General features: G+C 39.0%; 1 protein-coding gene and 1 long non-coding RNA gene across 2 annotated transcripts; both read right to left on the bottom strand.

The window, feature by feature from the left end:
• Window positions 1–16,869: 16,869 nt before the first annotated feature.
• LOC147730721 (uncharacterized) lies at window positions 16,870–33,597 on the bottom strand. Its single transcript, XM_086958616.1, has 5 exons — window positions 33,526–33,597; window positions 27,973–28,043; window positions 19,285–19,722; window positions 17,995–18,210; window positions 16,870–17,189 (listed from the first exon to the last, which is right to left on the bottom strand). The coding sequence occupies exons 3-5, from the start codon at window positions 19,720–19,722 to the stop codon at window positions 16,929–16,931; spliced, it is 915 nt and encodes a 304-aa protein (XP_086814742.1). The 5' UTR covers window positions 27,973–28,043; window positions 33,526–33,597; the 3' UTR covers window positions 16,870–16,928.
• Window positions 33,598–44,807: 11,210 nt separating this feature from the next.
• Window positions 44,808–45,772, bottom strand: LOC147730720 (uncharacterized). The gene is made up of 4 exons (XR_015308596.1): window positions 45,669–45,772; window positions 45,504–45,565; window positions 45,306–45,347; window positions 44,808–45,194 (listed from the first exon to the last, which is right to left on the bottom strand). It is a non-coding gene; the product is annotated as an uncharacterized LOC147730720 (long non-coding RNA).
• Between the last annotated feature and the right edge of the window lie 26,317 nt (window positions 45,773–72,089).

Genomic DNA, 72,089 nt, shown 5'->3' with positions numbered 1-72,089 from the left:
TTTCTATAATGACCTGAATCGCTGGAAACGGGAGGGATTGCTATCGAGAGATGAGCTAAAATTTCTGTATAAGGAGAATCCGGTATTACCAAACATTTATTTTATCCCTAAATTACACAAGGGAGTAACTCCGGTACCTGGCAGGCCCATCGTCTCGGAGATAAATAGCCTATATGAGAACACTTCAAAATATATTGATTTTCATTTACAAGAATTTGTGCCCTCCCTTCCAGCTTACATCAAGGACACCAATGAATTTTTGCACTCCTTAAATCAATGCATGTGGTCGGCTGATTACCTGCTAATAACCATGGACATAGCCACCTTGTATACAAGTATCTCTCATACAGATGGCATCAATGCAATTAAGTTTTACCTGGACAAAAGACCTATGGAACTGTATAATCATAACAACATGCTTATTTCCATGATAGAGAAATGTTTGAACAATAATATTTTTTTATTTGAAAAACAGGTATATAAACAATTGAGGGGAGTGGCCATGGGGGCATGTTTCTCCCCCAGCTACGCGGTGCTCCACGTTGGCTGGTGGGAGGAACATGTCCTCAGGGTTACACACTCCGCATTTTGGCTTAACAACATAGTCAAATAATGGAGATACATCGATGATGTATTCATCATCTGGAAAGGAACAAGTGAATTGGCACATCAATTTGTTGATAATATCAATATGAACAATTTAAATCTAACCTTCACCACTGAAATCAGTGCTAATGAAGCAAGCTTCTTAGATGTGCAAGTGCAGATAATAGACAATATTGTGACCACCAGTCTATTTAGAAAAAATACCGCAGGTAATTCAATATTACATGCACAGAGCTTCCATCCACAGCACACCATTCGGGCCATTCCTTATGGTGAATTTTTAAGGATACACAGGGCCTCAGTTCCACTGAACTTCGCGATTATCATCAGCTAGAAGCAAAAGCTAGACTGATAGCGGGGGTTATAATTCTCATGCACTTGATGTGGCAAGGCATAAGGCTAACCGCCTTAATCGCCTTGAACTATTAGACCCCCTTAGGTTAACAAATTCACAAAAGAGTGAGGGCCAGGAGACTAATAACATTAGACTAATTACTGGTTTTAGTCGCCAAGCTCGACAAATTGTTTCAATGGTTAAATCACAGTGGTCAGTTATCCTCACCGACCCTGTACTTAGAGATATTCTGCCCAACACTCCAACCATCACATATAGGCGAGCTTTCGGGATGCGCAATGAATTAGTCACTAACAGCCCAGAGCTGTCTAAAAGTGACAACTGGCTATCCCCACGAAAGGGTTTTTTCCGATGCAGCTCTTGTCGGGCTTGCAATTTCGGAATCAAGACCAAGTCATATATAACCCCCTTTAGTACAAAACCGGTTTTTCTGAATGCACATTATACTTGTAGGACAGAACTGGCAGTATATGTGCTCACTTGTAGTTGCAACTTGAGATACGTTGGGAGCACCAAACTACCTGTGCACCAACGTACAACACCTAAGGGCCATTGTGAATGCAGACCAAAGCTACCCTGTAGCGAGACATTTTCAGCAATTTCACAATAAGAACTTGGCACATTTGAAATATTACATGATCGATGCTGTGACCACCTCTAAAAAAGGTGGAGACTATGAAACCAAACTTAGGCAGCTCGAATCACGATATATTGTGCAACCTAACAGCAAAACACCGGGGGAGTTTAAACATGGGGGAAGATCTTAGCAATTTTTTGTGAGAACCTTATGGTCTGCATTGCTTACCTTTGTTTCAGTAATTCAAGAATCTTCATAAATATAATTTTCTCTATGTTTGAGTCTACCATGATTAATAGACATCTATTTGGTGATAAAAATAATTGCTGTAGGGACCTCATGCCCTCTGTACAGCGGATTTTTGATATTTTTCCAATTTGTATATATATATATTTTCTAATGTAATGATATAGGGTCCAATTTATTCATAATAAGTTTTTTGAATGACTACCCTATGTAACATTTAACATTTTTCAGTTGTCACGTTTTTCTCCTCACATATTATTATTTTGATTCAAGTTGATCGAATATAGACCACATTTATAACAACATTAACAGTTAGATACACTTTTCAGTATGTGCTTTGGCAAACTATCAGGAAATCATTTGCGCTACTACCTTTTTATGCAAACTACACGATGCATACCATAGGGAAACCAATCATTTTTTGAAAATGATAAGAAATCAATATAGATGGGCTTTCTTGCACGTTGAAAGATTGCAATATCATGCTGATAACAATAAATAGTATAGGTGGACATTAATGCGTATTTGCACAATAAGATAAAGAAGCAACTTTTGCACTTTATTATGCAGAATTTTGCACATATGGATGTTTACATATTGCACTATGCACTTTATTATATAATGTCTCCTATGTACTGGATCCAAAAAATCAGCGTTGGTATTTAAATTAAATTAAATTAATGTGCTGTTCCAATTTATTACTTTATAATTCCCCATGTTTATGTCATTTAATACATTGTATGGGTAGATTGATCTATTACTTTTGACACACATTAGTGTGTAGTATTAATCACATATGTATTTGTACGGTCATTGTTTTTACTAATCAATATTTGCATTGTTATTTGCGCAATTTGATCCGATATATATATAATCATGCAATTGCCTTAGCACACAATATTAGTATATAGTTGTACCATAATTTTTTGTAATGGCATTTTATACTTTGATAGTATTGTACTCATACCATTCCAAAATGGCGCCCATTTTCATTCTAATATAGGCTTAGGCAATGTGTGAGTCCTATGTCCATTTCCATGTACATGTTTTCGAATTTGGGCGCGAGAACATGAAATGTATGCTATATATATGAATTGTGGTCCACACTCCCGCCAACAGTGAGCAAGGACGCTCAGTCCGAAACGCGTCTGTTCGGCATTTTTTTCACCCTGCACCTTATGATTAAATAAAGCAACTAATATCGCAAGACTGGCTTTGGGCGTATTTTCTGTGTCCACGCGCTGGATTCTGCGCTTGGAACGTTGGCGCGGCTACCGGCTGGATTGTTATATATATATATATATATATATATATTCACTGAAAAAACATAGGTTTCTGGCAGGTTATAGTTAGGAATTATCATTTAAAAAACCTTAGAAATTCATTGAAAAAACTATAGGTTTCAGGGTTGTTATAGTTAGCTGGACATTTCACTCATACAAAACCATTGAAATTCCTCCATTATTGCTAGTTGTACTAACTGTAACTCTTGCGCCCGCAATCCACTGGTGATGATGTCACATATTACATAAGGTGCACAGTCTAAATATTGAATCCTAAATATCGACCTACAGAAATATCGAGTTGGAAATATCAAAGGTAAAGAATATTGAGGTCAAGAATATCGTTGGACAGATTATCGACCCTAAGGTACGTAATATCGAATTTTTTAATATCGATGTAAGTAATATCGAAGTTAGTAATATCGATATCAAATATATCGATGTTACTAATCTCGATGTTACTAATATCAATAAGTATATTATTGTTATGTATTTTATTATGTATATAATATGTATGTGTAATATGTTTTTTGTTAAGTATTCTACTTGTTTTAGATTATATGTATACTATTTGTATATGTTAATAATGGTTTTTTTAAGTCAATTTTGTGTTTTAGTACCGGAGCGGGTTGTGGGTTTATAGGGGAATAGGGTGGGAAGTAATTCAATTATACTAAATTAATTATAAATTTTTAGGAATTATAAGTTCATTTTAATTAATGTCTGCGTTTAAGTTCTGTAGCGGGTTGTGGGTTTATAGGGGAATTGGGTGGGAAGTAATTGAATTGTAATTATGTGATGATTTATTTTCATTTATTGGCATTGATAATTATTAAATGTTTAATTAATTATTAATTTTTTTAATTGGTAATGATTTTTTTATTGGTAATACATTTTTTTAATTGGTAATTCATTTTGATTAATTGATTAATTGGTAATTATATTAAGTGTATTAATGTATTAATTATGTGTGTTGTAAGGTTATAGGGTAATAGGGTGGGAAGTAATTCATTTGTAATTAAGTAAATTAGTGTTGAGTATTTATTATTAAATCATTGTTAATCAATTATTAATTGGTAATAAATGTTTAATATTTTTTAATTCTTGTTAATGAATTGGTAATCAATTATTAATTGGTAATTACATTTTCTTTTTTAAAATGTATTTGTGTTAATCAATACATTATTGTCAATTAATTATTAATTGCTAAATGATTTTTAATAATTATTCTTTTTTGCTATTTATATTTTTTAAGATTTATTTTATTTTTATTTGTTAAGATATTTTTAATAATTATTATTTAATTATATTTATTTTAATTGTTGATTAATTATTAATTGGTAATTATTTTTTTAATATTTCTTGGTATTGGTAATTATTTTGTTGTAAATTAATAATAAAAGTGTTATTTATTATGGAAAAAATAATATTTTAATTATTAGTAAGTTGTTTTGACCCCTATTCTATCCAACACATTCCCTACTGACGCACCCTTTGTAGTTGGAATACTAATTTTTACCCCAACGCTATCCAACACTTTCCCTACTGTTGCACCCTCTGGAGTTGGAATAGTAATTTTTACCCCTACACTATCCAACACTTTCCCTACTGTTGCACCCTCTGGAGTTGGAACAGTAATTTTAACCCCTACGCTTTCCAACACTTTCTCTACTGATGCACCTTCTGGAGTTGGAATAGTAATTTGAACCCCTACGCTATCCAACACTTTCCCTACTGTTGCACCCTCTGGAGTTGGAACAGTAACTTTTACCCCTACGCTATCCAACACTTTCCCTACTGTTGCACCCTCTGGATTTGGAATAGTAATTGTTACCCCTACACTATCCAACACTTTCCCTACTGTTGCCCCCTCTGGAGTTGGAATAGTAATTTTAACCCCTACGCTATCCAAAACTTTCCCTATTGTTGCACCCTCTGGAGTTGGAACAGTAACTTTTACCCCTACGCTATCCAACACTTTCCCTACTGTTGCACCCTCTGGATTTGGAATAGTAATTTTAACCCCTACGCTATCCAACACTTTCCCTACTGTGTCACCCTCTTGAGTTGGAATGGTCATTTTTACCCCTACACTATCCAACACTTTCCCTACTGTTGTGACCTCTGGAGTTGGAATAGTAATTTTTACCTCTACGCAATCCAACATTTCCCTACTTTCCTTACTGTTGCACCCTCTAAATTTGGAATAGTAGCTTTAACCCCTAGCTATACAATATTTATTGTTTTAGTTAATTTAGTGTGCAATTTATTTAAAATTATTTTTTAAACTTTGTTATATATAGTTTTGATATTTTATCTATATTATTGTTATATGTGTATTTATGTATTTCTAAATTATAACATGTTTTTTAACAATTGATACGTTATTAGAGTAATTAATTGTAAATAATATATATAATATATATATAATATATTTTTTATATATATATATATATATATATATTTATTTATTTATTTTTTATAATATATGTATTATTTATAATGTTAACTATATTTTTAAGTATGTTTATGTTATTTATATGTGTTATTTATTTAACTTTATATTATTTTTAAACATTAAAAAAACGATATTTTTTACAACCATGTTTTTTACAACAATATTTTGTTTCGCTATTTTTGCACTAACCTTAATGTAGATAAGAATTAGATATTTTTGATGTCGATATTCTGCCTCCGATATTTTTAATGTCGATATTTCAAACGTCGATATTCTGTCAGTGATTCATTACATTATTCATGACATGGTCAGTGACATCACTGATGAAATGACATCACTGATGACATCACTGATGACATCATCTAGTGAATGTGGTTTGGTTTGTTATTTAAGTATGTTTGATATATATAGCAATCTGCATTGAAGAATGAGTGGATATATAAATATAAATATCTGGATGGAGGATTTAGAAGCAGTGTCATTGACCATGTCATGAATGATGTAATATGTGACATCATCCCCAGTGGATTGCGGGCGCAAGAGTTACAGTTAGTACAACTAACTATAACAGAGAAATTTCAATGGTTTATATGAGTGAAATGTTTAACTAACTCTAACACCCCTGAAACCTATGGTGTTTTCAATGAAGGTAGCCTTGATTTATGTAAGGCAGAGACAATTTTGTTAAATAATGCGACAAAAACATTCCTTAATGTCTGTACTGAGTACTGCCTTCAATTGTACACTGCGATCAACAGAGTTCACCACTTGATACCACTTTATGGTGTCCCGTATGCAACAGTCAATGTATGGAGTACATTACAGATAATGCAGTGCAGCCTAAGATCTACACTGCGGACAGCAGGGTTCACAACTTGAATTCAGCTTTCCATCTACACTACGGACAGTAGGAAATTCAGCCTTGATGTATTTAAGGCAGAGACAATTGTACTGTATGTATTTAAATTTTGTTAAAATAAGTGACAATAATCATTAGTCGATATCAGTGCTGACTACTGCTTTCCATCTACAGTGCGGACAGCAGGGTTCACAACTTGAATTCAGCTTTGCATGTACACTACGGACAGTAGGGAATTCAGCCTTGATTTATTTAATGCAGAGACAATTGTACTGTATGTGTTCTGATTTTGTTAAAATAAGTGACAAAAATCATTGGTCGATATCTCTGCTGACTACTGCTTTCGAACTACAGTGGGCACAGCAGGGTTCACAACTTCAATTCAGCTTTCAATATACTACAGCCGTATTGACTCAGATGTCTTATTTACAGAAAAACATATCATAGTTTTTGGAGATCTAATGCAACTTAGTCCCATAAAAGGACAACAAATATTTTTAAGAAAACTTGATTTTATTAACATTGTTGCTTCAGGTGCCACTAACTCTGTGTAACACTTATCATTGGTGGTTGCACACACGCTAAATTACCAATACTGTGCAGCTCTACTCAACGCCACGTGTCTGTGAGCTCTTGTTAACCGCTGCCTCCTGCCTACACTGCGGTCATCAAAACTCACAATTAAATAGACTATTGATTCATTATTTGCAGAGTACAATACCAAACTAAGTATAACACCTATCAAACCTATACAATATCCCTTTAGTATGCTTCCTTCAAAAACTTCTTTTATATCAGTTATAGATTTAGTTGAATAATAAAATCCACGCTGCAAGTGTAAAGGCACACTTAATGGCAATCTACACAGCACAGATCACAATTGGAACCTCACTTTTTCTTCATTGGAAACCTGAATTTCATTTTTGGAGACAAAAACAGCTACACCACTGGAAGAATCATCCGATTCTGATCATTTTGTTGCTGAATAATTGATAACCATCAATGGTACTTTTTTCCCCCCTCAAAGCACATGCAGTCCAGTATGCAACAGTCAATGCTTTGAGTGCAGCCCATCGGACACGCATCATCGCAGGGCGAGCACACGCTAAACAACAGATGTACTACTAACTCAGTACACCATAAATAATGGCCACTAGTCTTTATTAAGGCAAAATTCAGTAGTCAAAAAACATTACCCCCAGTGCAGCCTTCCTAGACCACGCATCATCGCAGGTTACGTACACGCTCAGTCCCAAAGGTACTACTAACTCAGTGCACCATAGTTCATCGCCACGTGGCCGTATTCAGGCAAAATTCAACTGACTCTTCATTCATTATTTACAGAGTGCAGTACCAAACAAAGTAAAACGTCTATCAAACCCTATACAATATCCTTTTAGTAGCCTTCCTTCAAAAACTTATATTATATCAGTCCTAGGTTTAGTTGAAAAACAAAATTCACGCGTCAACTGCAAAGACACACTCAATGGTAGTCTACACTGCGGACACCACAGGTCACAATTTGAACTATAAATCCCCTGAAACATACATATTCCGACAATGTATTCCATACATGTGTCACCTTTTATTTCAATCATGATTACAAATGATGCAGTCCAGTAGGCAACACGCTGAGCACCATATGCACCACTAACTCAGTGCACCATAAATAATCACCACGTGGCCTTATTACGGCAGCATTATGTTACCAAAAAACATTCTTACCACTGCGCTCTGCCTGAACCATGCATCATCGCAGGCTCTACACAAACCGCCCCTACCTCAGTGTACCACAACTCATGAGCCATTTACCATAGAATCTTCTGTGTATAATTTCACATATGGTGCTCATACCTTTGTACAGCAGAAGTCATAAACCGTTTCTGATTGAATATCTATGTATGATATCATTATTAGTATTCTACTTGTTACCAACAGTAATGTAATAAAATGGAGTCGAGCACCCGTGCCCGTACCCACTTCAACTATCTATCTGTGTCTGTGTAGTTATTATGTTTGTAAAATGCTGCTCCTGTGCCCTACCACATTATATTGTGCCGTAAACAGCGTATGCAACCATCTTACATCTGCCAATAACAAAAACTTCAATTATATACCTTTCTCTCTCTCATTCTACAAATACAAACGTACAAAACGGATCATTACAATACTGCAAAGAAACTGTGTAGTCAATTTATAAATGTGTACTATTTCTTTAAAAAAAAATTTTTTGCATATTTATTTAGCGTAAAGTCGACCTAAAACGATATCAAAAATTTACATGACCACCGTATTTACAGTACATTTTCAGGCACGCATTTTCAGGCACGCGTTGATTACGTCATTACTCTACAGTAATAGGATGTGGACGCGACTCCAAGCCTCAAACAATGATTTCCAGCACCAAGTTCGTCAGTATACCCGAATGACCACATAGGTATATATATTATCTGTCCTTCATGGGCTAAAAACTGCAACCTAAACCTCTCACGGCCCTGTATTACTACAGCTACAACACTCCACTGAATATCCAACAAACATAAGCAGAAATGCATCATGTCCACCATCTTTTATGTGTGCATCTATGGATGAATATCGGGTCAGTGATACCCCGCACCTTCCATGTTAGCCATATTGTGGAACTTTACAGACATAATAACACATTTGCGTGTAAGACTCGGGTGACAGCAGCACTATAACACGGAAACCCAAATCAGTAGATTTTTCATATAGCTCACGACGGAACCACGCCCATAGCTCCAGAGTCATCGTTCATAGCCTTGCGCAGCACTGGCATATGTCAGTCCAGCCCACTCCGCTTACTCTTCCAGGAAAACACAATAACGGTATGTACAAGGCCCAGATTTCCATTGTAGTGATTTATTACTTCCAGGCCTAGTTGTCAGAACGGCACACACACACTCCCTTGTGGCTGATATACACCCACACCACACCCATCCAGAACATACGTCACTACACCCGTGACCCTACCAATAAAAAAGACATGTGCTCTAGCCATTTTAGAGTTGATCCCATTGCAAGAACTGTGATGGCCCGTCCAAGTGGTTCGGACGCCTCATGTAGGCCCCAACCACAGAGCAGGGGGGTCCACCACTACGTGCGTGGCCTCTTTGGTCACTGAGTTAGTGGTACCGCAAGGACTTAACGGGTGAGCAACCTGCGCTGATGATGGGAGCACAAGTATGTCCTTATCCATAGCGATATCAAGACTCAGCACCATATGTGAGACTTCTGTGTGAGACTTCTTGGTGGCAGAGCGGGACTGCATGATGTAGAAGGTGCCCTGTCCACGAAAAGGTGAGCAATGAGGCCAGGGTGCACAGCGGAGGGAGTAGATGGGGTGCAGCAGACTGGATACAAAAAGGCGACGCAGCGATTTAGGAGTACGCAGTCGTATATACCGTATCTTATTGCATTTGTATTTTTTTTCCAATAGCAGGAAAGCTTTTATGATCGGTCAAATGTCCATCGCTTGTGATAATCGAAAGCACATGTATCACTGTGCACCACTTGCTTTCACAACCGGATAAAAAACATTACTATTATAGTAATTTTACAAAAATCGAAGCCTGTTGGAACTGTACAAATAGTTGTTTTTTAAATGCGGGAGGGAAGGTGTGTGAAAGGGCGATGTAATTCTACTCCACATTAAGATAGTAACAATTACCAATCATAACATCTTTCTTTTACTATCTTTTAGATGTAAAGCTTCAGGGTGTATTATGTCCCGGCACGTGGTGAAAGACACACCGGTGACAGAAAGGTGAGCTGTGAATATTCTTTTCAGTCACTCTTTCACTTCCTCACTCGTTTGATAAAGAAATAACCCACAATATTAATTTCCTTTTTATCTTACAGGTTGTTTTTCACAAATTGGCGTCCCCCCACTCCTCCAAAGCTCAGCGCTCGAGGATTCTACGATGATGCATGGCCATCGTTACAACGTCTGAGAAGGCTGATTCGACACGTAGTGCACCCTCTTTGAATCACACCAATGGCACAAGGTGAGCAAAGAAGCTTGTTTCCAAAGCAACGAGAAGCCACCTGTGGGGGTAGAGAGTGGATAGTGTGAAGCAGCTTGACTGCGTATGAATGTACAATTACCTCCGTGCAGTGGGAATTGATAGGTTGCAACAGTCTGAGGGGCAGATTTACAAACCCCTTGCGCCACTTTTGCGTCACTTTTAACATGGGAAAAGTGATGCAAAAGTGGTGCAAGGAGCTTATAAATCTTCTCCTGAGTGCGCAAGAACAAGCACCTACCTCCGGTCTCTGGGAGTCAATGCGGTGCAACAGTCTGGGTATCCAGTAATGAGAACTCACCGCTATGCAGTGGGAGTGCATGGGGTATAGTACTTTGGAAGAAAAACATCACACAAACACCTCCTTGCTGTGGAAGTTGATGGAATACAGTAGCCTGAGTGTACAAAGACATGAAGCAAAAATATACTTGTGCAGTTGTATGTACTATACTATTACTAACTCTATACTATCTTTCAGATCACTAAACTGGAGGGTGCACCATGAACTGGCACGTGCTTGTACACACAACAGAGGCAAAACGGTGAGCTACAAGGATTTTCTCCAGTAATAACAGCTTCATCTATTACTTTCTCTCTCTCACACTTTTAAAGTCATTTTTTCTCTCTTTCTCTCGCTCACTCTCTCTCACATTGTTTCACTTTCTCTTTTAAAGTTATGGACGCTGCTGTCCACTCTGCCGATAAAAAATTCAAAGCTGAATTCAATACAGTCTGTAGTGTAGAACCAAAGCTGAGTTGAAGTTGTGAACTCTGTTCGCCACAGTGTTTACACAAGGTAAGCAGAGCGGCCTAGATACACAATGCCTCTGATTAAATACGTTCCAAATAAAGAATATTGTCCTGCCTAATGACGTGATCTCTCCCCTAATTCTGTCTCATCTTTGAATCATTTTAAAGACCTGTTGGTCCATAATGTAAATCAGACGTAGTAGGCACTTCCGTACAGACACCTTTTGAATGTGGGCCTATAAGAGAGGTGGAATGTATCAGACACACTACATACATGCAAATTAACAAATATTGCCAAGTGTTACCTTAATTTGTGATCTTTGACCCCATTCAGTCACATCGATCTAATTTTAAACACTTATTTTCATTTTTGTTTTGCAGGTTACCTACCCTCCTTGCATTGGAGTCCATCGAACATTTTGTTTATTATATTGTTATGTTAAAGTTACGTTTCTAGTTATTTACTGTTGTTTTAATGAAAGTTAATTAAAACAAGCATTTACAATGCAATGGTTTTGCCTTTGTTAAAGTTTGAGCTGTTGGCAAAGCTCTTGACCTTTTTTTTTTAACATAACTAAATGGCATTGTTATTTGCAATGGCACTAGCTTTATCTTTTGCAAATGACACCCACAAACACCTACAGAGAGCCCCCAACACACCCACACTGCGCCCCTCCCACACACACTGCGAGCACCACCACACTGCGAGCCCCCCCACACACACTTTGAGCTCCCTCCACAGACTGTGAGCCTCTTCTATAAACTGCGAGTCACCTCCTACAAAGCCCCCTCCACACTTAGAGCCACTCCGCTCACACACAGAAAGCTGTCCCCTTGTTTGGCAATGTATAGTAAGCCCTTAGAGTTTTATAAATGTTTGATGTATTAAAAGTTGCATGGATGAATGGATGTGTGAAAATGTGGGTGGATTATTGATTGTTGGATGCATTGAAATGTGGATGTTGATAGGATGGATGCATGGATGGAAGGATGAAAGGGTGGAGGGATGCAGGATGGATTGTTGAAAGTGTGGATGAATAGATGCATGGAAGGATGAAAGTGTGGATGGAAGAAGGATGGAAGAAAACGTGGATGTATGGATGGATAAAATGTTGCATAGATAAATGTATGGATGTGTGAAAATGTGGTAGGATGAATGATGTATCTTATTCACAATTTTTATCTTGTGAGTATTATTACAGGAGTAGCACTTCTAATGAACGTAGGATATTTTTTTACCATTGTTTCTGAAGGTATAAGACAGATGAATTTGATACAGAACAATGAGTGCATGTGGTATAGCTTCTTTAAAAAAAAATATTGCATAGTAACATAATTTCGGCATTTTGATCAATTTGCTATAGAACATAGAATGAGTGCATTTGTTGTATTTTTGTTAAACTAAATTTGCACAGTAGCATTTATGTTGTTTGTAAATAATAATGCAAAGACAAGATAAGGTTTAAATTTTTTATTTAAGTAAATATATTTATTATTATTGTATGTAAGCAAATTAAACTTTACTGAAAATACTTTTACATTTTTTATGAAACGTAATTTCATTTTGTTTTTTTACTTCCATTTACAGTAAAGTGTTGTGTACTTTTTTTCAACTTATGAAAATATATCTTGTACAAGCCACTTTTAGATGGATGCAGGCAGCTGCTTCGAAACTTCTTTAAACAACATATACAATGATGTGAAGGTCTTAGAATACGATTGCATGTATTGTTGTAAAACATCAATAAGGCACTTGAGGATGTCACACCGAACCATGCATAGGCACAATATTGCACAGTGACTTTACTAGTTTGAAAAACCCATAACTTCTGAAGAATCTGAAGATTGATGTATAAAATGTTGCATGGATGAATGATGGATGTGTGTAAAGGTGTGTGGATGTGTAAAGGATGGATGTATGGATGGAAGGATGAAAGTGTGGATGGATGCAGGATGGATTGTTGAAAGTGTGAATGGATGAAAGGTTGGACGGAAGGACGGATGAAAGAAAATGTAGTTGTATGGATGTATAAAATGTTGCATGGATGAATGATGTATGGATGTGTGAAAAGGTGGTGTGATGAATGATTGGTGGATGGATGAAAGTGTGGGTGAATTGATGTATAGATGAAATGATGGATGGATGAAGGATGGATGAAGGATGGATGGAAGAATGAAAGGATGGATAGTTAAAGTTGCATGGATGTATGATGCATGTGTGAAAAGCTAGGTGGATAAATAATGTGTGGCTGGATGGATGTGTTGATGTGTGTATAGATTGTGGAATGAAATTTTAAGATGGATGTAGAAAATGTTGCATGGATGAATGATTGATGGATCGTTGAAAAAGTTGTTGGACAAATGATGAGTGAATGGATAGATGGGTGGATGTGTAAATGATGGCTGTATGGATGGAAAGCTGAAAGTGTGGATGGATGTATTGTTAGTAGAATGAAATGGTAGATGAATGTATTAATAAAATGTTGCATGAATGATGGATGGATGTGTGGAAATTTATGTGGCTGTATGATGGGTGTATGGATCGAAGGGTGGATGAGTAAAGGATGGATGTATGGAAAGGTGGGAGTGTGGCTGGATGAAGGATGGATGAATAAAAGTGTGGATGAAAGGATGCATGGAAGGATAAAAGGGTGGACGGAAGGACGGATGTAAGAAAAGGTGGATGTATGGATGTATAAAATGTTGCATGAATGAATGATGTATTGATGTGTGAAAATGTGTTGTGATGAATGATGGGTGGGTGGATGAAAGTGTGGGTGGATGGATGTATAGATGAAACGTAGGATGGATGAAGGATGGATGGTAGAGTGAAAGTATGGATAGTTAAAATGTTGCATGGATGTATGATGTATGTGTGAAAATGTAGGTGGATAAATGATGTGTTGCTGGATGGATGCGTTGATGTGTATATACATTGGAGACTGAAATTTTAAGATGGATGTTGAATATGTTGCATGGATGAATGATGTATTGTTGAAAAGGTGGGTGGACGAATGATGAGTGGATGGATGGAAGGGTGGATGTGTAAAGGATGGATGTATGGATGTAAACCTGAAAGTGAGTGAATGTATTGTTAGTAGAATGAAATGTTAGATAGATGTATTAATAAAAATGTTGCATGAATGATGAATGGATGTGTGAAAATGTAGGTGGCTGTATGATAGGTGGATGGATCGAAGTGTGGCTGAGAAAGTATGGATGGAAAGATGCAAGTGTGGATGGATGAATGAAAGTGTGGATGAAAGGATGTCTGGTAGGATAAAAGGGTGGATGAATGGAATAAAACGTGGCTGGATGTATGGATGGATAAAATATTGCATGGATGAATGATGTATGAAAAGGTGGTGGGATGAATGATGGGTGGATGGATGAAAGTGTGGGCGTATGAGCATTATCACGGGAGTAGCAGTTCTAATGAATGTGGGATATGTTTTTATTTTCCCATTCTTTCACAAGGTATAAGACAGATGAATTTGCTACAGAACATAGAATGATTGCATGTTCTAGCTTCTTTAAAAAAAAGAATATTGTGCACAGTAACATTTTGGGCATTTTCCTCAATTTGCTATAGAACATAGAATGAGTGCATTTGTTGTAGTTTCTTTCAACTAAATTTGCACAGTAACATATTTTATGAAGTTTGTAAATAATAATGCACAGACAAGATAATAATGTTTCAAAATGTTATTTAAGTAAATATATTTACTATTATTGTATGAAAGCAAATTAAAATTTAATGAAAATACTGTTTTTTTCATTTTTTATGAAACCTAATTTGAATATTTTCTGTTTTTACTTCCATTTACAGTAAAGTATTGTGTCCTTTTTTTCAACTTATGAAAATATATTTTGGACAAGGCACTGTTAGATGGATGCAGGCAGCTGCTTAGAAACTTCTTTAAACAACATATACAATGAAGTCAAGGTCTTAGAAAGCGATTGCACGTTTTGTTGTAAAACATCAATAAGGCACTTGAGGATACCACAGAACTATGCATAGGAACTATATTGCATAGTGACTTTACTAGTTTGAAAAATCCCATAACTTTCGAATAATTTGAAGATTGATGTATAAAATGTTGCATGGATGAATGATGGATGTGTGAAAAGGTGTGTGGATGTGTAAAGGATGGATGTATGGATGGAAGGATGAAAGGGTGGTTGGATGCAGGATGTATTGTTGAAAGTGTGAATGGATGAAAGGATGCGTGGAAGGATGAAAGGGTGGACGGAAGAAGGACGGATGTAATAAAAGGTGGATGTATGGATGTATAAAATGTTGAATGGATGAATGATGTATGGAGGTGTGAAAAGGTGGTGTGATGAATGATGGGTGGATGGATGAAAGTGTGTGTGTATTGATGTATAGATGAAACGTTGGATGGATGAAGCATGTAGGATGGATGGATGGAAAAATGAAAGGATGGATAGTTAAAATGTTGCATGGATGTATGATGTATGAGTGAAAATGTAGGTGGATAAGTTTTGTGTGGCTGGATGGATGCGTTGATGTGTGTATAGATTGGGGAATTAATTTTTAAGATGGATGTCGAAAATGTTGCATGGACGAATGATTGATGGATCGTTGAAAAGGTTGTTGGACAAATGATGAGTGGATGGATAGAAGTGTGTATGTGTAAAGATGGATGTATGGATGGAAAGCTGAAAGTGTGGATGGATGTATTGTTAGTAGAATAAATGGTAGATGGATGTATTAATAAAAATGTTGCATGAATGATGGATGGATGGATGTGTGCAAATGTAGGTGGGTGTATGGATTGAAGGGTGGATGAGAAAAGGATGGATGTATGGATGGAAAGATGCAAGTGTGGATGGATGAATAAAAGTGTGGATGAAAGGATGCATGAAAGGATAAAAGGGTGGACGGATGGAAGAAAACATGGCTGGATGTATGGATGGATAAAAATTGCATGGATGAATGATGTATGTATGTGTGAAAAGGTGCTGTGGTGAATGATGGGTGGATGCGATGAATGATGTGTGGATGGATGAAAGGGTGGGCGTATTGATGTATAGATGATAGCGTGGATGGATGAAGGATGTATGGATGGGAGGATGAAAGGCTAAATAAAAAGTTGCATGGATGGATGTGTGAAAAGGTAAGTGGATGAATGATAGTTGATGAAAGGGTGTGTGGATGGATGTATATTTGGGAGAATGAAATGTTAGATGGATGTATGGATGGAGAAAATGTTGCATGTATGAATGATGTATGAAAAGGTGGTGGGATGAATGATGGGTGGACGGATGAAAGTGTGGGCGTATGAGCATTATCATGGGAGTAGCATTTCCAATGAACGTTGGATATGTTTTTATGTTACCATTTTTTCACAAGGTATAAGACAGATGAATTTGCTACAGAACATAGAATGAGTGCATGTGGTGTAGCTTCTGTAAAAAAAAAAAAAGTGTGCACAGTAACATTTTTGCATTTTGCTCAATTTGCTATAGAACATAGAATTATTGCATTTGTTGTAGTCTTTTTAAAGTAAAATTGTCCATTAACATATCTTATGTACTCTGTAAATAATAATGCAAAGACAAGATAAAAAGCTTTAAAAATTTTATTTAAGTAAATATATTTAGTATTATTGTATGAAAGCAAATTAAACTTTAATTAAAATACTGTATTTTTAGCCTTTTTACAGAAACATAATTTGAATATCTTCTTTTTGTACTTCTATTTACAGTAAAGTATTGTGTCCTTTTTTACAACTCATGTATTTTTAGTATGTATCCGTTTTGAAAAATTACATTAACATTTTTTGGCAAGTTAGGCATTAGAGCTTCTTGAATGTCGTCAATGTCGGGTGGTATATTGAAGAAGTCCAGTAGAATATTGTTATTTATTTCTACAGATTGTAAATTTTCGGCGTTATCAATATGTACATTTAGTGTACAGTGTTCCTGATTCGCAGTTTCTAGCCCATATATAGTCATATTTATTTCTTCTTCTGGTGGTTGTATTTTCTGTGAAGGAAAAAGAAGTTAGTTAATTTCATTTTTTTGAAGTTCTTTTATTTCTTTTCTTGTGTTGACCTACGGAAAAATTTCTTGTTATATGCAGGCTTAATTATTGTTAATAAGTAGTGAAGATAGTTTAAGAAAGGATAGATGTGAGTAAAGATAGTGAAAAGGTATAATATAGTGTGTATAATAGAGGATTAGAGACTGTTTTGTAATGTTATAGCTACTTTAGTAAAAATACGTATTAATAAATAGTGAGTAGTAGGTACTAGTTTTGTGTTTTAGAATAGTATTGTAAATAGTGATTATAGTTAATAGTGCAGTGTGAGTTGACTTTGAGTTATTAGTAGAGTGTGTATGATTTTTTGAGTGCATTGTTAATTATTTTTGGGAGTATTGAAGTTATTGGCGTAGTAGTATAAAGAAAATTTGAAAACGACAAAAAATTGTGTACTTAAGTGTTAGTATTAAAGTCATATTTGTAAGTGATAGTTGGGCATTATTAGTAAGTTATTTTGAAATAGTGAATGTTATTTTTCTGTAATAGTGTTTTTTTATGGTGTGAGTAATAAAGAGAGAGTAGTTAAGATTGAGTAGTAGATTTATTAGTGGAGAGTATTAGTGAGTTTTATAGTAGTGATTAGTAGAATACGTAGTATAGCTTAATCGATTTAGATAGAGAGTATTAGAAGAGAGAGTTTGAGTGAATTGTAATTAGTGAATATAGAGTTTGATGGTGTTTTAAAAAGTAAATAGTATAGATTGAGTAGTAGAGCAAGTTATTAATATTTTAATAATTTGTACTTACTTGAAATTGTGTATTTCTTGTTGTGTTTAACATTTTATTGCTGTTAAATTCATGCACTGTCAGGTGCGTCATCTTTATGTAGGATCCAATTTCTATGGGGAAGTCTGTGGCATCTCTCCAAAGAGTTATTTTTACTGAGTCCGTTGTATCTTTCACAGTTATTGATTTAAGTTTTGTATCTTGGCCAGCAATAATAATTGTTTTTGTTTCTTCTTCCTGTAAGACAAAAAATTGGTAATAGAAATTTGTTTATTATGTTACAGTGTTGGTGTGTAAGAGTGTGGGTGTTAAAGAGTGGGTGTGAGCGTGTTGTAGCAGAATGTGTGTGTTAAAGAGTGTGTGTGAAAGTGTGTGAGTGTGCGAAACAGTGTGCTCAAGAGTGTGTACGAAAGTGTTTTTTATGAGAGTCTGTGAAAGAGAGTCTGTCAAAGAGAGAGAGAGTCTGTCAAAGAGAGAGAGTCTGTCAAAGAGAGAGAGTCTGTCAAAGAGAGAGAGTCTGTTAAAGAGAGAGAGTCAAAGAGAGAGAGTCTGTCAAAGAGAGAGAGTCTGTCAAAGAGAGAGAGTCTGTCAAAGAGAGAGAGTCTGTCAAAGAGAGAGAGAGTCTGTCAAAGAGAGAGAGAGTGTCAAAGAGAGAGTCTGTCAAAGAGAGAGAGAGTGTCAAGAGAGAGAGAGTGTCAAAGAGAGAGAGAGTCTGTCAAAGAGAGAGAGTCTGTCAAAGAGAGAGAGTCTGTCAAAGAGAGAGAGTCTGTTAAAGAGAGAGAGTCTGTCAAAGAGAGAGAGTCTGTCAAAGAGAGAGTCTGTCAAAGAGAGAGAGTCTGCCAAAGAGAGAGAGTCTGTCAAAGAGAGAGAGTCTGTCAAAGAGAGAGAGTTTGTCAAAGAGAGAGAGTCTGTCAAAGAGAGAGTCTGTCAAAGAGAGAGTCTGTCAAAGAGAGAGAGAGTCTGTCAAAGAGAGAGAGTCTGTCATAGAGAGAGAGAGTCTGTCATAGAGAGAGAGAGTCTGTTATAGAGAGAGAGAGTCTGTCAAAGAGAGAGAGTCTGTCAAAGAGAGAGAGTCTGTCAAAGAGAGAGAGTCTGTCAAAGAGAGAGAGTCTGTTAAAGAGAGAGTCTGTCAAAGAGAGAGTCTGTCAAAGAGAGAGAGTCTGTCAAAGAGAGAGAGTCTGTCAAAGAGAGAGAGTCTGTCAAAGAGTGAGAGTCTGTCAGAGCGGTAGGTATTGTGTGCAAGAGTTTTTGGTATATAGTGTGTGTGTAAAAGGGTGTGTGTGATAATTTTCTTTCTTTTTATAAGCTTACCTCAGCAATAGTCCCAGAAATGCTCATTAATGAGCGTAGTGAAGCTGCTTTAACTGTTTTTATAGGTGATATTGGTGGAGCAGGGGGTTGTAGGATATATTCTGCCTCCTGTATTATTTCTTGAGGTATAGATAAGGGCATCATGCGTGATAGTTTCGTTTGTTTCGTGATGATAATCACATTGTTTTTGGCTAAGAAATTGCGAATCATAATAGCTTGTCCTTCTTTAGTTTGCTGGTAAAATGGCTCATTGTAGCACGTTGCTTTAATGCAACTACTTTCATCAGCTAGAGCTAGATGATACATGACTTTGTTCTCTTGTTTAGCATTTGTATAGTTTGTTTCTGTCGAACATTTTATTACGTTGGCTCGGATTGTTTTTTGGTACGGTTTGTTGTCTTCATGTTTCATTTTTTTGAGGTCTTGTATGGAAATCATCTGAAACGAGAGAAAATGTTAGTACACATTCTGAGCATAAAGTTTTCCCCTTTTGCTATTACCTGTAATAAAATAGCATGTTAATGAAGTGGTTGCATTTTAAACTGCCACCCATAATGCTTTGTGATCACTATAATATGATTCTAATGTACCGTAGTGCATGATGTTGTCATTAGTATAGATGTGATCTAGTGTAGAATTGTAGTCTGTTGTGTATTGTTGTATTTTTTGCTGGCATTGAAATTGCTGCAGCATATATTCTAATAGCAAAGTTCTGTTTGGTGACATTTGTGTTAAATCTATATTGAAGTCTCCCATGATGACATATTTCGAATTTGGATACAAGTTAATTATGCTACTTAAAACTTGCAATAATGTCTGCAAAAGTACATGTGGTGGTTTGTACAGTATAATAAATAAGTATTCAGAATCATTAAGATGCTGAGTGAAAAATAAAAAGTCAATTTCGTGTTGTGTTTGATATATTGGCGATAAAAGCATGTTTTTTTTGTAGTAAATGGCAATACCATGCTTTGTGTGCTGGTTGTGAAATTTATCAAATAATACTAGGTGATATTGTTCTATTAAGAACGTATTCTTACCTGCTTTTCTAGTTATGTTTATTTCAGTGAGGCATATAATATCACTGTTCATGATATTTTTGTCTGATTTAATAGCAGTGTAATTTCTTTGCAAGGACCGTATGTTATGGACAATTATATTACACTGTTGTCTATAGCTATCTAATTGTGGTACTGATATTTGTAATTGCATGTGTGTTCTTAAACGTGTCATTTCTTCATGTACTTTTGGATGTACAGCTATTTTGTCTTGCTGAAAGTTTCTAATGTATATGTTGTCTAAAGATTTTGCTCTGCTTAAAGCTACATAATGTAGATGATGTACTTTACTGTTGTTAAAGTGAATGTAAATGGGCTCAATTGTTTCTCCTTGTGTTCTATGTATAGTTCTTGCAGATGATTGTCGCAATGGGAATTGTTTGCGTATAATAGTTATAAATTTCTGTGTATATTGGAAATGCCGTGTAATAGCATGAATGGGTGTCCAATGAGGCAAAATATTACTGTGATATATGTGTTTGTTTTCTTGTCTTGTTAATTTGCCTACTGTTTCTTTATCAAAATTAATCCAAATTACATTTGGGCTGTTATTGATAGTTTCTACAAATTCTACTATACCTGTTGCACCATTTGTTAAACCATCATTGACATTTATATTGTTAGTTAAATCATATCTTAATTGCAATGCAATATGTAATATTGATGGCAGGCTCATTGTTTTAGTAGGATCTGTGGGCAACTGTTGGAGTATTTTTTTTTTTACTGCTTCACTTAAGTCTGCTGCAACTGTATCTATTGCTGTAGCTGTGTAAACTGGGTAATGGGTTATATGTTCTAATAAAACTGCATTATTTATGCTATTGACTTCATTGTTAGTTCCCATAATGTAAGGGATCGTTTTGCTAATGTTTTCAGGTGGCTCTATTTCTCGTGTTTTTATCTGTATAATATCTTCATTTGTTTGTTTCCCTTCTCTTAATCTGTTTAGTAGTTGAGCAAATGGCAAGTCATTTTGTTGTCTCATTATTTTAGTCAACTCAAATAACTTGAAATGTGTCTGCCATAAATTAGTACTTACTGGCCTATATGAATGTTTTGGGTTGTCATATATATATGTGTGGGTCAAAAACTGGCTTCAATTGGTAAAAGTCTCCAATTGCTAAAATAGATATTCCGCCAAAAGGGAGATCAGACATTTTTATCTCTTGCAATCTATTATGTATAAAGTTGAATACATTAGCCCCTACCATTGATATTTCATCAATTATTAGCAATTTAAGATGCATTAGCTGACCTTGTAGTGTGCTTCTATTCTCATGAGTTAGCTGTCTATGAGTTAGTGTTTGTGAAATAGGTATTTTAAAAGTACTATGTAGTGTTTTGCCTTGAATGTTATGTGCTGCTTTGCCAGTTGGAGCTGTAAGCAATACATATATGTTATCTGGGTTTTCTCCTGCTTTTGTATTGTAATAACGTACTAATGTTTGGTAAAGTGCTGTTATAAGGAAACTTTTGCCTACTCCTGCACCACCTGTACAAAATGTGTAGCATGGTGTTTCTTTTGTTTTAACCCAATGCAAATGATGATATATAAAGTTAAGCTGTTCTGCTGTTAGATTTTGCATTATACTATCATATTGTTCTTTTGGCATTATGTTATTGCTTAGTGCTTCTTCTCTACTTGTACTTCTAATCCCTAAATCAAATGATAGGTCATACAATGGGTTTTCATTATTTTGCACTTCATGGAATATGGTGTTATCTTCTTCTGTATCTATTGGTGGTAGCAATGTATCTAATATACTAGTTTCATTGCTATTAGTTGTTAGTTGTTTATTATGTTTATTATATTTATTATGGTTCGAATCAACTGCATTTTTAAGTTCTAGATAGCGTTCGTAATAAGTTTCCTTGTTATTAATTATATTATGTTCATTTCGCCATGGGTAAAAAAGCATGAGCAATTCTCTATAGTAATTTTCGGAGTCATTTTTGATGTTAAATCTGCAATAGCGAATTACTCTTGCTTTTTTTCTTTTTATGTAGTTTGTTTCGTCTACTAAATTTATCTCAAGTTCTTCGTCATCTGAGCTATGAAAGTTATTTTCAATAAGGAAATTGTCATGGCCTGTTTCTTCTTTTCCTTTACATTTTTTCTTTTCATTATACATAGATGCATAGTCAGCTAATGTACATGTTTCTAATTTTACAGGGCGTTTGCTATACCTCACTATAATATTATCATATTGTATTTTACAAGACTCATCTGGTAAAGAATTGATAGTTTCGATGTCTTTTAATAAGTATGTACGCTTTTCATTAGGACTTGTATTGATAAATACAAAAGATCTTGAACTTTTCCGTAAAGGAATTTGTAGTATTAGATATGCTGCTTCTTGGGCACTTCTTTCTGTACAGTTTAAGAATTTGTTACCTATATGCTTAAGTTGTTCTTTAATACTTGGATTGGCATGTACTTCTTTAGCAGCTTGGGCAATTAATTTGCTCATTCCTCGCTGTGATTTACTAATGTATGAAACAATATACACAGCACATGCATATGCATCTAAGATGTATTGTATATCTATGTTTGCTTGCCATGCTTTCAAAATAGTTGGATTGTAGTTATTTATAAAGCATTCAGCTGGTGTCCTTTTCAAGAAAATAGTATTTTTTTCTATAATAGATTGTATACATAAAGTATATTGTTTTAGATCTATGTTCATTGAATGTAAAAACTGTTCAAAAGTATAATTTGAAAATTCTTGGCTGTTTATAGTTAGATGTATTAGTTCAATTTGCTGTAAGAGCTCGTTATTTGTTTTGTCTAGCTCTATTGGTTCTAGTATAAAAGTTTCAGGCATTGGATATCTGGGATAATGATATTTGCATGTTCTTTTATGTTTGATACGGCAGTTTTTGGTATGGTCGTGTCTTTGTAGAGGTAGTAAAGACTCTATATCTGGTTCTTGTGTTTTTGCACATGTAACATACTTATTTATGAAAGTAGTGACTTCATTTCTATCAGAAGTTTCATATAGTGGAGCATTTTCTATCCATATTATAGCATGTATATGTGGTGATCCCCGTTGTTGGAATTCCACTCTATAAAAGTAATCAATAATTTTGCCAATCGGATTACTTTCATGCAATAAAATAGAATTAAATAATTTCCTAACTTGGAAGTCAAAATGTCTTGCACATGTAATGGGATTTTGCTGTATTAATTGGCATTTTGTTTCCCATGACATATTTTTAAATTCTTCTTTTGTGCATTCTGGTCTCTTTTCTGTACGTAATAATATGTTAATTAAGTGATACCATTTCGTTTCTGCAGCAGATAAAGTTAAAAAAAATGTTGGTAATCCTAATTGTCTAATCATAGCAAAGAGGTCTTTTTTGCATTGCTCCCAATATGGTGGTGAACTACGGATAGTTTTAAGTATTTTGTATCCTTCATTATACTGTAAAATTGTATCTAATTTATTTTTTATGTCTTTGGCAGTTATAATGTTTCCATTATTAAAGTATTTCCTAAGAGATATAAATATTTTGCTCTGTAATTGTTTAATGTGCAATGTTTTTAATTTAAAGAAAAGATTAGTAACACACTTTGCTACTCTTAGATCATTACTTCTTACTTCTGATTGACAGATTGTGCTGTAATGTATTGGGACATGCCTTTCTTTATTAGTTGGCCTTCGTTTTCCGCAAAATATAGTTGGGAATGCCAAATATTCAGAATCTTTGTCTTCATACAAGCCTCTTGGTGTGTTATATTCTGCAGGTGCTAAACTTAAAATATTATTTGTTTCTGTAGTAATAGTTTCATTATCTAACATAGTATCTAAATTTCCTGCTGGAATGTTGTCTGAGGAATCTGACATATAACTTGTATCTGAAGTCTCATCACAAGAATGTATATCTTGTGTTGTATAATCCCAATCTTTATTAATAGTGATTCCATATTCTTGAAACAAAGTGCTAGTAGTGGCTAAATATAAAGCTGCACGTTTAACTTTGTTTGGTCTAACATTTTCATAATGGGTATAAGATTTATAACTTAATTTTCTTTTTAATTTTATTGGAATTGTCATGTTATCATTAATTTGCCTTGGTAAAACAGTTACTGTTGTCATAACGTCTGCAGGTACATTTACTACTGCACCTGATAGAGATTTTTGGAATCCACGTGGTAATGTTCTAATTTGTAAAAAAGGTATTCTTGGTGATACTAATCTTTCTTCTAAGTTATGCAAGTGTAAGACTGCTGGGATATCAGGAAATGTCATCCCATTATATACTGAACATGGAGGTATTTTGTCTTTAGATATATATGTGTAACATGTTCTGCATATCTCATCTGTTCTGTATTTGCTAATGTTACATTCTATGAATTTAGCTCTCTTACTAATACTGTTTGTTTTTTGAAGACTTTGCTTATGCCATAGTTGATTGCAAATAGTGCAAGTGTACTCAGGTCCATATCGTATTTCTTCCTGAAATATCCTAATTATATCATTTGTTGTTTGACCTGCTATATCTCTATGATTAGGTTCATTCTCTTTGTTTTGTGTCCGTTTTCTTTTTCTATTACTGTTTATTTCTAGAATTTCTATATTGGTTGTTTGAATTAGTGAATCAACATCAGCTGTTAATGTGTTTATTATCTCAGTATTGTTAAGAGCTATGTGTGAAGCTAAATAACTGTCTTCTGTTACATGCAGTCTATTGTCTTGACTATTGCTGTTTTGTGTGTTTATTATTGTATTTTCTACTTGTAAGTTATTTGAAGGAATTTCCCCTAATGCATTTATAGATATATGTGTCGTATGAACATATATGCTTTTTCTAGACTTTACATTTCCTTGTTTATGATTCCGTTGTGTTTGCTGTAATCCTTTTTTGCTAATTGTTGTTATGTTCACTGTAGTTAAATCTAAAGTAATACTCTCAGAATTAGTAATTTGTTCTCTATTGCCTAACTTTAGGATGTATTCTATAATAAGATTAATAGAGTCAATTTGGATAGCAATACATGTTCCATTAGGATGTTGTATTGCATTTTCATTTTGGCTATGTGAATCAAATAGAGAGTATGTATGTATAGTTTTGAAGACTGAAATTATATATCTACCTATAGAGATCAATACACCAGTTTGTGAATTAATTGTAGAAGTTAATGCAGATATAAATTTACTATGTAAAGTTTGTGCTGATTTTGTTAGTTCTTCGCTAAAGCATTTTTTGAGCTTTGTAGAATAGATTATGTCATTGCTAACTATGTAATTTGGTAACTTTAGAGGTTGCATACAATCTTGTTCATCAACAGAGTGCATTTCAGTGTACAAAGCATCTCCAAGATTCATAATACAGTGCAAGTCTACACTATCCCAAATATATGCTGGTTTACAGTAGTTCTTTAGAATAGCAAATATACTATTTTGAAGACAATGTGTATAGTGAATACTTTTATCACTATGTGTATTTTTTTCCTGTGGATGTGTGTTATGTAAAAAGGGAATTTCTTGTGGTGTTTGTGTTAAAATATTCGAATCTATATTGGTATTATTTGTGCTACTTTCCTTGTTGTGCAATGTGCTATTGTGTATATTATCATGAAGTAAAGTGTCATTACTTCCAGTAATAAGTTTATATGTATTATAGTAATCACTTGAATATGTGTTTGTATGTAAATTACTTGTGTATATTGTTTGTTGTACATTTATGTGTGTGCTATTAATTACATTAGTAGAATATGTGTTGGTATTTAAATTACTTGCTGGTATTGTCTGTTGTACATTTATGTGTGTGCTATTAATATGTTGTCTTTCTGTGTTGCCCTTTAGTGTTTTCTTAAGTATACTTGCATATGTGTCAGTAGGAGTAGTCTCTACTGGTGTATTAGTATATTGTGTTGTGCTGATCTGCTTGCTGTTGTTTTTAGATAGATTATTAGGCCCTGTTGTAGTGAGAATTGCACAGGAATATGTACTAGTACTAGGAGTATTATCTAAAGATGCTAATGGCTGTTCCTTATTCAAAAAAGTGTTTTTTTTAGATTGACATCTCTGAATGAATTTTTTGGCATTTTCTATACGCATTTCAAATGCTTGTGTGAAAAAATTTTCACTAGCTTTAGTAGAATACACATAAATATTTTTCGGTGCTACTGCATTCTTATTTTTTTCATGACGCACCATTGCTTTTAGAAGTGATTGTTTTTCAATCGTACTTATTTGTATTGGAGTTAATTCATACGGTACACAATTCATGTTTGGTTTCTTAAGATAGTGTGCCAGATTTGTGATGTACTCTAGAAGTTTTTCAAATCTGAACTGAATAGTAATACATGTTCCATTTGGGTGAGGCATTCCAGTGTTATCACGACTATGTGAGTCAAATACAAAGTACGAATCATTTTTCTTAAAAATGGAAATAACATAAATTTCCATGCAAAGTATAACACCGGAGTTGTAATCAAGTGCAGGTTTTAATATTTGGTTGAGATTTGGAAACGAAGGGTCACATTGTTGTAATATGTCTCCATAATAAGGTTCTTTAAGTTTAAGAGAATAGATAGTAGTATTGTGTTCAATAAAATTTGGTAACTCATCTGGATGCCTAAATTGTTCGCTATTAAGTAAATGCATATCTATATATAAAGCATCACCTAATTCCATAATGTAATGCAAGTCTTCTTTAGTCCATGTATGTGCATCTTTGTAATAGTTGTGTATAATTGCAAAAGTACTATTTGGCAAGCATTGATAACCTCTAGAATTGCATGTAAATTTGTCATGACCTTGATGATAATCTGCTGCTAGTATTTGCATCTTAGCTAAGCTAATTTATTAAATAATTTGATATCGCTACAGTATTGCTAGATTTTTTTGTTATACCTGAGTCTTTTTTCGTTCTCTCTCTCTTATATAATATATATATATATATATATATATATATATATATATATATATCTATAGCTAATTTATATTTGTTTTGTAGTTAACTATAATCCAAGGCAATTAATTTAACACTATTTTTTTGCTTTGTATTTTAGGTAGCAACTTTAGATGTATCTTTTTTACAATTTTAGTGATGTACTAGCTATAATTTATACTATTAGCGTATATATATATATATATATATATTTGTATATATTTATATGTATATATATATATAGTTATTTTACTGTTTTTAAATATATTTCAAGTTACAGGTTGATAACTTATTTAAAAAAGATACTTCTAATTGTATATATTTCCAAACAATTAGCAATTGTCTTTATAAAAGAAATAATTTTCAATGGTAAGTATATAAATATATATATAATTTTTGTTTAATAAATAATTATATATATGATTAGGTCTAGTTTTTTTTATCTAAATCCACTCTATTGTTGTTTTTGACTTGTTTTATAGTTGGAGCTGGTAGCAAAACAAAGCAATTAGTTTTACTTTTTTCTTAACTAATTTTTTTTTCTTAAGATTAATGTTACCTATGTAAATCTTCTATATGATATTTCCTAATTATAAGTATATACAATATATATATATATATATATATATATATATATATATGTGTGTGTGTGTTGATATATGTGTCTTATTTTTTTCCTTGCTATTTCTATACTTACAAGTGAATACAGAAGTAAAATAGATACTTTTACCGTGATGATGTTTTCACTGATGTTGTGTCAAACAATTATGAACGTCTGATCTTATTCAATCAATTGGCAATCTAAGGAAGAATGAAAACAAGCATTAATATTGAGTTTACATATTAATATAATAAAAGTGGCTCGATACTCCTAATCATTGTTAGTATTTAAAAATTTTTAGCAAAAAGTTTTTTAATTTTAATTAATTACTAGTATTAAATAGTGTATACAGTAAGTTATATTTAATACTATATAGTGTATTGTATTGTATGTTTTTGAAACATTGTGACTAGAGTGCATGTGTAAAGAGTGCATGTGTAAAGAGTGCATGTGTAATGAGTGGCGAACGTATATGTATAAAGGCATATGTGTAGAAATTGTGTGTACAAAGTGTATATGTAGTACATACTTTAAGACTATGTGTAGAAGTTGTATGTGTAGTGTGTGTGTGGACTGAGTGATGAAGCATATTAGTAGTCGTAAATCGAGTATTAGAAGTGTATGTAGTATAGAGTAACTAGTAAAGTATAGTAGTAAGGAGGATAAAGTGAGCAAGATAGAGAGAGATGGAGGGCAGGAAGAAGAGATGTAAATAAAGAGGGGTGGATAGGCAATATTGAGAGTAGTGGAAAGATTAAGAGAAAGATAAGGAAAAGAGAGAAGTATGATAAGGAAGAGAGAGGATATAGAGGTGTAGAAAGGAAGGTAAAAAAAAGATAGAAATGTAAATTACACGATGTGAATTTTATTAGAAGTTGTAAAGAGTGTATTAGAAGCATTGTTTGTAATTTTAAGCAAGTACAAAAGAACAATAGGAGAGGTAGGGAGATTAAGGAACACTTAGTCCCCTGTTAAATCTAAATAAACAAGAGAAGAGACGTTAAATAAATCTCGATTTGCCACAGAGACTGAGTGATGCAACTGGGGAATTGCACACTCACTTTAGGTGGAAAAGAAAGCCCTCACACACCGACCTAGTCAGTGTCATGCTTCATCATTGGGCCCCACCAAAGAGGCCGAATGCCTCTTTGGTGTGCTACGACGCCAGAAGACTGCGGAGCTGGTTGTGTGAAAAAGGCATGTTGTGAGTTTTATAATTAAAAGTGCCTAATGTGTAAGTACAATTCTATAATTCTTGATGCTTAGTACACAAATGAAAGAGTTATGTGTTTGAATTTAATGCCCAAGGTAATGGATTTGTTAATTTAAAATACTAATTAGTCAGTCAACATGTTTCATCCTTTACAGTTGTTTACATTTACTTAGGCATTTATAATGACAGAATTATACCCCGGCGGTATGGACTCTCTAATCGTCCACCCTGACCTGGGGGCGTGAAAGTGAAAATATCAAAAAAATGATTTAGTGCATAAAAAAACGGGGAAGAGCAATTGCTCATTCCAAAAATACTCCTAATTGCGGAGTGTTTGTGCACCTGTAAAAGAAATAACAGACAAACATATAAAACTTTCACACAATTAGTTGTAAATATAGGTCATTGCGTTTGTCCAGGGTGCTCCATAGTTGTGGCATAGTGTTCCTAAATAAACACTATAGTTAACACCATCTATATATCTATATAGCCTTATAGGGATGCTAACACTAACTTTGGGAAGTGAAGTGGAAAAATGTGTGTAAAGCACACAAAGTAGCTAGAAAGTGTTGATGAAGAGAGAAGACACATAAGAGAGATCAAGAGAGATGGAAAGCAAGAAGAAAAGTAAGTGCAGAATGGAGTGAGAAGATAGGAAGTAAAAAGTGCAGGATAGAAAGTGAAGACAAGATGGAGACGTAGATAGAGAGTGAAGGCAGGAAGTAGAGAGGACATGAGAGAGAGAGAAAAAGGGAGGGTAGGATGTAGGGCATGAGCAAGAAGGAGGAATGGATGGAAGAAGGTGCAGGAGCAAGAGGCCCATCTCAGTGGTGTAAGGACTTTCAGGTAAGCAATTTTGTGTTTTGTAAAGCTAATAATACTGTCACTTTGAATGCTCCGAATTTGACTAAATGTATTTTTCTTTTGTTGCAGTATTTGACAGCAGGGTTGGCCAAGTATTTCTGGTTGCCATTTTGTCTTGAGATCTTTGGCTCGCTGTCTCAGTGTCCATGGTGCAAGGACCCCCATAGAGAGAGATGTAGATGGAGGGCAGTAAAGAAGAGAGCAGTTGGAAGAGTGGGCAAGAGGAAGAGTGATGGCAAAGGGGAAAAAAGCGGAGAGGGAGATAAAGAGAATAATGATAGATAAGGAAGGAGAGAAAGAGTGGATGCAGAGAGTGAGCAAGAGGAAAAAACAGATAAAAGATAGAAAAGAGAGAAAGTTAAAGGGATAAAACAGGGAGAATGTGCAAGAGAGAAGAATAGTAGATAGGGAGGAAGAGAGAGGGAAGACAAAAAGAAAAGTAAGGGTACAATGGAGCGAGAAGATAGAAAACAAAGAGTGCAAGATAGTAACTATTTCCGGTCGGCATTTTGTCTTGGGATCCATGGCTCGCTGTCTCCGTGGCACAAGGGATTTCAGGTACGCGTTTCAAATTGTAATGTAATTAGTATTTCTCTTACAGGTGTTCGGCTATTTTGTTTATATTCTTCTAATATGTTTCTTTTTTGGGCTGTTCTCTCTAGTGTTTCCATGTCGGGTCTCCTCCTTGGCGTAACTACTTTCAGGTAAGCGATGTTGTGTTTTGTAACAAATAAATGACTGTCTCTTTTGAATGACCGGAATTTTTTTTACGTTTGAAAAGGAATTTTTGACTTCATTCTACCCTTACTTTTCTTTTTGTCTTTCCTTTCTCTTCCTCCCTATGTACTATTCTTCTCTTGCACTTGCTCCCTCTTTTATCCTTTTAACTTTCTCTCTTTTATCTGTTTTTTCTCTTGCTCACTCTCTGCATACTCTCTCTCTCTTGCCTTATCTATCCTTATTCTTTATCTCCCTCTCCTTTCTTCTTTTTTTTCCCTTTGCCATCACTCTTCCTCTTGCCCCCTCTTCCAACTGCTCTCTTCTTACTGCCCTCCATCTACATCTCTCTCTATGGGGGTCCTTGCACCATGGAGACTGAGACAGTGAGCCAAAGAGTGCAAGATAGAAAGAGAAGACAAGATGAGGACAGAGATGGAGAGTGAAGGCAGGAAGGAGATAAGACGCAGGAGTAAGAAGAAAGAGGAGGAAGGCAGAAGGTAAAGGAAGAGTAAGAAGTAGGGCATGAGCAAGAAGGAGGGAGGGAGAGAGAGCAGATGGAAGAGGGTGCAGGAGAGAGGGATGGTAGAGAGAAAAGAAAGCATAAAGGAGATAGAGAGAAGAATGATAGATAGGGAGGAAGAGGAACACGGAGAGTATTATAAAGAGGAAAAGAAAAGAAAAAGGAGAGTGCAGGACAGAGAAGCATGATAGATAGAAAAGGAGCAAGAAGAAAGGAGAGAGCAGATGGAATAGGGGGCAGGAAGAAGAAGGAAGAGAGCAGAAAGGAGAGATATATAGAGAAGAAAGAATAAAGAAGTAATTTAAAAAAAAGGAAGAGAGAGTGCAAAAGAAAGAACGGAGTACGCAGAGAGGAGGTGAAAAGAAGATAGAGAAAGATAAGGAAGAAAGAGGAAGAGAGTGCAGGAGATAGAAGTATGATAGATAAGGAAGTAGAGAGGATGCAAGATAAATGGAGATCATGAGAGAGAACGTAGAAAGGGGGAAAAGACTGCAGAATGGAGGCAGAGGGCAGAAAATAGAAGGAGTGCAAGATGGAAAGGCAGAACAAGATAGGGAAGGAGATAGAGAGTGAAAGTCACAGAGTGCAAAAGGAAGAGCAAGAAAGAGAGAGAAAGCAGGAGTTAAAGGGAGGGTGTGCATGAGCAAGAAAGAATTAAGAAGGGAGCAGTTGGAAGAGGGGGCAAGAGGGAGAGTGATGGCAAAGGGAAAATAGCAGAAGGGAGATAAAAAAAGAATCATGATAGAGAGGGAGGAAGAAGGAAGGAGAGAGAGCAGATGGAATAGGGGGCAGGAGAGAGAAGAAAGAGAGCAAAAAGGAGAGAGAAGAGAGAAGAGAGTGCAGAATGGAGTCAGAGGGCAAGAAAGAGAAGGAGTGCAAGATGGAAATGGAGAACAAGATAGGGAAGGAGATAGAAAGTGAAAGTAAGAGAGAGGGCAAAAGGGAGAGCAAGGGAGAGAGAGAAAATGCATGAGGTAAAGAGAGGGTGGGAAGGAGGGCATGAGCAAGAAATAAGTAAGAAGGGAGCAGTTGGAAGAGGGGGCAAGAGGGAGATTGATGGCAAAGAGAAAAGAGCAGAAAGGAGGGAGATAAAAAGAGAAGCATGATCGAGTGGGAGCAAGAAGGAAAGAGAGAGCAGTTGGAATAGGGGGCAGGAGGGAGAAGGAGGAGAGAGCAGAAAGGAGAGAGATATATAGGAGAGCGATAAAGAGAACGGGAGGAAACAGATTGTGATGGAAGAAAGAAGGTGAGAGAGGGTAGATGAAGAAAAGCACAAGAGTGTGAATGTAAGATGGAGTGGGCAAAATAAAGAGAAATAAAGAAGGAATACAAGATAGCGACATAAGGAGGAGAGAAAGAAAGGAGAGAGATGGAAAGGGTATGCAAGAAGAAGAGAGGGGCAAAAGGTAAGAGAGCAAGAGGGAGAGAGATAAAGATAGAAGGAATAGGAAAAGAGAGGGCAGGAGAGATAAGCATGATAGAAAAGGAGGGAGAGAGCAAGCAGAAAGGAGAAAGGACGCAGGAAATAGAGAGCTAAAGAATGAATTTAAGAGAGATAGCGAGATCTAGGAAGTAGAGAAAAAAGGAGAGAGATGGAAGGGGTATGCAAGAATTAGAGAGGGGCAAAAGGTAAAGGGAGCAAGAGGGAGAGAGAGATAAAGATATAAGGAATAGGTAAAGAGAAGGCATGAAAGATAAGCATAATAGATAAGTAGGGAGAGAGCAAGCATAAGTAGGGAGAGAGCAAGCCGAGACGCAAGATAGAAAGAGCATGAGAGAGAAGGTAAGGAGGAGTAAAAGTGAGAGCAGAATAGAGTGAGTGAGTAAAAGAAAGTGCATGATAGAAGGAAAGAGAAGATGGGAATACAGGAGAGAGAGTGTAGAAGAGAAGGGATGCAAAAGAGGGAGAGGAAAAGAAAGAAGGAAAGTAGGAGAAAGTGAGGGAAGAATAGAGCAGGAGTAAATAAAATAGAAAGACTGCTGGCAAAATCATGAAGGAGATGCAGAGTAAATGCAAGAGAGAGGAAAGGCAAGAATGCAAAATTGAAAGGGAAGGCAAGAGAGGGAGATGTATGTATGTTGCATGTGCTGTCTCAGTATCTAAGCATTTGCTGCAGGATGTGGAAGAAGATATAGGGTGTGTGCAGGGACCTGTGAACAAAGTCTTAGTTATAAGTTTTCCTTTAGCTTTGACCTCTCTCCTGATTACGACCTCACCAGTGCAGCTTTCATCTCCAAACTAAATTAAATGTTGTTTATGAGGCAAACTTTGTGTATAACTATCCAGCAAAGAATGCCCAGTACAGACAGGAAGTACTACCCAAAAAAATGTCTAAAGTAAAATAGGTTTTAAGTATGAACGTACCGTGTTGAATGAACGAATTTGAAAGATGTGTCCTCGATGGGGCAGTTGCACCAAATGGCAAATTTTTTGTCCTGTAAAAGTAAAATATACTGTTAGCAAAAGATTGAAAAGAGTGAGGACATTTGTGTGAAGTATATTAGAAGTTGTAAATAGAGAATTAGAAGCACTATGTATTATAGAGTAACTAGTATAGTAGTAAAGACTATAAAGTAGCAAGGTAGAAAGAGATAGAGGTCAGGAAGAAGAGAGAGATGGAAAGAAAGAGGGGAGGATAGGCAAAAAGAAAAGGAGTGAAAATAAAAAAGGAGAAAGATAAAGAAAGGATGAGGAACAGTGCAAGTTAAAGAGAAGCTTGATAAGGAGAGAACGCAAAGAGGTGAAAAGACGACAAAGATAAAGAAGGAAGAGAGTGCAGGAAATAGAAGTATGATAGATAAGGAAGTAGAGAGGATGCAAGATAAATGGAGATCATGAGAGAGAACATAGAAAGGGTGAAAAGAGTGCAGAATGGAGTCAAAGGCCAAAAAACGAGTGCAAGATAGAAAGTGAGAACTAGATAGGGAAGGAGATAGACAGTGAAACTAAGAGAGAGGGCAAAAGGGAGAGAGAGAGAGAAGGCAGAAGGTAAAGGGAGGATAAACATGAGCAAGAAAGAATTAAGGGAGCAATTGGAAGAGGGACAAGAGGGAGAGCGATGGCCAAGGGAAAAAAGCAGAAAGGAGAGGGAGATAAAGAGAGAAGCATAATAGAGAGGGAGCAAGAAGGAAGGAGAGAGAGCAGCTGGAATAGGGGTCAGGAGAGAGAGGGAAGAGAGAGAGCATAAAGGAGAGAGATATGTGCAAGAGTGAAAGAAAGAAGGACAGTGAATGTAAAATTGTGAGGGAGATGCAGGCAGAGTAAATGCAGAAGAGAGAGACATAAGGAAAGGCAGGAAAGAATGAGAAATATGAAAATAGAGTGAGGGAGTAAAAGAAAAAGCGTGCATGATAGAAGGAAAGAAGATGGGAATACAGGAGAGAGTATGTATAAGAGAGGGGATGAAAAAAAGAAGGAGGAGAAGAAAAAAAGAAAGGAGTAATAGTGAGGGAAGAATAGAGCAGGAGTAAATAAAAGAGAAAGACTGATGGCAAAATGAGTAAGGAGATGCAGAGTAAATGCAAAAGAGAGATAAAGAAAGGCAAGAATGCAAAATTGAAATGGAAGTCAAGAGAGGGAGATGTATGTATGTTGCATGTGCTAGCTTAGTATGTAAGCATTTGCTGCAGGGACCTGTAAAGAAGGTGGGGATGAAGATATAGGGTGAGGGCAGAAGAGAGGATGCAGGAGAGAGAGGGAGAGCAAAGGAAAGAGAAAGTAGGAGAAAAGGAGAGAAGAATAGTGCTAGAGTGAAAGAAAGAAGGACAGTGAATGTAAAATTGTGAGGGAGATGCAGAGTAAATGCAGGAGAGAGAGATAAGGAAAGGCAGGAAAGAATGAGATATATGAGAATAGAGTGAGGGAGTAAAAGAAAAAGCGTGCATGATAGAAGGAAAGAAGATGGGAAGACAGGAGAGAGTATGTATAAGAGAGGGGATGAAAAAAGAGGGAGAGGAGAAGAAAAAAAGAAAGGAGTAATAGTGAGGGAAGAATAGAGCAGGAGTAAATAAAAGAGAAAGACTGATGGCAAAATGGGTAAGGAGATGCAGAGTAAATGCAAAAGAGAGATAAAGAAAGGCAAGAATGCAAAATTGAAATGGAAGTCAAGAGAGGGAGATGTATGTATGTTGCATGTGCTAGCTTAGTATGTAAGCATTTGCTGCAGGGACCTGTAAAGAAGGTGGGGATGAATATATAGGGTGAGGGCAGAAGAGAGAGGATGCAGGAGAGAGAGGGAGAGCAAAGGAAAGAGAAAGTAGGAGAAAAGGAGAGAAGAATAATGCGAGAGTGAAAGAAAGGACAGTGAATGTAAAATTGTGAGGGAGATGCAGAGTAAATGCAGGAGAGAGACATAAGGAAAGGCAAGAAAGAAATTGAAAGGGAAGGCAGGAAAGAAGGAGATCTATGTATATTGCGTGTGGTAAATGAGTTTCTAAGCATTTCCTACAGGGACCTGTAAAAAAAGTGTTGGTTATAAGTTTTCCTTCTCTGCTGACTACAACTTTACCAGTGCAGCTTTCACGTACAAACGCATAAGATGTGCTTTATGAGCGAAATTTTGTGTATAACTATACAGCAAAGAATGCCCAGTACAGACAGCAATTATTAAAAAAAGAAATGTATTAAGTAAAATAAATAAAGTATTAACATACCGTGTTTATATAACGAATTTCAAATATGTGTAGTCGATGGGTCAGTTGCAACAAACGTCTACTTTTTGACCCTATAAAACAAATATAGCATTAGCAAAATATTATGAGTGCAGGCAAAACAAGCAGTGATTTTCTCATGCAAACTGTGCAAATTGAATCTTAGCTAAAGCTTTGCGTATTAGCGATTAATGTGTTCTAATGTAATAGTATGGCAATTATTTGCGTCACGTTACTGGTTTGTATGTGCCTTTAAAAATATAGAAATCCGCGCATGCACGTAGTGAAAATAAAACAAGGAATGTTGTCAGTGTTTTATTTAATTTCTCGCATCGTGCAAAGCAGTTTGTGAACTAAAGTTGTAACTAAACATATATATATATATATATATATATATATATATATATATATATATATATATATATATATATATATATATATATATATATATATATATATATATATATATATATATGTGTGTGTGAAAGATTAGTCTTACCTAAAGAACTGAAAGGGATTAAACAAAAACATGGTGAAATTGGCCAAATGTATATGCAACACAATTTAATTGTAAAGTGATACGTATTCTTACTGCAAATTAGTTTCACAGAAAGGCATACTTACATGCGCAAACATTTTCATCCTAAATGCACAGTTTGCAAACATTTATATCGTAAATGTACCTATTGGCGATGTATCAAAAAGAACTCAAAGGCATTAAACAAAAACATGGTGAAATTGGCCAAATGTATATGCAAGACAATTTAAATCTAAAGTGATACGTATTTGTTGTAATCTCATCTAGTTTAAGTGCGCTAAGATATGTTGTTATCGTTCCTGTTTGACATAGACAAATGGTATGTTCCTTTCCCCCCCTCCCTCCTACAACCGGTATTGTTTGTCCCATGGAATGTTGGTAGGGCGTTTGACATAGAACGTTCACTGAGGTGAGCGCAGTGCGAGAGACCAGACGTTAATAAACTCAGCTCTCTTGATTCCTCGTGTGGCTGATTATTATTCTAACAAATTGGCGACGGGGCTGCGCGGGGGGCAGATCTGGTCTTCCCCCGTTTATTCAGCACTGCCGTGAACCACGACGCCAAGTTCAAGTAACCGTGAGTCTTCTGTGAATTGCGAACTGTGTTTGCTGACGAGTTGTTTATGGAGCCCAGCGTTCTTTTCCTTCTCGCGAGGCTCTTTACTCGTTCCTGAAGAGGTTACACGTTGATAAATTCTTGGCGTTTATTGACTTTTGGCTGGCGCTTTTGAAACTTGCGCGTAAAATTTAGCCAAGCTTGTCATCGCATTCCGCTGTGCTTTTAAGCGGTATTCCGTGTGTTCCTTCCATCTGTTACGGGCGAATGATTAATTGAGGTCGGCGCTTTTCATAACGGCGCACCGACCACCCAGTGACTGTTATGGGAGCTATTAAGTAAGGAGCACCGCGTGTGTTATTGCTCTTCATCTGTCACGGCGCGGATGTTACAATTCAGTCAGCTGTTCCGCTCGTAGCTTCCCTGCTTGACAGAACAATTAGCAGAGCGTTTATCCCTGACGACACCCGGAGTTTTCAACTTTTACTCAGGGCGTGTGTTTTGACTTTTGTGAAGCGGACAGTCCTGCTTTCACTGTGGTATTCGCGTGTTGATGTGGATCTACAATCTGGAAGGTGCTGGCACAAAGTTGGGTGTGTGAGGAACACCAAGGCACCTGTGTTAATTTTGACAGATCCGGTGGGGAAGCCAAGGAGAACGACAGCCCAGCATCACGTGTCGTTGGAAGCATATAGTGTGGAGTCTGATTCCTGTGATTCAGAGTTGTTGTTTTCTCACGCTGACAAGCACAGCTTTACATCTAAAAGCTTGTCAGAGGGTGCTGTTGCGCTTCACGCTGATAACACAGCTAAATATTTTCAACGTTACAGGGCACTTAGTCCCACAGTATTAAGGAGCTTGGTGTGCGTTCACGCTGACAGGCACAGCATTCATCTAGTCACTAATTGGTGCATGTCACGCTGACGGGCACAGCTTACTGAGACTGAAACTGTTTCTGTTGACATTGTTGGTACCATTTTCGACATATATGTGCCATGAGCATTCTTAAAAGTGTATTGCATATTAAGGAGATAGCATTGTATCGTTAAAATTGCACCTTTTAATTCCCACGGGGGTGTAGAGTGTTTTAGATTGTAATGGCTACTGCAATGTCAATGTCACAACCCCCTCCATTTCTCAATGATGATGGAGAACCTCTCACTCCATGGAAGAATTGGGAGAAGATATTTGAATCTAATTTGATAGCTATAGGAGGCAACAGGTTTTCATCAGAAAGGAAATTGCACATATTATTACACAATTTGGGTAAGCATGCGAGAGAAATGTATGATAATCTACCTGAAATTGAGTTGGAAAATAGAGGTGGAGAAGGAGAAGGGGATGCTCCACCAGATGTTTACCGTATTGCCTTGAAAAAATTAGAAGTCCAGTTTGGAAAAAAAATTAATGTGGTATTGAAGCGACACAAGTTTTTTTCAAGGAATCAAGGGAAACAAGAAAGGGTGGTGAATTACATAGCAGTCCTTAGAGGGTTGTCTTCCACCTGTGATTTTGGAAATCTCACAGATTCGCTTATCAGAGACCAATTGGTCAGGTGCACTTCTGATAGGAAAATAAAAGAAAAATTACTTGCTGATGCCCCTGAATTGAAGCAAGCTATCGACATAGCTAAAAGCATTGAACACACAGCATTCTGTATGAATGAGATGAAAGAGGCGGTTGAGGTGAAACAAGTGTGTGAGGATGAAGTCCTGAAAGTGTCCAATAAGTATGACAAGGGCAAATATATGCATAAAAGTAGTACTATCCTAAAGGAAGAGTCTCAAAAGATGAAATGTTTCCGTTGTGGTAATCCTAATCACCTGGCGAGTAGTGTAAAATGTCCAGCAAGGGGTGCCATGTGCAGAAAATGCAACAAGAGGGGACACTTCACCAAGGTGTGTCATGATATAAAGAAAGAAATGACCCATATGATTTGGGATGATGAAGAGCCAAGGGAGGACATTGTATTTATGGTTAATGAATTGCTTGAAAATACAGGATGTAGCTATCCAGAATGTGAGATTATGCTTGATGGTGTGGCGTATAGAGTATATGCGGATTCGTGTTCACCATACACTCTTATAGATGAAACCACGTTTAAGACCAGGTCTGTTGACAAAGTTTATGAAGTTTTGCCTTCTGACATCAACCCGGGAGGTTACAACCATGACACCATACCTGTTGTAGGAATGATCATTATGCACATCAGATTTAAAGAAAGAGCTACTGTGGGTAAAGTGTATCTAACTAAGAAAGGATCGTGCTTACTGGGATGGAGGCATCAAAAGGACCTAGGTATAAGATTAGACCCCAATGCCTCGGAACCTGTCTATTTGATTGATCAACCCAATATTGGTAATGAGGTGTGTGAGGAGTTCCCTGAAGTATTCTCTAGTGAGTTAGGATTGTTAAAGGGATTCCTTCATAAAATAAAACTTAAAAAACATTGCAAGCCCACAGTACACCGAGCTAGATCAGTGCCATTGGTGGTGAGAGATTCCCTGCAAAAAGAGTTGGAAAAATTGGAGTCCATGGGGGTGATTGAAAAAATTGAGAGTTCAGAATGGTTAGCCCCCATTGTTGTCGCTTCTAAAGGTGGTGGCAAAGGGATTCGTTTGTGCGTGGATCTTAGAGATCTTAATGCCAATATCTGGGTAGAGAGGCATCCTCTCCCTAGAATAAATGAAATGCTCAGTGTGATAAAGGGGGCTAAATTTTTCAGTGTATTGGATCTCTCGGCGGCATACCACCAGGTTGCCCTTCATCCGGAGTCCAAAAACCTTACTTCTTTCATTACGCCATTCGGAGCATACCAGTATAATCGTATGCCTTTCGGGTTGGCGTCCGCGGCGGCGGTTTTCCAACGCATAATGCAACACATCCTGGAAGACCTCAGTAAGGTTCTGTGCTTCCAGGACGATATATTGATTTACGGAGACTCAGAGTGCGAGCATAACTCTATCCTAAGAGTAGTTTTATGTAAATTGAGTAAAGCTGGTTTTACTACACAAAAGGACAAATGTAAGATAGGAGTCAAATCTGTGACCTACCTTGGGCATACCATATCCGGCGAAGGGATAAAACCTAAAACCAGTTTGGTAGATGCTGTATCCCTTGCACCCCCTCCGTCTACTAAAGAGGAGGTCAGATCCTTCTTGGGATTGGTTGAGTACATGAGCAAGTTTGTGGAGAATTTTTCTAGTCACAAAAGCAACATGAGGGAACTTTTAAAAAAAAATAGCACTTTTAAGTGGAGTGAGGAGTGCGATAAGGAATTCAAGTATATTAAATCAGCTATCGCAAGAGCACCCACATTGGGGATGTTCGATCCAAATGAAAAGACTACTCTTACTACAGATGCTAGCAGCAAGGGCCTAGGGGCATCCCTCACCCAAAACAATGGTGGATGTGAGAGGGTCATTGCATTCGCTTCCAGGACACTGAAGGACCCTGAATCCAATTACTCTACCATTGAAAGGGAAGCCTTAGCGTGTTATTGGGCTATAATCCACTTTAAATTCTTCCTGTGGGGTATCCCTTTCACCCTAAGGTCTGACCATAAACCGTTGATTCCTCTATTTTCAACTAAGAACTTGGAGAGGGCCACTCCACGTATCGCTAAATGGGTACTGGCATTACAAGGGTACAATTTCACAATGTGTTATGTGGCTGGAGAGAAAAATACCATTGCAGATTGTATGTCTAGGTTGCCCATAAAAGGTGAAGACAGTGTGAGTGAACCACCAGATGAAACTATACTTGCGGTGGAACTTCCAGCCATCGGTAAAGAGGAATGGGAGAATGATTCCCAAAGTGACCCAGAATTAAAGGAACTGATGAAGTTTGTTGAGAAAGGGTGGCCTGAGCACAATAGAGAGTTAGCTGAGAACCTCAAGCCTTATTGGTCTGTGAAGGATGAAATCTCCAGCATGAATGGTCAGCTTTGGAGAGGAAACAAGGTCATTCCCCCGGCTGGCATGAGAAACAGGATCATTGTGCTAGCACACGAGGGTCACCCAGGAAGGAGTATGACAAAGAGTAAAGTGAGACAACACTATTGGTTCCCAGGCATGGATGGGTTGGTGGAAAGCATGGTAAAAGATTGTGAAGCGTGTGGAAGAAGTGACAAATCAAAAGTTGTACACAAAGCCCCCCTTATTCCTATAGATGTTCCCAGTAAACCATGGGACAAGTTGGGAATTGACATAATAGGGCCCATGAATTTCCTCAGAGCCAACCAGAGATTCATGTTTGTAAATATAGATTACCATTCACATTGGATCAGCACCAAGTTTGTCCACTCTATAACCACTCAGGATATGATAGAATTCCTGAAGGAAATATTCGCTACAGAAGGTATCCCCAGTTCCTTAGTGACAGACAATGGGGTCCAATTTACGTCAGAAGTCATGAAAAGGTTTTTGTCAGATTTAGCCATCTCACACATAAGAACACCTCTTTACTGTCCCAAGGCTAACGGTATGGTGGAGAGGGCAAACAGGATGGTGAAGAGTTCTATTCAAATGGCTGTTACTATGTGCGAACCAGTAGAGGAGGCAGTTAGAAAAACACTATGGTCATATCATTCTGCCCCTAATGCAGTGACAGGGGTGTCTCCATTTGTGTCCCTCAAAGGGAGAAACCCAGGGTCCAAGCTTAACCCTAATTGGTTGAATGGGAGCAGTCCTGTGTGGGTGGACAGGCGGTCTGTGAAAGACAAGGTGGAGCTACATCAAAAGGAGTACAAAACCAAGTATGACCAGAAATGGGGAACATCCTCCAGGAAGTTCTATGTGGGTCAATGGGTGGTGGTCAAAAGACCTGCTGTGGGTCGAGCTAAAGTGTCCTCCTTCTCAAAACCTGCAAGGATACAGAGAGTGAACAATAACTCCCTGGTGTTGGAGGATGGAAGTACATGGAGTATAGACAATGTGAGTGCTTGCCCAGATGTGTGCGTACCAACGGCCGTTGGTGAGCAAACCCCAGACGATAATTCATCGGACACGCAGGAAACCAGAGTGACCAGGATGCGTCAGCCACCTAGTTGGCAAAAAGACTATGTAACCTAAACGGTGTAATCTTTCCTCTCTGAGGACCTTTCACTTAGTTGTCCATGTACAAGGGGAGATGTGTTGTAATCTCATCTAGTTTAAGTGCGCTAAGATATGTTGTTATCGTTCCTGTTTGACATAGACAAATGGTATGTTCCTTTCCCCCCCTCCCTCCTACAACCGGTATTGTTTGTCCCATGGAATGTTGGTAGGGCGTTTGACATAGAACGTTCACTGAGGTGAGCGCAGTGCGAGAGACCAGACGTGAATAAACTCAGCTCTCTTGATTCATCGTGTGGCTGATTATTATTCTAACAGTATTATTACTGCTTTGTTTGCGCGTATAAAACAGAAAAATGTGCTCGTAATACCGCTGCTCAAAAGAACAGATTACTTTCACAGAAAGGCCTAAACTTACATGCGCAAACATTTTCATCCTAAATGCAGTTTTCCGATGTATAACTTTGCACTGAAAGTCGTCGTGTCTCACCTTATCCTAACTGTTCTTTATGCTCTCAGTAAATGTAACGGGCCTTCATGCTCTGACTAAATCTAGTGTTGCGACAAACACATGCTTGTGCTCAGCTAACTCTCAGCCCTACGATTTGAGCATATTAAATAAAATCTGGCATCGCACAAACAAGGCATCCAAAATGTACATAATGACGAATTGGATTAAACAGAAAGGCCTTACAAAGTAAGCATGTGTTCGAATTTGCAAAGTCCATGAATAAAGTAGACATGCGCAAACATTTATATCGTAAATGTACCTATTGGCGATGTATCAAAAAGAACTTAAAGGCATTAAACAAAAACATGGTGAAATTGGCCAAATGCATAGGCAACACAATTTAAATCTAAAGTGATACGTATTATTACTGCTTTGTTTGCGCGTATAAAACAGAAAAATGTGCTCTTAATACTGCTGCTCAAAAGGACAAATTACTTTCACAGAAAGGGCTAAACTTACATGCGCAAACATTTTCATCCTAAATGCACAGTTTGCCGATGTATAACTTTGCACTGAAAGTCGTCGTGTCTCACCTTATCCTAACTGTTCTTTATGCTCTCAGTAAATGTAACGGGCCTTCATGCTCTGACTAAATCTAGTGTTGCGCAAACACATGCTTGTGCTCAGCTAACTCTCAGCCCTACGATTTGAGCATATTAAATAAAATCTGGCATCGCACAAACAAGGCATCCAAAATGTACATAATGACGAATTGGATTAAACAGAAAGGCCTTACAAAGTAAGCATGTGTTCGAATTTGCAAAGTCCATGAATAAAGTAGACATGCGCAAACATTTATATCGTAAATGTACCTATTGGCGATGTACCAAAAAGAACTCAAACGCATTAAACAAAAACATGGTGAAATTGGCCAAATGTATAGGCAACACAATTTAAATCTAAAGTGATACGTATTATTACTGCTTTGCGCGTATAAAACAGAAAAATGTGCTCGTAATACCGCTGCTCAAAAGGACAAATTACTTTCACAGAAAGGGCTAAACTTACATGCGCAAACATTTTCATCCTAAATGCACAGTTTGCCGATGTATAACTTTGCACTGAAACTCGTCTGGTTTCACCTTATCCTAACGGTTCTTTATGCTCTCAGTAAATGTAACGGGCCTTCATGCTCTGACTAAATCTAGTGTTGCGACAAATACATGCTTGTGCTCAGCTAACTCTCAGCCCCACGATTGCAGCATATTAAATAAAATCTGGCATCGCACAAACAAGGCATCCAAAATGTACATAATGGCGAATTTAATTAAACAGAAAGGCCTTACAATGTAAGCATTTGTTTGAATTTGCAAAGTCCATGAATAAAGTAGACATGCGCAAACATTTATATCGTAAATGTACCTATTGGCGATGTACCAAAAAGAACTCAAACGCATTAAACAAAAACATGGTGAAATTGGCCAAACGTATAGGCAACACAATTTAAATCTAAAGTGATTCATATTATTACTGCTTGGTTTGCACGTGTAAAACTGAAAAATGTGGTCGTAATACCGCTGCTCAAAAGGACAAATTACTTTCACAGAAAGGCAAGTAACTTACAGTTTATCTAGAGAGGCTCCAGTCCGCTGTCTCGAAGTATACCTCCTGAGATCGGTCGAAAATTCTAGAGAGGCTCCAGTCCGCTGTCTCGAAGTATACCTTCTGAGCTCGCTCGAAGAAATGTTTCTTTCCGTGGCTGTAGTCCTTTACATACTGTGGAAGACAAAAACGCAGTTAGTTCATTAAATAACAAAAGACTTGAAAAGTTTGTTGTTAAGAACATGTAGGTGAGATGTTGTTTAGGATGTTGCTGTCTCGACATATGTAAATTGCCGATAGGAGGCTGTCTGGCCGAATGAAAAGGTCATGGATGTTGTGACTCGTTAGAGTACTTAGTGGCTATGTGCGACTTTTGCCTATCTTGAATATCAAAGCTTGGTGGTAGACGAGTTGGCGCCACACTGCCTGCAAATAAAAAAAAAGTGCTGGTGAATATCATTTTGTTAAAGTAGAAAAACACGATAGCTGTTTGCAAAAATTCCCTACACAGAAAACACACGATATAAAATAGCTATTAAAGTAAGCAAAATAGAATTACGAGTGCCACCATCCGTCAAATACCTGCAACGAAAAGAAAATAGATGTATTAAAAAATATAGAGCATTCAAAGAAACAAAACAGTTTTATTTTACAAAAGACAAAATCGATTCAATCGCTTACATGAAAGGCCTTGCACCATGGAGACAGCGAGCCAAAGATCACAAAAGACACGAGCAAAGGCACCAAGCAGCTGAGGCGATACGAAAGTACCTAAAAAAGAAGCCGAAAAGAGAGATTAATATCGAACAGGTTAAATAGCTTACTTGCACCACGAACAAAGCGCACGGAGGCCACGTCCGAACATATAAAGGAAACACGAGAGAGCTGCAAAACAAAAATATATTCCAAGATTATAAGCAAAGGAGCATGAAGTTACCTGTAACAAAACAGTAATTACATTACAAAGTATGTACTACGAGTCGCACTTACCTGAATAGTCAGGCCAAGATCACCAGACAAAATGGCGAACAAAAACACATGAGCTACACTTATTACTTTGGAAAAAAAACAAAATCACCTACCTGAAAGTCCTTGCACCACGGAGACGGAGACAGCGAGTCAAAGATGACAAAACAAAATGGCTAACGGAAATAGTTACCCCCACCGCGCCGCCGACAGATTCCTGCAAATAAAGGAAAATAAATGAAGTCAGAAATTACTTTTCAAACGTAAAAAAACACTCCGGGTATTCCAAAGTGACAGTAATTTTTTAGTTACAAAACACATCGCTTACCTGCAAGTCGTCACGCCACGGATGAGACCCGACACGGAAACACTAGAGAGAACAGGCCAAAAAAGAAACATTAGAAGAACATAAACCAAATAGCCTGAACACCTGTTACGTTACAATCTACAACACCTGTAAGAAAATACAAATTACATTCCAATCTATCTACACCGAGTCGCACTAATACATGACCACAGCGCTTACCTGAAAGTCGTTCGGCCACGGAGAAGGAAACCCGACACGTCACGGCAGGCTACACGGAAACACTAGAGAGAACAGCCCAAAAAAGAAACATTAAAAGAATATAAACCAAAAAGGCTGAACACCTGTAAAAGAAATACTAATTACATTACAATTTAAATCGCGTACCTGAAATCCCTTGTACCACGGAGACGGAGACAGACAGCCAAAGATCCCAAGACAAAATGCCGACCGGAAATCGTTACCACGCCGCCGCCGCCCAATTCCTGCAAAGAAAGGAAGATAAATAAACTCAAAAATACCTTTTCCAAGTTAAAAAAACTCCCAGTCATTCAAAAGGGACAGTCATTTATTAATTACAAAACACACCATCGCTTACCTGCAAGTCGTCACGCCACGAAGGAGACCCGACACAAAAATACTAGAGAGAACAGGCCCAAAAAATAAATACATTACAATATAAACAAAATAGGCTGAACACATAAAAGAAATTACAATGACATAAAAATGTAAATTACAAAACACACCATCGCTTACCTACAAGTCGTCACGCCACGGAGGAGACCCGACACGGAAACACTAGAGAGAACAGGCGCAAAATATATAAAACAAATAGGCTAAACACTTGTAAACCAAATAAGTATTACATGAAAATGTAAATTGCGTACCCGACACGAAAACACTATTACAAAACACACCATCGCTTACCTGCAAGTCGTCACGCCACGGAGGAGACCCGACACAAAAACACTAGAGAGAACAGGCCCAAAAAATAACTACATTACAATATAAACAAAATAGGCTGAACACATATAAAAGAAATTACAATTACATACAAATGTAAATCGCATACCTGAAATCCATGGTACCACGGAGACAGACAGCGATCGAGCCAAGAATCCCAAGACAAAATGGCGACCGGAAATCGTTACCACGCCCAGAAATCGTTACCACGCCGCGCCGCCGACAAATACCTGCAAAGAAAGTTAGATATATTAATTCAAAAAACCCTTTCCAAAGTTACAAAAACTCCAACACATAAAACAAATTACAATTACATACAAATGTAAATCGCGTACCTGAAATCCATCGTACCACGGAGACAGACAGCGATCGAGCCAAGAATCCCAAGACATAATGGCGACCGGAAATCGTTACCACGCCGCGCCGCCGAAAAATACCTGCAAAGAAAGTTAGATAAATTAATTCAAAAAAACGCTTTTCAAAGTTACAAAAACTCCCAGTCATTCAAAAGGGACAGTCATTTATTAATTACAAAACACACCATCACTTACCTGCAAGTCGTCACGCCACGAAGGAGACCCGACACAAAAACACTAGAGAGAGAAGCCCAAAAAATAAATACATTACAATATAAACAAAATAGGCTGAACACATGAAAGAAATTACAATGACATAAAAATGTAAATTACAAAACACACCATCGCTTACCTACAAGTCGTCACGCCACGAAGGAGACCCGACACGGAAACACTAGAGAGAACAGGCGCAAAATATATAAAACAAATAGGCTAAACACTTGTAAACCAAATAAGTATTACATGAAAATGTAAATTGCGTACCCGACACAAAAACACTATTACAAAACACACCATCGCTTACCTGCAAGTCGTCACGCCACGGAGGAGACCCGACACAAAAACACTAGAGAGAACAGGCCCAAAAAATAAATACATTACAATATAAACAAAATAGGCTGAACACATATAAAAGAAATTACAATTACATAAAAATGTAAATCGCATACCTGAAATCCATCGTACCACGGAGACAGACAGCGAGCGAGCCAAGAATCCCAAGACAAAATGGCGACCGGAAATCGTTACCACGCCCAGAAATCGTTACCACGCCGCGCCGCCGAAAAATACCTGCAAAGAAAGTTAGATATATTAATTCCAAAAACCCTTTCCAAAGTTACAAAAACTCCAACACATAAAAGAAATTACAATTACATACAAATGTAAATCGCGTACCTGAAATCCATCGTACCACGGAGACAGACAGCGATCGAGCCAAGAATCCCAAGACAAAATGGCGACCGGAAATCGTTACCACGCCGCGCCGCCGAAAAATACCTGCAAAGAAAGTTAGATAAATTAATTCTAAAAAACGCTTTTCAAAGTTACAAAAACTCCCAGTCATGCAAAAGGGACAGTCATTTATTAATTACAAAACACACCATCGCTTACCTGCAAGTCGTCACGCCACGAAGGAGACCCGACACAAAAACACTAGAGAGAACAGGCCCAAAAAATAAATACATTACAATATAAACAAAATAGGCTGAACACATATAGAAGAAATTACAATTACATAAAAATGTAAATCGCGTACCTGAAATCCCTCGTACCACGGAGACAGACAGCGAGCGAGCCAAGAATCTCAAGACAAAATGGCGACCGGAAATCGTTACCACGCCGCCCCGCCGACAAATACCTGCAAAGAAAGTTAGATAAATTAATTCAAAAAACCCTTTTCAAAGTTAAAAAAAACTCCCAGGCATTCAAAAGGGACAGTCATTTATTAATTACAAAACACACCATCGCTTACCTGCAAGTCGTCACGCCACGAAGGAGACCCGACACAAAAACACTAGAGAGAACAGGCCCAAAAAATAACTACATTACAATATAAACAAAATAGGCTGAACACATATAAAAGAAATTACAATGACATACAAATGTAAATCGCATACCTGAAATCCATCGTACCACGGAGACAGACAGCGATCGAGCCAAGAATCCCAAGACAAAATGGCGACCGGAAATCGTTACCACGCCCAGAAATCGTTACCACGCCGCGCCGCCGACAAATACCTGCAAAGAAAGTTAGATATATTAATTCAAAAAACCCTTTCCAAAGTTACAAAAACTCCAACACATAAAACAAATTACAATTACATACAAATGTAAATCGCGTACCTGAAATCCATCGTACCACGGAGACAGACAGCGATCGAGCCAAGAATCCCAAGACAAAATGGCGACCGGAAATCGTTACCACGCCGCGCCGCCGAAAAATACCTATGCTATGCTATGCTATGGTGATTTGTATAGCGCACGGCTGCCTCAGCAAAGGGGCGTCCCGGCGCTGCGGAAGGACAGTGTACAGTGAAGTGGAGACGCTAAGGATGAAACTATTGTTGAAAGAGGTGTGTTTTGATAGCCTTTCTGAAGACTAGGAGATCCTGAATCCCGCGGATAGCTTCAGGGAGACTATTCCATAGCTTGGCCGCTAGGAAACTGAAAGAGCGGCAGCCCACTCTAGCCAGTCTGGTGCGGGGGATGATCGCAAGATGCTGCCCCTCTGACCGGAGCGATCTCCTAGGGATGTACTCTGACAGGAGTGGGCGAAGCATTGGGGGGGAGGAGGTTTTAAGGATTTTGAAAGCGAGGCACAATGCTTTGAACTGGACCCTTTTGCCCACCGGGAGCCAGTGCAGTTTCTTCAAGGTTCCCGATATAGAGGAATGGCGCGGGAGACCAACCAGAGCCCTGGCGGCCGCATTCTGAACTCTTTGCAATCTAGTGATTTCAGCTAGATTAGCTCCCAATAGAAGGGAGCTCGCATAGTCCAGTCTGGAGAGAATGGTCGCCTGGACGATAAGTTGGCGAGTGCGGCAGTCAAAGAACTTCAGAATGGGCCTGATGTTACGCAAGACGCCAAAGCATGTGGCGGCAACTTTTTTGGTGTGGTGCGTGAACTTTAAAGCAGAGTCCACCCAAACTCCCAGATTTTTGACACATTCCTTAGGCGTAGGGGGAGAACCTAGCACATCCGGCCACCAGTTGTCACCCCAGGACGAGGTGTTTTTGCCCAGGAGGAGAATCTCCGTTTTCCCGGCATTTAGTTGAAGAAAATTCGCCGTCATCCAGTTGGTGATGTCAGTGAGTGTCTGTTTGAAGTGTTGAGCCTCCAGACCACTGTTGTCATTAAGTGACACCACCAACTGGGTATCGTCGGCGTAGGAAACCAGGGCAAGTCCATTTCTTCTAGCTACCTCTGCCAGGGGGCGGACATATACATTGAACAGGGTGGGGCTCAGGGAAGAGCCTTGCGGCACTACCTGTCCAATGTTATGTTCCTCAGAGATGTAAGGAGGGGTAGAGACTCTAAAAGACCTGTTGAAAAGGAAGTCTCTAAACCATTCCAGCGCTGGCCCTGTGATCCCAATCTCCTCTAATCTCGACAAGAGGACCTCGTGTGACACCGTGTCAAAGGCAGCACTGAGGTCCAACAGGACCAGTGCTGCCGTGCCTCCGGTGTCTAGGATGGTACGGAGGTCCTCTGAAACACTGAGCAAGGCGGTCTCGGTGCTATGACCGGCTCTAAACCCGTGTTGAGAGTCATCCAAGATGTTATTGGTAAGGAGGAACTCTGTCAGAATATTGTTGACGTGTGCCTCGATAATTTTGGCAGGCCAGGGGAGCAGGGAGATAGGTCTAAAGTTCTCAGTAAGCAAGGGGTCTAGAGTGGGTTTTTTCAGAATGGGAGAAACCCATGCCTGCTTCCACTTGGAGGGAACTTTAGCGGTCAGAAGGGACCGATTGATGATTTCTCGGATGTGCTCAGTGATTGATTCATGGGCTTCGCAGAAAGTATCCGGTTTAAGGGGATCTGCCGGAGAGCCTGATTTAATCTTTTTGCAGATTTTTTGAAAACTCTCTCGCTCAAGCGTGGGAAAAGAGGAGAGAGAGGGCCTAGTAGGATCAAAGATAGCAACTGGCTGCGGGCCTTTGGGAAAGGAGTCGTAGATTTTCAGGATCTTGTTGGTGAAGAAATTGGCCATGTTATTACAGAGGTCGGGGGAAGTGATAGTGGTGTTAACAGTTTTCTTTGCGGTGAGATCTTTCAAGATTTTAAATACAGCTTTCGAGGTGTTAAAGCTGTTATTAATTTCCTTGGCATAATATGCCGCCCTTATTCTACAGATCTTACGATGGTAGGTTTTTTGGAGCATGACATAGTCTAGTTTTAGATTGACATCGCAGTTCTTCCTCCATGCCCTCTCTGCCTTTTTGCATTCCTTTTTCAGGCTAGCTAATTCGGAGTTATACCAAGGGCTAGCTGTATGGGTGTGAGCTTTGCAACATCTGGCCGGGATCAAGGTATCAAGAGCCTGAGTGATCCATAGGCAGAACTGGTCATAGCTTACATCTAAATCTTCGGTAAGGGGTGGAGGATTTAATACCAGAAGATTGTGCAGGTCTTCAAGATGAAGCTTTCTCCATGGCCGTTTCAGGACTGAGGGAGTAGGTACCGCGACAGATCTCAAATTGCACGGGATGGACAGAGTTACTAAACAATGATCGGTCCAGGTCATGGGGATCGGCGTGCCTACGGAGCAGCTCGTGATATTGGAGAAAATGGGGTCAAGAAGGTGACCCGCTGTGTGAGTGGGGCCCTTCACAAATTGAGTAAGTTGGAAGGCCGCAAGATCAGCAAGAAAGGTGGACATTTTGGGTTCGGAGTCCTTATCAAGATGGAGATTAAGGTCACCCATGATTGTAAAGTTAGCAGATTTAAGGATGTTGATGTCTAGAAACTGTAGGAGTGAGCTAATGAAAGGGGTGTCTGCACCAGGGGGTCTATAGATTAGAAGCCCCGTTGCGCAGAACTGAGGGTTAGCTTTGATAGAAAAACGCGCACTTTCGCAGCCCTTAATATCAATTTTGCTAAATAGGCAGTCGAGATGGGATTTGATTATTAGAGCCAAGCCCCCCCCTCTCATGCCTCTATTCACAGTGTGAATGGTATAACCTGTGGGCGTCGCCAAGTTGCAAACCGAGTCCATTTCATCGAGAAGCCACGTCTCCGTCATGAACAAGACATCGAGAGAGTGGTCAGTCAGGAGGTCAGAAATTTCAGAGTGGTGTTTATGCACAGATCTCACATTAAGATGACCTATCCTGAGAGTGTGGATCTTGGCGGGATTGGGTGTGGTATTCCTAGAGGAGCAAAGTTGAGAGGGGTGTAGTACGGGATGTCGCATGTGGGCTGGGTTGCGTCTGGCACAACTGCAGGTGGAGTGCTGTAAATCAAGCAATTCCGCTTTAGAATAACACATCTTACCGAATAATAATAGACCGATAGAGTGAACAAACCAGGGGGACTGGCGCCTTAGCGCGGACGGGCGCAGACGGGCAGCTCTTTGGCGGGTCTTCGGCGGGGCTGCGCGCGATCGCTGCGCGCCCGAGCGCTTGCGAGGGCTAAGTAGCCTTCAGGAAGTAGAGCACTAGAGCGCTAACCGCTTTTCCAGCAGGGCGACCGGAAGTGCCCCCACGAAGAAATGCAGGGAGGCGACTCCAGCCAGAATCAGTAAGGCGTGTGGTGCAGGGGGGGGAGTGAATTTTACAAAAAGCACAGCAATTAACAAGGCGCTAGTTCTAATGCACTATTTACAGTATACAACTTAAATAAAACACACAGTTTTAAAATAGACGAGCGCTGTCTCTATCTTACTGCCAGGTCCAAACGGCAAAGAAAGTTAGATAAATTAATTCAAAAAAACGCTTTTCAAAGTTACAAAAACTCCCAGTCATTCAAAAGGGACAGTCATTTATTAATTACAAAACACACCATCGCTTACCTGCAAGTCGTCACGCCACAAAGGAGACCCGACACAAAAACACTAGAGAGAACAGGCCCAAAAAATAAATACATTACAATATAAACACAATAGGCTGAACACATAAAAGAAATTACAATGACATAAAAATGTAAATTACAAAACACACCATCACTTACCTACAAGTCGTCACGCCACGGAGGAGACCCGACACGGAAACACTAGAGAGAACAGGCGCAAAATATATAAAACAAATAGGCTAAACACTTGTAAACAAAATAAGTATTACATGAAAATGTAAATTGCGTACCCGACACGAAAACACTATTACAAAACACACCATCGCTTACCTGCAAGTCGTCACGCCACGAAGGAGACCCGACACAAAAACACTAGAGAGAACAGGCCCAAAAAATAAATACATTACAATATAAACAAAATAGGCTGTACACATAAAAGAAATTACAATGAGATAAAAATGTAAATCGCATACCTGAAATCCATCGTACCACGGAGACAGACAGCGAGCGAGCCAAGAATCCCAAGACAAAATGGCGACCGGAAATCGTTACCACGCCCAGAAATCGTTACCACGCCGCGCCGCTGAAAAATACCTGCAAAGAAAGTTAGATATATTAATTCCAAAAACACTTTCCAAAGTTACAAAAACTCCAACACATAAAAGAAATTACAATTACATACAAATGTAAATCGCGTACCTGAAATCCATCGTACCACAGAGACAGACAGCGATCGAGCCAAGAATCCCAAGACAAAATGGCGACCGGAAATCGTTACCACGCCCAGAAATCGTTACCACGCCGCGCCGCCGACAAATACCTGCAAAGAAAGTTAGATACATTAATTAAAAAAAAACGCTTTTCAAAGTTACAAAAACTCAAAGTCATTCAAAAGGGACAGTCATTTATTAATTACAAAACACACCATCGCTTACCTGCAAGTCGTCAAGCCACGAAGGAGACCCGACACAAAAACACTAGAGAGAACAGGCCCAAAAAATAAATACATTACAATATAAACAAAATAGGCTGAACACATATAAAAGAAATTACAATTACATAAAAATGTAAATCGCATACCTGAAATCCATCGTACCACGGAGACAGACAGCGAGCGAGCCAAGAATCCCAAGACAAAATGGCGACCGGAAATCGTTACCACGCCCAGAAATCGTTACCACGCCGCGCCGCCGAAAAATACCTGCAAAGAAAGTTAGATATATTAATTCCAAAAACCCTTTCCAAAGTTACAAAAACTCCAACACATAAAAGAAATTACAATTACATACAAATGTAAATCGCGTACCTGAAATCCATCGTACCACGGAGACAGACAGCGATCGAGCCAAGAATCCCAAGACAAAATGGCGACCGGAAATCGTTACCACGCCGCGCCGCCGAAAAATACCTGCAAAGAAAGTTAGATAAATTAATTCTAAAAAACGCTTTTCAAAGTTACAAAAACTCCCAGTCATGCAAAAGGGACAGTCATTTATTAATTACAAAACACACCATCGCTTACCTGCAAGTCGTCACGCCACGAAGGAGACCCGACACAAAAACACTAGAGAGAACAGGGCCAAAAAATAAATACATTACAATATAAACAAAATAGGCTGAACACATATAAAAGAAATTACAATTACATAAAAATGTAAATCGCATACCTGAAATCCATCGTACCACGGAGACAGACAGCGAGCGAGCCAAGAATCCCAAGACAAAATGGCGACCGGAAATCGTTACCACGCCCAGAAATCGTTACCACGCCGCGCCGCTGAAAAATACCTGCAAAGAAAGTTAGATATATTAATTCCAAAAACACTTTCCAAAGTTACAAAAACTCCAACACATAAAAGAAATTACAATTACATACAAATGTAAATCGCGTACCTGAAATCCATCGTACCACGGAGACAGACAGCGATCGAGCCAAGAATCCCAAGACAAAATGGCGACCGGAAATCGTTACCACGCCCAGAAATCGTTACCACGCCGCGCCGCCGACAAATACCTGCAAAGAAAGTTAGATACATTAATTTAAAAAAAACGCTTTTCAAAGTTACAAAAACTCAAAGTCATTCAAAAGGGACAGTCATTTATTAATTACAAAACACACCATCGCTTACCTGCAAGTCGTCAAGCCACGAAGGAGACCCGACACAAAAACACTAGAGAGAACAGGCCCAAAAAATAAATACATTACAATATAAACACAATAGGCTGAACACATAAAAGAAATTACAATGACATAAAAATGTAAATTACAAAACACACCATGACTTACCTACAAGTCGTCACGCCACGGAGGAGACCCGACACGGAAACACTAGAGAGAACAGGCGCAAAATATATAAAACAAATAGGCTAAACACTTGTAAACCAAATAAGTATTACATGAAAATGTAAATTGCGTACCCGACACGAAAACACTATTACAAAACACACCATCACTTACCTGCAAGTCGTCACGCCACGAAGGAGACCCGACACAAAAACACTAGAGAGAACAGGCCCAAAAAATAAATACATTACAATATAAACAAAATAGGCTGAACACATAAAAGAAATTACAATGACAAAAAAATGTAAATCGCATACCTGAAATCCATCGTACCACGGAGACAGACAGCGAGCGAGCCAAGAATCCCAAGACAAAATGGCGACCGGAAATCGTTACCACGCCCAGAAATCGTTACCACGCCGCGCCGCCGAAAAATACCTGCAAAGAAAGTTAGATATATTAATTCCAAAAACACTTTCCAAAGTTACAAAAAACTCCCAGGCATTCAAAAGGGACAGTCATTTATTAATTACAAAACACACCATCGCTTACCTGCAAGTCGTCACGCCACGGAGGAGACCCGACACAAAAACACTAGAGAGAACAGGCCCAAAAAATAAAAACATTACAATATAAACAAAATAGGCTGAACACATAAAAGAAATTACAATGACATAAAAAATGTAAATTACAAAACACACCATCGCTTACCTGCAAGTCGTCACGCCACGGAGGAGACCCGACACGGAAACACTAGAGAGAACAGGCGCAAAATATATAAAACAAATAGGCTAAACACTTGTAAACCAAATAAGTATTACATGAAAATGTAAATTGCGTACCCGACACGAAAACACTATTACAAAACACACCATCGCTTACCTGCAAGTCGTCACGCCACGGAGGAGACCCGACACAAAAACACTAGAGAGAACAGGCCCAAAAAATAAATACATTACAATATAAACAAAATAGGCTGAACACATAAAAGAAGTTACAATGACATAAAAATGTAAATTACAAAACACACCATCGCTTACCTGCAAGTCGTCACGCCACGGAGGAGACCCGACACGGAAACACTAGAGAGAACAGGCGCAAAATATATAAAACAAATAGGCTAAACACTTGTAAACCAAATAAGTATTACATGAAAATGTAAATTGCGTACCCGACACGAAAACACTATTACAAAACACACCATCGCTTACCTGCAAGTCGTCACGCCACGGAGGAGACCCGGAGACAGGCAGCGAGCCAAGGATCCCGACCGGAAATTGTTACCCCCACCGTGCCGTCGCCAAATACCTGCAGAGAACAACAAAAAAAAATAAGTCAACAAACATTTCGGCTGGGGCATTCAAAAGGGACAGTCATTTATATTACAAAAGACACCATCGCTTACCTGCAAGAAATCCCTTGTACCACGGAGACAGAGACAGACAGCGAGCCAAGGACCCCGACCGGAAATTGTTACCCCCACCGTGCCGTCGCAAAATACCTACAGAGAACAACAAAAAAAAATAAGTCAACAAACATTTCGGCTGGGGCATTCAAAAGAGACAGTCATTTATATTACAAAAGACACCATCGCTTACCTGCAAGTCGTCACGCCACCGGAGGAGACCCGGAGACAGACAGCGAGCCAAGGATCCCGACCGGAAATTGTTACCCCCACCGTGCCGTCGCCAAATACCTGCAGAGAACAACAAAAAAAAATACGTCAATAAACATTTCGGCTGGGGCATTCAAAAGAGACAGTCATTTATATTACAAAAGACACCATCGCTTACCTGCATGAAATCCCTTGTACCACGGAGACGGAGACAGACAGCGAGCCAAGGATCCCGACCGGAAATTGTTACCCCCACCGTGCCGTCGCCAAATACCTGCAGAGAACAACAAAAAAAAATACGTCAATAAACATTTCGGCTGGGGCATTCAAAAGGGACAGTCATTTATATTACAAAAGACACCATCGCTTACCTGCAATTTGTTCCGCCACAGACAAAGAAACCCGACACGTCAGCAAAGGCAGGTCCCGGCAATGCCGGACCAGAATCGGGGGCGTTCCCGGCGTCGCGTGACGTCGGCAAAAGCCAAAGAATCTCGGGAACGCCCCCGAGTCTGGTCCGGCATTGACAGACAGGCCCCTCATCCAATGGCTAGGCTCCATTTATGGAGCCAGCCAATGAATGACGAGGGCCGACCCAAACCCACACTACAGTTCACATTAGGTTTTCGCCTGCGCGAAAAAGCTGCGCAGAGCGCAGCTTTCGCCAGGCAAAACCTAAAAAGTATATACGTCTTCTTTTTCTGACAACATTTCACTATTATTTAGTGTGATAAACATATGCTTACAAAACATATAAGAATTAAAATAGAAATGATGTTTTTTAGAACTAGAAGTATAATACTGAGGCTAACTCTTTACCAGCTCTTTACCAGAGTCTGTACCTGGGATTAACGGATCATATGGAAAATTTAAAAAACTCCAGCACAGTAACTGTTTCGATTAGCAACATTGTGTGGTGAACTTGTAACCTGTGTGCTCACTTAAGTGTTCCATGAACTGTTACTATGATAACAGGCAGTAGGCAATTTGGAGGTAGGGTTGAAAGGTACTAGCTGTACAGAAACTGTTATATTTACCCAGGATCCTCTACATGACAGAACGGAAACCAAAATAAGACAGAACACTGTGTAGCAGATTTACAAGCCCCTTGCACCACTTTCGCGTCACTTTTTCCATGTTAAAGGTGATGCAATAGTGACGCAAGGAACTTGTAAATCTACCACCTCGCATATTAAACATGCTTAAGTCCACTTCAGGACAGATGTTAGGATCCGTCATAAACCGCAATTAGCTAGAGTTTTCCTATCGGTCCTCAAATCCAGGGCCATCTTGTAAATACAACGCTAATGTCATACCGCCCTCTTCCTTTTTGTATTCCCATAGAAACACCTACCTTCCCACTGAGAACACCTACATTGCAACTCATTGGAGATACGAGGCGAGCCCTTAGCAAACCGGCTGCTAACATGCATTAATGCATCTTAGCGTCACCTAGCCAATAGAGCGATATCATTTTCACCGCATTTTTGGCTTTTTTACAAATACTGCGGCGAACTGGCACTTGTTAATATACCCTCAAGTTTGCTATGACACAGCGGGAACCTCGACTCCCGCCCTGCCATAGCAAACAGCAGTGTCACGGGGTAGACACCCCAAGACACAGCAGGAGCTGCTCCTAGGGGGATGGTTTTCTCCAAGGCTTTCGACTGCTCCAGAATGCAGACCATGCGGCCGCCCTCCCAAAATATTAAAAACCCCAGAAGGTGGTAATCCCCGGGGCTTAGACAGACCTTTGAGCTCCCTCACTCATTTATTTTGTAGCACCGAAGAATGGTGGTCCCCGGGCTATAGGGCCCCTCTGGACACCCATCAAATGTAATATTTTACAACCCCGGGATTTGGCCCTCAGAGGTAGCTAATGCTTAAACAAGTACAGGAGCCCCGCTTTGTTTTTATTTTTACTATGGCGGATCCATGCACCCAACGCACATTTCTCCATTTTTTCCCCCAAAAATGTTTTTGGGGACCCCATAAGCAGGTCTAGATGATCAAAAGATTTCTTACCTGCCCCCTTTATACCTTTTGAACACTTGTCCCACTATTTTCTAGATCCTCGCTTCTACCGAGGCACAAAATGGCTGCCAACAATTCCTGGTTTCGAATGTAAACAACCACTTGACAGCCAATTAGCATTCAGCGCGTGATCGGGGCGGTGCGCTTACAGTGTGCGCAAGATGCACGGAACCACCGAGGTCATAGATATATATGTACTTTTAATTGTAATTTTCCCAAGAACTACTGAACAGATTTACACCATATAAGCAAAAGGCACGAGTCTGAACCAAGGACTACCACTTTGCTAAATTTGGTGTAATTTCGTTCAGCCTTTTCGGGCTGTAGCTGTGATGAACGATTCCTATGGATTCCTATGGAAAATTGCATGGGGAAAACACTTTTTGGGACCCTCCTTTTTTCTCAGCCCCTGCTTCATGAATCACCCCAAGACTTTCAGGATAGGAGCGGACCGTAGCGCTCCACCAGTTTTGAAAATTTCGCGAAGATTCGTCAACCGGCGCCAAAGTTATTCCAAATAAAATGTTGCGGATTTCCTATGGAAAATAGGTCCTAACTATAACTGGCGACCACCAGTAGGTATATATATATGTATGTTCAGGGTACATATATGTGGAGTTATATATTGTAAAACTTTACTTACTATATAGAAAATGACCTACACAATAGTCTTGTCCTCAATATTTTTGACTCGATATTCTGTCCCACAATATTTGTGTATTCAATGTTTTGACCAAATGCCACTATGATGATCAGCATCTGGAAGAGATCTCATTAATACTGGACCAGCACTGACAACAGTCTTGCGGCATATGCATAGGACTTGAAACAGAACATACTCTTTAATGGGGAACCAGTAGAGAGGGGCGAGATGTCTTGAGATAAGAACCTAATGAGAGAATTACAGCGCCAAACAAATAGGACATTGCAAATTGCTGATACGGGTGAAGTCAGCAAGGGAGCATGGCCCTTATGTAGCAATGCATTTTCCCAACAACACAGAATTGGAAAAATATTTTGATCAGTCTAATTTCATTACTAGCTGGCATCGCTTGCCTGATATTTGAATCTGGGTACTTCACCTGCTTTTAAACGGCTGAGAAAACATCAGACACTAAGTATTCCTCTGGGAATTGCAAACCTAATATGGCTTGTAGATTTATCAAAATATTGTAGGCCTTAATCATACAGCTGGCCACACCCTGGACTTGATTTTTACAACTTCTAAAGGTTTATACTGTGAACAACCCCTTCCCCTTACAATGACCGATCATGCTTTGATCGGTTTCCAGATTGCCAACTCTGGAAAACCAGATCTGAGACAACTTGACAACAAAGGGGCCATAAGACGTTGGCACCATGTCTCCCAAAATTCCTTTCTGGAGGTTTTTTTTCACCCTGCCATTAAGCAAGACTCCAATTGATGGCAGAATTTCAGTCGGCTATGAATTTAGCCTTTGATAGCTTGCGCCTTAAAGAAACCTGCCTAATACCTCAATGCATCCTTTTGCACCCTGCTACACTAAATAGCTAAAAGCTGAGAAAGCGATCCTCAAGAAATTAGACAGACGTTGGCAATGCAACTACAATCCAGATGATAAAGTAACCTTCAAGAAGGCACTTTCTGCGTTACATTGCAACATCAAAAAAGGCCCGCAAAATGCATATTTCCAACCAAATTGATCATGCTGATAACTCCTTGAAGGAATTGTTAAAAATTCTTAAAGATTTTGCTCATCCACTGGCATGCTCACAGCCACTGCATGCCACCCAGGAATTATGTGTGTCTTTGACTGACTATTTTGAAGGGTTCACTGATAGAATATTGATGCTAAAAACATCAATGTAAAAATTATCAAAAAAAATAAAGAATACAAAAATATCGACTCCCTATACTTAAACAGGTAAGTACAAAAATATTGAATCAAAAATATCGAAGTTAAAAATATAGATATTAAAATTATCGATTTAAAAATGTAAATAAAATGTAATGATATATATTAAATATATAACATATTAATATTATCTTTGATAAATTACATTTAATATACATTTTAACTAAATATAAAAAAGAAACTTAGTGGTCCATTATGATGTAGGGCAGATTGGCACCGCCATGCGGGTGGTGGCGATCCGCACTACATCATACCCTGCCCACCACCCATTTCCCCCCTGCCATATTAGTATGGCGGGGGGACCCCGGCGGACGGGAAGACCCTCCGCCGGTTTTTCGCCGGTCACATAGGTGACTGGGCAGGGAAGGGGCCTGATATGTGCCGGTGTCTGCTAGACACCGCCATCCATGTTAGGAAGGCAGAGGGAAGCAGCCTTTCTGTGGTGCATTTCCGCCACGGAAAGGCATGTGGTTTACTGATTTGGGGGCCCGTTGCGAGCCTCCAGGATGTTGGGGGGTGAATGGGGCACATGGAGGGTACCTATGGTACCCCCCTGCATTTGCATGGATAACATGGCAGGCACCGCGCTGTGCCTGCCAGGTTGTGCATGCAAATGCACACATGCCTTTTTTGTCTTGCGGCAGGTGCTGCTGACAGCCCCACCAGCCGCAATACAGAAAATGCGGGATGCGCCCGCCAGTGTGGCGGGCGCATACTAATTGTGCAGGCGGGACCGCCGCATCCTTAGCGGGCGGTCCCATTTCCCGGGGCGATGGCGGCATAATAGACCCCTTAATTTTAAAAAATATAAACACGAAACATAATAATTTAAACATATATATATTTACTTTAAAATAATTTATTAACTATATCTTTATTTAATTTTTATACTTTAAATTACATAAAAATAAAATATATACATAGATCAATAATTTAAAAAAACATTCTATAATTAACTAAAACATTAAACTATTATACAACAAAATTAAAACGTACATTTCGCAATACAATAATTACAACTGTAGGGAAAATGTGGATAGCAAAATAATTACATTTACTATTCCAACTCCAGTGAGTGCAATAGTAGAGAAAGTGTTGGATAGCGAAGGAGTACAAATTACTATTCCCACTTCAAAGAGTCCAACATTTGGGAAAGTGTTGGATAGCGGAGGGGTAAAATGTACTATCCCCACTCCAGTGAGTGCAAAAGTAGGGTAAATGTTGGATAGCGGAAGATTTAAATGTACTCTTCCAACTTCAGTGAGCGCAACAGTAGGGAAAATGTTGGATAGCGAAGAGGTAAAAATTAATAGTCCCACTCCAAAGAGTGCAATAGTAGGGAAAGTGTTAGATAGCGGCGGGGTAAAAATTACTATTCCCGCTCCAGTCATTGCAACAGTAGGGAAAGTGCTGGATAGAAAAAGGGTAAAAATGACTATTCCCACTCCAGTGAGTGCAACAGTAGGGAAAGTGCTGGATAGAGGAGGGGTAACATTTACTATTCCCACGCCAGTGAGTGCAAAATTAGGGTAAATGTTGGATAGCGGAAGAATTGAATTTACTTTTCCAACTCCAGTGAGTGCAACAGTAGGGAAAGTGCTGGATAGCAGAGGGGTAAAAATTACTATGCCCACTGCAGTGAATGCAGCAGTAGGGAAAGTTTTGGATAGCGGAGGGGTAAAAATTAATATTCCCACTCCAGTGAGTGCAAGAGTAGGTAAAGTATTGAGTATCGGAGGGGTAAATATTACTATTCCCACTTCAGTGAGTGCAACAGTAGGGAAAGTGCTGGATAGCGGAGAGGTAAAAATTAGTATTCCCACTCCAATTAGTGCAACAGTAGGGAAAGTGCTGGATAGCGGAGGGGTAAAAATTACTATTCACAATAGGGAAAGTGTTGGATAGCAGAAAAACAAAAATTACTAATAACATTTAAACAATTGAAAAAATTCTAATCATCTTAAAAATAAATAAACAATATTTTAAAATATACGATTAAATATATTATTCATTCAATTCAAAATACTTTATTCGGTTTGCTTGATTACAAACCATAAAAGTTACACAATACAGAATACAGCACAAACATAATCACAAAATAAAACACAGTATGCGCAATATTCTAGTTAAAAAGACAGTAGTGGGAATTCAGTAACGAAGTTGTCATAAAGAGAAGGGAATTTTACAGGCCGATAAAAGGCTATAAATTAAGATATAAAAGACCATAAAAACACTATAATAATTTAAAAATCCAAACATTTTCTGTAGTTCATTGCACATTTCAAGAAGCCGACCACGTGGGGGATACAGTCAGGTTTTAACAATTGCAGATAAAAGAGAGCGGGGCATACGTGCGCGAAATTTAATTGTTTTAAAATAGGTTTTAAATAGAGAGTCCTAGGTATTTCATAGTATGTACAAAAGAACATGAAGTGCAGCAGGTCCTTAGGAGACTTATTGTCGCAGCCACAGGGTGCTAACACTTTCCCTTTGTGACTGCCCCTTGGTACAGCTATTAGGATATGAAAAAGGTTTAATCTAAACCTAATTAATAAAAATCGCTCGTAGGCGGGTAACGGCCATAATAAGTATGGTTCCATCTCTGGGGACTTTTTAAGCAACAGATGTGACCTCGCGCTAGGCTTCAACAGCTATTTCTGCTCTCTTGCCATAGATTTAGTTAGGGCAAAGGAGCACTTAATGAGCGCAACGTCCATTCTAGTGATCCCTTCAGGTTTTAAAAACAGATCCGGACGTCCCATCTCACTAAAACAGGTTTTTATACACCTAATCCAAGGGATGTTGATCATTTGGTCTAAATTCAGAACCTCATTCAAAATGTTGTGTGTGAGACCTAGGTCCTTGTTTAGCCAACATTGTAGCCAAAATATAAAGGGACGCACGGCCAGGATGTCACTTAGAAAAGCCATACCAGTTTCTTCGTGTACTGACAGATTCACCGTCCTCTTTGGGACGCTAAGGAATTGTTTTAGAAAACTATTTTCCGTCACCTGGAGACCATCGAGGTCGGAGTATCCCCATAGGTCACTCCCGTAGCTTGCTATAGATAAGCTTTTAGCCCTATAGATTTTTAGCATTGCTGCCACCGGTCGATTGCCTATTTTGGCTGCAAAGCTAAATAGCGCCGCATTTGCCCTACTGGCCTCACCCCTTTTTTTATTTAAAAGTGCAGCCCAGGTTAGCCGATGATCTAATAAAACACCTAAATAGGAAAAAGTTGTACAGTTTGGCACCCTGGTTCCGTTCACCGTAAAACAATACTGTCTTTTCGGTCGCGGCCCTACCTGCATCACGTAAGATTTGGTGTTGTTTATTAACAAATCTCATTTGGCCATGAAATCTTGAAACGCATCAAGTAGGGTTTGTAACCCTTTTGGGGTGCGGGCCAGGAGGACTTTGTCGTCCGCGTATAGCAGGACAGGCAGTCCTCGACGTCCCACGTATGGATAATCGGCCCCAGTGTTTATCAATGAACCCTCTAGATCATTAATATATAAATTAAAAAGGAAGGGGGCTAATATGCACCCTTGCCGAACCCCCCCCTTCGATGTCAAACTTCCTGGATACCTTCAGATCGAGTGAATATCTAACATTGGCCTTGGTATCTCTATGGAGATCTTTCAGGAAGTCCACCAAGGATCGCTCTACTCCCATGGCCTCCATGGACTGTCACAACTTTCCCCGACTGACGCAGTCAAAGGCGGAGGACAGGTCCATGAAGGCCATGTAGATGTTCCCGGGGCGAGCGATGGTGTACTTTCCCAAGATCAGGTAAAGGTTTAGGCACTGAGCCAAGGTCGAGTGACTTGGGCGGAACCCATACTGGATATCCGAGATGATCTTATTCTCCTCTGCCCAGGTACACAGCCTCTTTAAAATGACTCCCCCGATCACCTTTACTATGGAGTCAATCAGAGAGATTGGCCTATAATTCATCGTACAGTTACGATCCCCCTTTTTGTGAACTGGTACGATGGTTGATACTCCCCATGAAGCTGGGCACCCCTCCTTGGCCGCAGCATTACCAACTGCAGTAAGGATCCGGGCCCAGAATGAGGGGTTTGATTTAAAAAGGTCCGGGGGAATGCCATCAGGGCGTGGGGCCTTTTTATTAGTAAGGATCTTAATACCCTCCTCTATTTCATTGACTAAAACACCACAACATCTTTATCTTCACTCTTGTCAGGTAGAATTGACATGGTGGATCCCGTTTGAAATATACTAACAAAATGGGACACCCATTCATCCTCTGTGACGTTGGAGCCCACATCTCTGACCCCTTCCGCTAAAAAAGGTGATCAATTGATGGTGCTCCAGAATCTTGAGCTACTGGATAAAGTCACGGGGTCCAAAAGCTCGCTCCATAATGCTTCTTTCAATTCCGACTTGCATTTAGCCAGAACGTTCTTATAATTTTTGCAGAGATTACTGATCAGGGATCTATACCTGGGTATTGTTTTCAGACCTGCTTTAAGTTCTCTTGCAGCTTTTGAGCAAAGACAACAAAACCATTTGGGATCACTAGTCCTATTACTTCTCCCTTTAGCAAGTAACAAGCCTCCCACTTTCAAGGCGATCCCCTCGAAGGATTTTAAGATCCCTGTAGCTGTAGAATCCTCATTTAAACAACAGGAAATTTCTCCCTCACATGCATCTTTAACCCCTTGCGTGCGGGGCGTATTCCCCGCCTGTGCTGACTCCGCCTTGCGTGGGCGGAGTCATGACGGAACGGTTCCGTCATCAGCACAGCTCAACCGACGCTCATGACGGAACCGTTCCGTCATCAGCGTCGAAGGGGTTAAGAGTGTCATGAAAGAGAGACGGGATTACTTGGCTCCATTTGATCCGTCGCCCTCCATTAATGGGTTGTAGACTGTTACTACCTTGTACTTTGCTCTTTTTCTGCATGATACTCCCTCCTAAAGTCACACAGACAGGATTATGATCGCTGTGTATGCTTGGAGTTATGGAGAAACCCTGGAGGAGGGTTAGGCAAGTTCTGGATAATAAAATATGGTCTATAAAGGACCCTGAGCCTCTGCCCTGAAACGTGGGTTCCGTTTGTTTACTATTTAACGGGGCAAAACTCAGTGCAGATGTTAAGTCATGTTCATCAAGCATGTCATTTAATACGTTGCTCTGTTTGGAGTGTTCAAAGTGGAGTCCTGGTGTCAATGGGCAACCAAGTGTCTCCAAGGTATTTGATTTCGGGTCGCCACAAGTGTGGACGTTGAAATCTCCTACATTTAGTAAGTTCTTCTTAAGGGAACCACAGCTCTGCTTAACATAATTATTTAGCTCAGCGATCCCGCAACCTCCTTCTTTATGGTTAGCATTATAAAAATGTATCACATGAAGGGTACTGTCTTTACGACACAGCGAGGTAGCCTGCATATTTCTATTATCAAGCGGGATATTCCTGATGCTACATCTTAGTGCCAATGATACAAAAATTGTCAGGCCTCCCATGGCTCTACCACTAGTTGCACTGGTCGCTGGTACAAAGAAGGCTCTAAACCCCTCCAACACAATATTACAATTAACAAGCCACGTCTCTTGGAGACAGATAAGCGAATACTTGCTGACAAACTGCAACCAAAAGGGGTCTGAGACCGTTCCTGCCAGGCCCGCAATATTCCAGTAGAGTACATTATGATCATGTTGATACTCCTTAGGGCCTACAGTGGTCTCCCGTCGGGAACCAGGCTGAGTTGATACAGAAGGGATTTCTTCTGGAAGCCCGTCCACTAGGATGAACCCAGATGTATCTGATTTTGCCGCCACTGTAACGTACTCGGTCCCTGAGCTGTTTACTAAGGGTGTTACTATCCTTTAAGTGAGTGTTGCTAAAAGAGATGTTGGGGTTTAGTTGTTTCCCACGCGGTCAGTCACAGTCATTAAGACCGGAGAGTGCTGCGTAACGGTTTAATCCTAAAAAGGACGGGGGATGCCTATATCCACCCCAGGTTGAATCCCGTGATAACATCAAAGGGGGTGGGCCCAATCCTTGTCGACCTCTGTGGTAGATTATCTTGTCATAAAAGTGTCCCCCTATTCCGAATATCAGGTCGGGGTCGGGTGTTTGACCTGTAGAAGAAGCCTAAAGGCAATATCTCTATACCCTGGCCCCTAGACTCCCCCCCCATACTCAATGTCCCTGAATATTCTTTCTACTATTGTGGGGCTGTCAAAATTTACCACAATGTAAATGTGTTTGTATTTATATAGCGCCTTCTACCCAGAGGTCTCGTAGCGCTGAATTCATACCGCTGTGGAACCCTTCCTGGCTTTCCTGTGAGATGTCCACTCCTGGGCACCCCCAAGGTGAAGCCAGGCATCCAAGCGCTGCTGGGGCCGTTGTGGAGATTAAGCAAGCTTTTGCCCAGAGTCACAGAGTGGGACCCATGATTAGACTAGGCACGGAGGCAAGAATTATCAGGTCCGGGGAGATTGAGTCCAAGAGCCGCTGAGGCGGGAATTGAACCCTGGTCCCGGACCAGATCTCTGCATCAGGGTCTGCCGCTCTAACCATTGAGCCACGCTTCTCCACAATGCAGTCACCATTTCTAGATTTTCTTGAATTACCTATCCAGGACACGTGTCTGGCCATAATTATGTTATATCCTACCATTTGTCCCTCCAGGGTATTACTAGACAGCCAGTGTGTAATCTTGTTTTTCAATTGGCTGTAATCCTCTTTAGTACCTTCAGGGAGGGGTGGTGCATTACCCAGAACTATCACCAACGGTTTTGATTGTGGGGGTAAATCAATAACAGCGAGTTTATCCACACCGTATGATGATTTATCTATGTTTCTATTTCCCTCGGCCTGTGTTGGTGGTGAGATATTATATATACTATGCTTATTAATATCACCTACTAAGACTGTTTTATCTGTAATCCCAAGTGAATTGGTGCTTCCTTCCACAGTCTCATGCTCCTTATGATTTATGATTAGGCTGTGGGGTTTTAGGTTTAAACCTATAATAGCGGATAAAACCCCACTGAAAGACAAATAGCCCTCACCGGTGAAAACATATAAACACTGAAAAAACACCTGGACAACCACAAACTAAATGCCATTCAAAGAAAGGAAAAAGAGAGTGAAAGAGTATTTTCTTTCTTTGTTATACAAGCTAGCAGTAACATTATTCTGCTTGAGTTTTGTTCTTTAGAGATGCCACTAAAATATTGTTTCTTCTTCCTTTTACTTGTTCATTTTGTGGCCTTTCGTCTAAAGATGCAGGGTTTAGTTTTATGTTTTAGGTCTAGTTTAATTATTTTATAAACTATAGAGAATCAGGAAATATCAAACTCATGTTTGATATTTTGGCTGCATTTGATTCTTTCACTGATAGGTAAAATGGCTGGTTTCATAAAAATCTTTCCTAATATGTGTCATCACATTTACCCAAAGAGAATGGGTAAAAACCTTTAATACATCAGGCCATAGTTTCTAGTCGGTCAGTATTGATAGTAGGTGAATTGCCAACACCTCAGGCTTTAAACATTCAATGCAGGGTATAGTGACAAGTATATATACCACCAAGCATCTGGGATAGTGGTGAAAACATGACACCAGACTTTTGGAAAATATGGAACACAGTCTCACTTGTAATGCTATGCAAAAAAGGTTCTTTCAAGTTCAACAAAGATTAGAGTGATATTGTTTGTATTTGCAGTGATTCAGCTACTTATATAAAAAGGTTGTGTGATGACCTGTCAAAATTGATAACCGAGCTGAAGTGATTCCCTGTAGGAGATACTTGCCACTTGTTAGATGGTATGCTGAAACCATCTTTACAATCTTCAGAGTTAATGAGGGATGCTATTGACTTTTTAGACCATTCTGGTGCACTGTTTTCTTATGCAAATATTTATAATTGTGTGCTTTATGTGGCATCAAAGAAAGAGTCAGCCCAACTGTGTCCCTTAGCTGATGGTTCTCAACCCAAGGGGCTATGAATGCTAAGAGGGCCTTTTCACAGAAGTTTACATGGGAAGGAAAGAGCAAGCGCACATGACCCAAAGACTCACTGAAGAAGTATTGTATTGTGTATTACAATAAGATTAATTAGCAAAAATCTATTTGGACCTCATATACACTATAAGTACACTGTCTATATACCATGTTCTTTCAGTGCAGAAAGGAAGCAATATTAAAAGCAAAACGTTCCATAAACACTGGAAAAACACTTTTTCTGTTGTTTTTAGTGGCGCGAAAATGTGTAACCACTGATAACAACAGTTTTTTAAGATATTGAAAACACTGAAAAAACCCCACCAGAATTTACCAAAAATAGAAACTGAAAACAGGAAAGCCTATTTATGATCTTATGTTCATCATCTATGATGATTGTAGCCGGGCGAGGCATTGAAGGTGGATTTATCATCTGTTTGCTGGGGTATATCAGTGAGGCACCGACTTTAAAGCTAGCTGATAGACTTTCCAGCATTTGGGTTTTTTCGGAAGTTACCTGTTGTAACTTTCCCATGTTCTGGTTTATTATCTTTAGCCTTTCTATAAATGGGAGCATGAATGATTTTAGCAGCTGTTCCACTTGAGCTATAAGACCTACAATATTATTTGGTTCAGAGGTAACGTACGAAATAGGCTTAGGTGTCGCAATAGATGTAATGTGTGACGCTGGTCTTGGAGGTGAATTATGTGTAGAAAGTATTGTGGGCTCTTTGGGGCAAATAATGTTACTGTTTTATTTACAGTCTTGGGGACTTTTGGTATTCTGCCCATTTGACGACCCCCACCCATTTTCCTTTTCCCCGTTTGTCTGGGGCACAGGGTTGCTATTTTCTGAGTCCCCACAGTATTGGCCTTCTCAGTATTTGTTGTGGTGGGCTGACTTTCCTTGAGTAATGAGACACTATCCAGTGAGGAATTCGGGGAGGTGATTATATTACAATCGTCTGAGCCTGTACTTAAATTTGTCGAGCTAGACCGATTGGATCTTTCGGTGTCAATAGGGTCTGGCGTTACTGCGTCCTTAATTTTACCTAGAGAAGATCGCTTTGAGCCTAGCAATTCAAGGGACAGCCGCTTCTCGGTAAGGGCTATCTCACGCTCTAACACAACTGCAGATCTGGTGATAAAATTATCTAGTGTCCCTGTCACGCTGCCCCCTATAGTATTAGACGCCATCTTCTTCACCTTCCCCGATAGAAGGGCCATGATTGTCTATTGAAATTAACACAATGGCGTGAGGCACATACCAGAACTCAGCAATAAAAGTACAATTAACAGAGTTATCAGTCTCGATCACCTGAAAGGTATCTTGCCAGGATGCGGTACACGTTAGAGTGGTGGTCGACCCGACCTTCTCTGGCCTGTGACCGCCTTGGACGGTCCCGTCCTTGTCCCGGGCTTAACCCCGGCGAGACCCACGCGTGATCCCGCGACGCGGGGGCTGGCCTTGATTTTGTAGAGCCTGCAGGTGCGGAAGTCTGTTGTGGCGGCTTCCTGCCGCAAAGCCCCCTGGTAGTTGAAGTCTCCCCCACACGGCGGCCGCTGCGGGATGGCAAAGGCTGCGGTAGCGGGGGGGATAAGAGCCGGGAGAGGCGAGCAACCCTGGCTGACAATATCCGGGTAGGTTGAAGCAGAGAGTCCCCGCAGGCTTATCAGTCACACCCGCTCCCCCGGGGCTGGCCTTGATTTTGTAGCGCCTCCAGGCACGGAAGTCTTTTGTTGCGGCTTCCTGCCGCAAAGCCCCCTGGTAGTTGAAGTCTCCCCCACACGGCGGCCGCTGCGGGATGGCAAAGGCTGCGGCGGCGGCGGGAGATCAGAGCCTGGAGAGGCGAGCAACGCTGGCTGACAATATCCAGGTAGGTTGAAGCAGAGAGTCCCCGCAGGCTTATCAGTCACACCCGCTCCCCCGGGGCTGGCCTTGATTTTGTAGCGCCTCCAGGCGCGGAAGTCTGTTGCGGCGGCTTCCTGCTGCAAAGCCCCCTGGTAATTGAAGTCTCCCCCACACGGCGGCCGCTGCGGGATGGCAAAGGCTGCGGCGGCGGGGGGGCATCAGAGCCGGGAGAGGCGAGCAACACTGGCTGACAATATCCGGGTAGGTTGAAGCAGAGAGTCTCCGCAGGTTTATCAGTCACACCCCTATTAAACATATAAATTATAATGTTAATTACATGTAACAAAAAGGTGCAAATAATATATAAAATAAATTAATAAATACATGTATAAACAATATTTATTTTAAAGGAACAAATATTAACAAACACATTATTTGTAACATAAATGTATTAATTTTATTTCCTACCCTCTAACACCACACCAATAAAAAAAGACTTCAACATTTTTATTTAAATTTATTTCCAAAATTAACATCATTAATTAAACAAAATTATTAAGAAAAAAAGATAATAAACATACATTGAGTACACATTCTTTAACACTATAATATCCACAACACACACCTTAAATTAATTACACAATGATCACAATTAATTACTAATTAAATAATTTATATTAATTAACAACTAATTAATAATTCATCATTGCAAAATAAATTACTTCCCAGCCCTCCCACCGTTTACACTTATAAACGCCACAACACACACCTAAAATGAATTACACCATTACCATCATTAATTACTAATTTATTTATTTAAATTAAGCAACAACTAATTATTAATTAATTAATTATTTACCTTCCACCTTATTCCCCTTGAAACCCACAGCCCGCTACAGAACTAAAAATGCAAATTTCAAATAAAAAAAATTAATAACTATTAAAACTAACCACTACAGTTTATTGAATTAAATAACTTCCCAACCTATTCCCCTATAAACCCACTACCCGCTAAGGAACTAAAAACGCAAAATGCAAAAAAAAACTACTACAATTTTAACACATATAATGAAATTCAAACAATTCTAATACAAAATAACAAACATCACGCACATATCAAATATATACTAAAATACATAACATTAATACAAAATAGATATTTTTAAAAACTATATTTTTGCAAACAATATTAAACATTTAGATATTTTTTACACCGATATTACTTACCTAAAATTGATATTCATGACCGCCAGAATTTGTCTATCAATATTCCTGACCCACGATATTTTTTGCGACAATATTTGTGCAATTCGATATTTTTTACTCGATATTCTGTCTCTGCATCATTTTGAAGACAAGATCAAACTGATCAGAATTTCAGAAATAAATCCCTCTACTCCATTGAAGATCCAACCAACACTTCCGATAGTTCTAGGAGTTACAGGATGGATAATTTCAAAACCCTTACCCTGGAGCAAGTACATGGGCTTGAAAGGGTGAAAGTTGGCTCTGCTATGGACTTCTGTCCACCGAGGTTTGAAGTACTTGCCAAATTGCTCCCACAGTAAATGCATTATTCGACTTATCCATTGCATCAGAAAAAATCCCCCCAGACTGGAAAAGTGCGTCGATCATACACATTCAAAAGAAGAACAATTTAGATTCTTTTATTCTTTCAAACTACAGACCCATATCATAACTTCTGTGTTTGGGAAAGCTGCTGGAAGGCCAAATTAATAAACAAATTACGTATTATCTTGAAGTGAATAAAATCCTAGATCCTTCTCAATCAGGCTTCAGAGCAAATTATGGCATTGAAGTAGACTTGGTGGCCGTGACTGACACAATTTGGTGCACGCTGGAATCATGTCATGCTCATGCTCTTAGACCTATCCACAGCAATTGATACTGTGTCCCATACTAAGTTACTGCAAAGACTACGGGAGGTAGGATTCATGGATCTATCCTGGCTTGGGTCCAGGACTCCTTGAAGAAGAGAATGCGGGGTGTCTCATTGGGGGCTTTTAAAACCAAACCCAGGTTGGTCGATAAAGGAGTCCCACCAGGTTCACGTTTGAGCCCTACTTTATTTAACATTTATCTGACACTCCTCGCTAAAGTCATCAGAAAATATTGGATTGATATTATATCATACGCCAATGATACTCAGCTGGTTTGTCTTTAGAGGAAGATCTTGATAAACCAAAGTATTACTTTTTGACTAGTATAAAGGAGATTGTCAAGTAGAAGGCAGATAACTTCTTGCAGCTAAATCCAGGGAAAACAGAGATTATTCTGTTTGGGAAGGCTCAAGCCCTG

Source organism: Lissotriton vulgaris, chromosome 2_1, assembly GCF_964263255.1.
Source record: "Lissotriton vulgaris chromosome 2_1, aLisVul1.2, whole genome shotgun sequence".
NCBI lineage: Eukaryota > Metazoa > Chordata > Amphibia > Caudata > Salamandridae > Lissotriton > Lissotriton vulgaris.
The sequence above is the reverse complement of the archived record's forward strand: the minus strand, read 5'-3'. Positions and strand labels throughout refer to the sequence as shown.

Excerpts from the sequence above, each read along its gene's own strand:
- LOC147730721 (XM_086958616.1), bottom strand. The coding sequence starts at position 19,722 with ATGATTTCCATACAAGACCTCAAAAAAATGAAACATGAAGACAACAAA. Across the intron at positions 18,211-19,284 it reads TTTCTGGGACTATTGCTGAG|GAAGAAGAAACAAAAACAAT; the intron begins GTAAGCTTATAA and ends TTTGTCTTACAG. Across the intron at positions 17,190-17,994 it reads CAAGAAATACACAATTTCAA|AAAATACAACCACCAGAAGA; the intron begins GTAAGTACAAAT and ends TTTCCTTCACAG.